A 72,089-nucleotide genomic window follows, 5' to 3' on the forward strand; every position below is an offset into this window, starting at 1 on the left:
GCTTGTCGGGCTATTCGGACACCATTCCTTTTTGGGGCAAAACACTGTATACAGCCATAGAGGTCAGAAAAAAATGTTTAGAAAACATTGAAAGAACTAAATTCCTAGGTATCCTTTCAGCTCTAAAACACAGTCATGCCATCAAAAACTGTGTACATTTTATGGGAATAAAACCCTAACCCTAGCTTCGGGTTTTGCTAGTTAGGGTTAGGGTTCAAATATTTCTCAAAGACCAATTTCTCAATATTCCACTCATTTGAATGGAAAATGTGGTTCTCTGAATCGAAATATTAGTCTGAAAAGACAATACAACACTGCCAAAACCAAAAGAGTGTGTCAGGAATGGTCAAATTAATTTTTGAAAGGAACTCTTTCATTGGAAATGTTGTGTTAAACGGAGTGCTGAATGAACGTACGTTTAGGCTTAAATGCCCTAAAAGTCTGAAACTTTAAATACATTTTGGCTTCATTTGTTAATATGCCTTTGATTTTAAAGCCCATGGCAAAAGTTTGAAAGTTAAATCAGGTTCTTTCGAAAGGTTGCTTGTCGGGAAATTCAGACACTATTCCTTTTTGGGGCACAGCACTGTATACAGCCATAGAGGTCAGAAAAAAATGTTTAGAAAACATTGAAAGAACTAAATTCCTAGGTATCCTTTCAGCCCTAAAACACAGCCATGCCATCAAAAACTGTCTACAGATGCAGCCATTCAAAGTGCGCGTCACAGACACGTACCGCAGGTGACGTCGCTCAGTATGACGCAAGATGACGCGTGGCACCGCAGTACGTGATTGGTTGACCGACAGGGGCACTCGTGGTCCGTTGGTCTGTCGTAGAAAGACTTACAGTAAAAACGTCTTTGCTGTGCCCGTTGTAGATATTGAATTTTACCACTGAAGGGAAATCTTAGTAGCTGAGCATAAAAAGAATAGGAGCATACTGTAACGCGTGTGAAGGCCATAAACGATATTAATTTTGGAACATAAACATACAGTATATACTGTAGCTGGTCTTGGTACTTTAAAGAAAAAAATACACACCAGTATTCCATTTCTCCCTAAACATTTTAAGCTTTGAAGTCTTTAACTAACATGATACCGGAGTCAACAAGCATACTTTTAGAATTTGATTAAAAGGGAATATAATATGGAATCGCGTATCTAAAGAATTTAATAACGGTATTCGTGTGCTGCGACAGGGCTGTGTAGGGCTTTTTCGCCTGCCTGTTCATGCGAGCTGTCTTCTAGCCGACTGGTCTAGGTGCGTGACTAGCAACTGGGAGGTTGTGTGATCGAATCCAGCTGGTGCCGGACTTTTCTTTTAACAAACATTTCTTCGAAAAAATAGAATAGCGATATTATGGACAATCAATTGACTTTTATATTTCAAAATATCGCAACATGAACGATATTTGCGATATTTTGAACATATCTTCCCTTCTGACAGCGGTTCCTCCTTCTATTGTGTGTGTGTGTGCAACAGAGTAAATTTTTATAGAGAAATGGAGGCTGGACAGTATGCGTTACAATATAAACATTTATATTGATTTAAATCGTGTTCTGATTTAAATCGCAAACGCGTGTTTAATTATGTGTTTTTTAATCATAATCAGGCTAATGCATTTCTACATTTTCTGTATGAACCAGCTTAGAGGTTCATACAGAAAGACAGCTTGTGTTTAAATTGAGTGTAAGGTAATTTATGCTTCTAAAGTCATGGTCAGCATTTATTATTGTACTGTGCTGTAAACTTTTTCTGTGCCTAGTCACATTATTTTATAGCGTTTTTATTGCGTTATTAAATCCGGTGGCGCTGTGTGTTAGAGTAGTTTCCTGACTCCCTTGTCACATGGTCTGTGATTGAATCCCATAGAACTATGACTTTATTTTTTAACAAACATTTCTTTGAAAAAATGAAACGTTTCCCTTGGTCAGAGATTAAATAAAACCTCACTCGCACCAAACAAATTTATATTTCTAAATATCACAAAATACGTTCATTGTCTTCCAATCGAGTCGAGTTGACATTGGAAGCCTGCCACACCCGGACTGTTAAACCAACGCATTAGCACGTCAAAGCCCATCGAGGGTATTGAGCCAGTATTGCCTTTAGTATTCCCCCCTCTCCCCTCAATTCAATTCAATTCAAGGTGTTTTATTTGCATGACAGATGGGTACAAGCAGTGTTGGGTATGTATATTGTAACGCTTACGGCAGACAGGCACTGTGTAAGAGCCGGCGCACCAGAGCAGCGCACCGAGGGAGCGTCTGCATTTCTAACTTAGTTTTTAAAATTAGTCAAGCAATATGAAGCATCTCCTTTTACTTAGTGCCTGAGCATAAAAAGAATAGGAGCATACTGCAACGCGTGTGAAGTCCATAAACGATATTAATTTTGGAACTTAAACATACAGTATATGGCTGGTCTCGGTACTTTAAAGAAAACATACACACCAGTATTCCATTTCTCCTAAACATTTTAAGCATCGAAGTCTTTAACTAACGCGATACCGGAGTCAACAAGCATACTTTTAGAATTTGATTAAAAGGGAATATAATATGGAATCGCGTATCTCAAGAAATTAATAACGATATAATTATATTCATGTTGCAAAAGAACTGCAACGGACATAAAAACTCCCTTGCTTTTAACAGAGCGTTCCATAATTTCTAACTACGAAAATGCCAGGTGAAAGGATTTGTAAACATATTTTGTTAAAGCAAGTCAGAACCCATTCAGAGCCTACATTACATTTTAGCGTTTCATTCTGAGCAGAAGACCCTCACACCTGAAGAAGGGGGAGGTGTTTTTCGCTGGAAATCTCGCCTGCTTCTACTTTACAACCGGAGTGCTGGCTGTGACGAATTAAACCGGTATTACAGGTTACAATCACAGACCATGTGACATGGGAGTCAGGAAACTAACACAGCGCCACCAGATTTGATAACGCTATGAAAACGCTATAAAATAATGTGACTAGGCACAGAACAAGTTTACAGCACAGTACAAAAATGCTGACCATGACTTTAGAAGCATAAATTGCCTTACACTCAATTTAAACACAAGCTGTCTTTAGCCCTCTAAGGTGGTTCATACAGAAATGTAGAGATCCAGGCTCAGAACACACAGCTTCATTAGCGAATACATATGCAGGACAACTAGAGAAGACGTTTTACAGAGGATGGATTTTTAGAAACATCCCATCAGTGACATCACTGAAGTCAACTCCTAGGTACTGTAACTGTCGTGTGGATAGTTTCACAAGAATCAGACAAAGGTTTAAGCATCGCTTGTTCTAGATAAAACTGCAAAAAAAAACAACAACCCATAATGTACTTCTTTGCGGCTCTGTTTGCCCAAATCATATATTCACAACGTGAAATCTAGAAAATAATATTACGTAACCAAAATCCGCAATATGGAAACAGAACCTGTGTAATTGTTGATAGATGATGTACTCGTAACATTTTTTCAAGACGAACTACAACATTTAAAAAATGACTTGTATGTACTTGATATCTCTAATCAATCCACGGGTCCCAGCACGAAACGAAAGTAAAACGCATACCGTTTCGCGCTTCTTATTAGTTGCTCAAAAGTAATTTGACCGTATGAAATGCATAATATAAACCTAGAAACATATACGTGAGTAGTACTTAAGCACTGTAGTATCGGTGTTAAGACATACCTCTCAAATACTGTAAATCAAGTTAAAAATATCTCAAGATTCTGGTCATAATGAAACCATGTTTCGTGTATGTTTTCTTTAAAGTACCGAGACCAGCCATATACTGTATGTTTATGTTCCAAAATTAATATCGTTTATGGCCTTCACACGCGTTGCAGTATGCTCCTATTGTTTTTATGCTCAGCTACTAAGATTTCCCTTCAGTGGTAAAATTAGATATGAATATTCAATACTTAAACGGGCACAGTTAAGACATTAAATATACATATACATACTGTATACAGTACAGTTTGCATACGGTAATATGTTTATGTCCCTAAATCAATCTCTTTTATGAGCATGTGAAAGGCATGGTGAATCACTGTACTTTGCATGATTGGAAAAAAATGCGTGATTGCGAAATGCTGTGGCGTTACTTTTACAAAGACGGTCAATGAAAAAAAGAATGTGGACCAGGGCAATACTTTGAGTTTACAGCTTGTCCAAGGTCATTTATTATTAATACTATTATTAATATCTTCGTTAAAGACTTTGATGGCTACAGCTCAAACATGAGAGGTTGAGCTTTATTAGCTCCACCTTGCGGAAATTCCGGATACTATTATTTTGCTAGCGGTATTTACCGGTAACTCGCGGTATTTACCGGTAGCTTGCGGTAGACTGCGTACAGCGTACCGGAAAATAATGCGGTATCGCCCGCGCATTTTGAATGGCTGCATCTGTACATTGTATGGGAATAAAACCCTAACCCTAGCTTCGGGTTTTGCTAGTTAGGGTTAGGGTTCAAATATTTCTCAAAGACCATTTTCTCAATATTCCACTCATTTGAATGGAAAATGTGCTTCTCTGAATCGAAATATTAGTCTGAAAAGACAATACAACACTGCCAAAACCAAAAGAGTGTGTCAGGAATGGTCAAATTAATTTTTGAAAGGTATTCTTTAATTGGAAATGTTGTGTTAAACGGAGTGCTGAATGAATGTACGTTTAGACTTAAATGCCCTAAAAGTCTGAAACATTTAATACATTTTGGCTTCATTTGTTAATATGCCTTTGATTTTAAAGCCCATGGCAAGAGTTTGAAAGTTAAATCAGGTTCTTTCGAACTGTTGCTTGTCGGGCAATTCAGACACCATTCCTTTTTGGGGCACAGCACTGTATACAGCCATATACAGATGCAGCCATTCAAAGTGCGCGGCACAGACACCGCGGTACAGATACCGCAGGTATGATGACACGGCATACCGCGGTGCGTGATTGGTTGACCGACAGGGGCACTCGTGGTCCGTTGGTCTGTCGTAGAAAGACTTACTGTAAACGTCTTTACTGTGCCCGTTGTAGATATTGAATTTTACCACTGAAGGGAAATCTTAGTAGCTGAGCATAAAAAGAATAGGAGCATACTGTAACGCGTGTGAAGGCCATAAACGATATTAATTTTGGAACGTAAACATACAGTATATAGCTGGTCTTGGTACTTTAAAGAAAAAAATACACACCGTTATTCCATTTCTCCCTAAACATTGTAAGCTTCGAAGTCTTTAACTAACGTGATACCGGAGTCAACAAGCATACTTTTAGAATTTGATTAAAAGGGAATATAATATGGAATCGCATATCTAAAGAATTTAATAACGGTATGATTATATCCGTGTTCTGCGGCAGGGCTGTGTAGGGCTGTTTCGCCTGCCTGATCATGCGAGCTCTCTTGTAGCCTACTGGTCTAGGTGCGTGACTACCAACTGATAGGTTGTGCGTTCTAATCCAGCTGGTGCTGAACTTTTATTTTAACAAACATTTCTTCGAAAAAATAGGTAAGCGATATTATGGACAATCAGTTGACTTTTATATTTCAAAATATCGCAACATGATCGATATTTGCGATATTTTGAACATATCTTCCCTTCTGACAGCGGTTCCCGCTTCTATTGTGTGTGTGTGTGCAACAGTAAATTTTTATAGAGAAATGGAGGCTGGACAGTATGCGTTACAATATAAACATTTATATTGATTTAAATCGTGTTCTGATTTAAATCGCAAACGCGTGTTTAATTATGTGTTTTTAATCATAATCAGGCTAATGCATTTCTACAGTTTCTTTATGAACCAGCTTAGAGGTTCATACAGAAAGACAGCTTGTGTTTAAATCGAGTGTAAGGTAATTTATGCTTCTAAAGTCATGGTCAGTATTATTGTACTGTGCTGTACTGTGTCACATTATTTTATAGCGTTTTTATTGCGTTATTAAATCCGGTGGCGCTGTGTTAGTTTCCTGACTCACATTATTTAAACTACCACATTGATCATTCATCTCTAAATAAACTTTATTTTATATAGCGTTTTAAGCGATTAGGTAATTAGATTGCTCATAAACCTAATCGCTTTTTCTACATAAACACAGCGTGATTGCTCTCTGAAAATGCTTTTCCTTTATTTTTAAAGTAGGCTCAGATTTCAACTATAGATCGTATTATCATAAACTTTCTTGGAAAAATGTATTTTATGTAAACCATGTTTGCTATTAATTCATTTAGGGCTAAAATACGTTCATTGTCTTCCAATCGAGTCGAGTTGACATTGGAAGCCTGCCACACCCGGACTGTTAAACCAACGCATTAGCACGTCAAAGCCCATTGAGCCAGTATTGGCTTTAGTATCCCCCCCTTCTCCCCTCAATTCAATTCAATTCAAGGTGTTTTATTTGCATGACAGATGGGTACAAGCAGTGTTGGGTATGTATATTGTAACGCTTACGGCAGACAGGCACTGTGTAAGAGCCGGCGCACCAGAGCAGCGCACCGAGGGAGCGTCTGCATTTCTAACTTAGTTTTTAAAATTAGTCAAGCAATATGAAGCATCTCCTTTTACTTAGTGCCTGAGCATAAAAAGAATAGGAGCATACTGCAACGCGTGTGAAGGCCATAAACGATATTAATTTTGGAACATAAACATACAGTATATGGCTGGTCTTGGTACTTTAAAGAAAAAAATACACACCAGTATTCCATTTCTCCCTAAACATTTTAAGCATCGAAGTCTTTAACTAACACGATACCGGAGTCAACAAGCATACTTTTAGAATTTGATTAAAAGGGAATATAATATGGAATCGCGTATCTCAAGAAATTAATAACGATATAATTATATTCATGTTGCAAAAGAACTGCAACGGACATAAAAACTCCCTTGCTTTTAACAGAGCGTTCCATAATTTCTAACTACGAAAATGCCAGGTGAAAGGATTTGTAAACATATTTTGTTAAAGCAAGTCAGTTTTTTCCACAACACATAAAAGACATTTTTCCAAGAAAGTTTAGCCTTTGTCACTAATGAAACCACTAAATAAAGACATAAATATAGAAATCTTAAGATTTGTTCTATTTAATGTTGGTAGCAGGATGAACTGTCAGAGTGTATATTTTGTCGCAGAGTTGCTGCAAGATGTTAACAGTGAAAAAGGTATTTAGAAATGAGTTATTTCAAGATGAAAATTTTCAGAATAATTGCAAATCTAGCAGGATAGAGAAAGCACAGAAAACTGGCAGTTAGATTGATCAGATTAGTATGAAAAGTCATTTAGCAAAGGGAATTAGAAGAGTGACAAACTAGTATACTTTAGATCTTTTTTTCTGAACCAGGGACAATCTGATCATGTTTCCCTATAACAATAATAAAAAACTTTATTTGATATATCACCATTAAAGGTGGCATCTCAAAGCAGTAGATGTAAAAACAGATAAAAGGACCACAGATTACAAAGTAAATGCATATAAGAAAGACAAGCAGTTAGAGGTGCTACCAAAATTAGAAAATGAAGCAGATACAGACACTAAGTCTTCTGAAAAGAAAGGTTCTGAGGTTAGATTTAAACTGGCCCTGGTGTGTGTGTGTTTGTGTCTGTCTGTCCTGTGATGGACTGGCGCTATGTCCAGGGTGTATTCTGCCTTGTGTCCGTCGCTTACTGGGATAGGCTCCAAATCCTCTGTACTGGATAAAGAGATTAGAAATGGAAGTAAAGGCACTGTGTGGATGGAACTATACACAGTGTTAGAAACCCACTATGAAAAGGCAGCATCTCACTGAGAATAAAATATTTTATTATTTTATTAAAATATTTTATATCTTAAGGAAACAGCCTTTCCACCTCTCTTGCACATCAGTATCCATACCTAGTTATTTAAACAAATTGCCTCTAATTATAAACATCTTAATATGCTGCCTCTGTGGATCCGCATCAGCTATGTTTGCCCATTCCTTCAATTCATGTGCATCCAACACAGTTCAATGCCAGCAACTACACATAATCTAAAATACAATCCTTATTTCATCATCTTCATCAAAAGTATGCCTAACCCCATTAGGAAGTGTTCTTGTTATAAGTGTATTCCTCAGCTTTCCCCAAACTATCTTCTTCTTGCCAACATCTCTAGTCTTTTATCCTGCAATAACTCAGCCAACACTTAAATCTCCAAAAGCTGCTTGTGTTAATTTCTTTAAATCACAAATATCATGTGTAAATACTGGCCATGTAATACTCTGCATTGTGGAATAATAGTTTATTTTAAAGGGAACTAGAGAAACTAAGAACTAGAGAAATCTAGTTTTTTTCTAGAATTAATAAATGCACATCCTGTTCACTGAGGAAATTAAATCCACACTGAGCAATCTTCAATATGTTCAGAATATGACAGCAAGAATCCTATCAGGGATGCATTACACCTGTTTTCAAGTCCTTGCACTGGTTACCTATCAGATTTCGAGTCAACTTCAAAATCCTTATCCTCCTTATATACTGTCCTACAACTGGTATTATTGATCTCCGAATTATTGTACTTGACATGACTTCATTCAGCCTTTCCTGAACGTCTATGACAGGCAGAGAGAGTGCTGTTTCTGGTGCGATCTTTTACAGCTGACATTTCACTGTTTTAAACGAACAAGAAATTAGATTGCTCATAAATCACCTATTCTATATAAACACAGCGTAATTGCCCTCCGAAAATCTTCTTTTTCTTGTTCGTTTTAGAGACCTTGATCGAAACTGATTTTAGATGTCAGAAAGGATTTATTTTCTCTGTATTTCCTACATTGCTTTGTCGAGATTTTAACTTTATATCTAACTTTATATCTAGGCTCAGATTTCAACTATAAATCGTACAGTAATTAATAGCAGTAAATACTGATGTTTATACATAAAAAAGTCATGCCTTGGAGTATAGACCCCCAAAGGAATGCCATAGACTCAAACTGCAAAATAAACACATACAGAAAGAAAGTATTTGTATTGTAATTGCAAATCCTGGTACTGTATGAGTGATTGGTATGACTTTCCTCATTACAAATCTCTTATTAGAATTTAAATTTCTCTGTAACTCCAGGTCAGAACAGAGAAAATGTAACTGCCTTAAGGAGTTTACGATTATGAAAAATAGAAGGATAAGCATGATACGTATGTCTTCTGTCATTTTCTAAGTCATGTTACTGAGCACCAAATCGTATTGAGAATATGAATCCATTTAAGGTTTATACCATTAAAGTAACGGTTTATTCCATGCTGAAAATGTTTGTACCAGACTTTTTTGAGGCCTGTTTAATTGTGTCTGAAGTCTGATGTTGTAAATTTTATTGTTAAAAAGATCCATGAAAATGTCACTACTAAAGTTAGCTGGTACTGTTGGTACTGTAAGTGGCAAGTAGAGCTCATATTTTAGATTTTAAGGAAGCAACGGACACAAGGCAGAATACACCCTGGACATAGCGCCAGTCCATCACAGGACAGACAGACACAAACACACACACACCAGGGCCAGTTTTCCCATAAACCAATTAACTTACCAGTATGTTTTGGAGTGCGAGAGGGAGTCATATCACACATATGGAGAAAAACCATGTAACCCAGAGAGAACATGTAAACCCCACACACACAGGATGGCAGGAATTGAACCTAGGACCCCAGTGCTGCAAGATAGCAATGCTAACCACTTTGCCACCATTATAAATGGATGGATATCTTAGTTATCTTTCTAGTTCACAGGTTTGCATGCATAATTTAATTTTGAAAGCCACTGAGACATCAGGTACTACTGTTGTATTTATGAAAAAGAAACAAAACAAAAAACATACTAACAACTGTGCCATCCTACTCCTTAGCTAATACATTTTATTATTCATAAACAGTTAACATTGTTAGCAAAATATTTTGAATTATATTTAACCCTATTTTTTCTTTAGTTTTGTATTTAACTTATTATATGATAGTCAGACTTAATGTATATTTGAACAATGAAAATATATTTTTACAAGATTTTACATTAAGCACTTAAAATTAATATGGTTAATAATAGTAAACTGTAACATGCTGTAACAAGATCGGTTAAACTGCGAAGAAAATGCTTTCAGAGAAAATGTTTCAGGTGTGAAGAACATAGATCTCCAATGCAATTTCAACCAAACCTGTTCCCACACACCCTGCCCCCACTACCATTAGAATATACACAAAGCACTCAAATATTTCGAGCTAATGATCAGGTGACCCGAGAGAGAGCGAGAGAAACACCAAGGGGTGCGGAACCAGGGAACTATTTACATGGAAAACGGGCGATCTCCCCAGACTGTCCGTCCGTTTCACTGTTACCTGGATACCTCTTTATTTAGAACTCACAAACACTGATTTTTAGTTTAGAAGGATTCAAGTAGGGTTTTAGATGAAAGGCAGCGACCTTAATCAAGCCCAAATCACAATTGAACCCATTCAGAGCCTACATTACATTTTAGCGTTTCATTCTGAGCAGAAGACCCTCACACCTGAAGAAGGGGGAGGTGTTTTTCGCTGGAAATCTCGCCTGCTTCTACTTTACAACCGGAGTGCTGGCTGTGACGAATTAAACCGGTTTTACAAGTTTCAATCACAGACCATGTGACATGGGAGTCAGGAAACTCCACCGGATTTGATAACGCTATAAAAACGCTATAAAATAATGTGACTTGGCACAGAACAAGTTTACAGCACAGTTCAATAATAAATGCTGACCATGACTTTAGAAGCATAAATTGCCTTACACTCAATTTAAACACAAGCTGTCTTTAGCCCTCTAAGCTGGTTCATACAGAAATGTAGAGATCCAGGCTCAGAACACACAGCTTCATTAGCGAATACATATGCAGGACAACTAGAGAAGACATTTTACAGAGGATGGATTTTTAGAAACATCCCATCAGTGACATCACTGAAGTCAACTCCTAGGTACTGTAACTGTCGTGTGGATAGTTTCACAAGAATCAGACAAAGGTTTAAGCATCGCTTGTTCTAGATAAAACTGCATAAAAAAACAACAACCCATAATGTACTTCTTTGCGGCTCTGTTTGCCCAAATCATATATTCACAACGTGAAATCTAGAAAATAATATTACGTAACCAAAATCCGCAATATGGAAACAGAACCTGTGTAATTGTTGATAGATGATGTACTCGTAACATTTTTTCAAAACGAACTACAACATTTAAAAAATGACTTGTATGTACTTGATATCTCTAATCAATCCACGGGTCCCAGCACGAAACGAAACTAAAACGCATACCGTTTCGCGCTTCTTATTAGTTGCTCAAAAGTAATTTGACCTTATGAAATGCATAATATAAACCTAGAAACATATACGTGAGCAGTACTTAAGCACTGTAGTATCGGTGTTAAGACATACCTCTCAAATACTGTAAATCAAGTTAAAAATATCTCAAGACAGATTCTGGTCATAATGAAACCATGTTTCGTGTATGTTTTCTTTAAAGTACCGAGACCAGCCATATACTGTATGTTTATGTTCCAAAATTAATATCGTTTATGGCCTTCACACGCGTTGCAGTATGCTCCTATTCTTTTTATGCTCAGCTACTAAGATATGAATAGTCAATACTTAAACGGGCACAGTTAAGACATTAAATATACATATACATACTGTATACAGTACAGTTTGCATACGGTAATATGTTTATGTTCCTAAATCAATCTCTTTTATGAGCATGTGAAAGGCATGGTGAATCACTGTACTTTGCATGATTGGAAACAAATGCGTGATTGCGAAATGCTGTGGTGTTACTTTTACAAAGATGGTCAATGAAAAAAAGAATGTTGACCAGGGCAATACTTTGAGTTTACACTTACAGCTTGTCCAAGGTCATTCATTATTAATACTATTAGTAATATCTTCGTTAAAGACTTTGATGGCCACAGCTCAAACATGAGAGGTTGAGCTTTATTAGCTCCACCTTGCGGAAATTCCGGATACTATTATTTTGCTTGTCGTATTATAGGAGAATTTACGGTAACTCGCGGTATTTACCGGTAGCTTGCGGTAGACTGCGTACAGCGTACCGCAAAATAATGCGGTATCGCCCGCGCATTTTGAATGGCTGCATCTGTAGGTCAGAAAAAAATGTTTAGAAAACATTGAAAGAACTATATTCCTAGGTATCCTTTCAGCTCTAAAACACAGCCATGCCATCAAAAACTGTCTACATTGTATGGGAATGAAACCCTAACCCTAGCTTCGGGTTTTGCTAGTTAGGGTTAGGGTTCAAATATTTTTCAAAGACCATTTTCTCAATATTCCACTCATTTGAATAGAAAATGTGCTTCTCTGAATCGAAATATGGGTCTGAAAAGACAATACAACACTGCCAAAACCAAAAGAGTGTGTCAGGAATGGTCAAATTAATTTTGAAAGGTATTCTTTCATTGGAAATGTTGTGTTCAACGGAGTGCTGAATGAACGTACGTTTAGGCTTAAGTGCCCTAAAAGTCAGAAACATTTAAGACATTTTGGCTTCTTTTGTTAATATGCCTTTGATTTTAAAGTCCATGGCAAGAGTTTGAAAGTTAAATCAGGTTCTTTCGAACTGTTGCTTGTCGGGCTATTCAGACACCATTCCTTTTTGGGGCAAAGCACTGTATACAGCCATATAGGTCAGAAAAAAATGTTTAGAAAACATTGAAAGAACTATATTCCTAGGTATCCTTTCAGCCCTAAAACACAGCCATGCCATCAAAAACTGTCTACATTGTATGGGAATAAAACCCTAACCCTAGCTTCGTAATTTTGCTAGTTAGGGTTAGGGTTCAAATATTTCTCAACGACCATTTTCTCAATATTCCACTCATTTGACTGGAAAATGTGCTTCTCTGAATCAAAATATTAGTCTGAAAAGACAATACAACACTGCCAAAACCAAAAGAGTGTGTCAGGAATGGTCAAATTAATTTTTGAAAGGTATTCTTTCATTGGAAATGTTGTGTTAAACGTAGTGCTGAATGAATGTACGTTTAGGCTAAAGTGCCCCAAAAGTCTGAAACATTTAATACATTTTGGCATCATTTGTTAATATGCCTTTGATTTTAAAGCCCATGGCAAGAGTTTGAACGTTAAATCAGGTTCTTTTTAACTGTTGTTTGTCGGGCAATTCAGACACCATTCCTTTTTGAGGCAAAGCACTGTATACAGCCATAGAGGTCAGAAAAAAATGTTTAGAAAACATTGAAAGAACTAAATTCCTAGGTATCCTTTCAGCCCTAAAACACAGCCATGCCATCAAAAACTGTCTACATTGTATGGGAATAAAACCCTAACCCTAGCTTCGTGTTTTGCTAGTTGGGTTAGGGTTCAAATATTTCTCAAAGACCATTTTCTCAATATTCCACTCATTTGACTGGAAAATGTGCTTCTCTGAATCAAAATATTAGTCTGAAAAGACAATACAACACTGCCAAAACCAAAAGAGTGTGTCAGGAAAGGTCAAATTAATTTTTGAAAGGTATTCTTTCATTGGAAATGTTGTGTTAAACGTAGTGCTGAATGAACGTACGTTTAGGCTTAAGTGCCCTAAAAGTCTGAAACATTTAAGACATTTTGGCTTCTTTTGTTAAAATGCCTTTGATTTTAAAGCCCATGGCAAGAGTTTGAAAGTTAAATCAGGTTCTTTCGAACTGTTGCTTGTCGGGCTATTCAGACACCATTCCTTTTTGGGGCAAAGCACTGTATACAGCCATATAGGTCAGAAAAAAATGTTTAGAAAACATTGAAAGAACTATATTCCTAGGTATCCTTTCAGCCCTAAAACACAGCCATGCCATCAAAAACTGTCTACATTGTATGGGAATAAAACCCTAACCCTAGCTTCTTAATTTTGCTAGTTAGGGTTAGGGTTCAAATATTTCTCAAAGACCATTTTCTCAATATTCCACTCATTTGACTGGAAAATGTGCTTCTCTGAATCAAAATATTAGTGTGAAAAGACAATACAACACTGCCAAAACCAAAAGAGTGTGTCAGGAATGGTCAAATTAATTTTTTAAAGGAATTCTTTCATTGGAAATGTTGTGTTAAACGGAGTGCTGAATGAATGTACGTTTAGGCTTAAGTGCCCTAAAAGTCAGAAACATTTAAGACATTTTGGCTTCTTTTGTTAATATGCCTTTGATTTTAAAGCCCATGGCAAGAGTTTGAAAGTTAAATCAGGTTCTTTCGAACTGTTGCTTGTCGGGCTATTCAGACACCATTCCTTTTTGGGGCAAAGCACTGTATACAACCATATAGGTCAGAAAAAATCTTTAGAAAACATTGAAAGAACTATATTCCTAGGTATCCTTTCAGCCCTAAAACACAGCCATGCCATCAAAAACTGTCTACATTGTATGGGAATAAAACCCTAACCCTAGCTTCGTAATTTTGCTAGTTAGGGTTCAAATATTTCTCAAAGACCAATTTCTCAATATTCCACTCATTTGACTGGAAAATGTGCTTCTCTGAATCAAAATATTAGTCTGAAAAGACAATACAACACTGCCAAAACCAAAAGAGTGTGTCAGGAATGGTCAAATTAATTTTTGAAAGGTATTCTTTCATTGGAAATGTTGCGTTAAACATAGTGCTGAATGAATGTACGTTTAGGCTTAAGTGCTCTAAAAGTCTGAAACATGTAATACATTTTGGCTTCATTTGTTAATATGCCTTTGATTTTAAGCCCATGGCAAGAGTTTGAAAGTTAAATCAAGTTCTTTCGAACTGTTGCTTGTCGGGCAATTCAGACACCATTCCTTCTTGGGGCAAAACACTGTATACAGCCATATAGGTCAGAAAGAAATGTTTAGAAAACATTGAAAGAACTATATTCCTAGGTATCCTTTCAGCCCTAAAACACAGGCATGCCATCAAAAACTGTCTACATTGTATGGGAATAAAACCCTAACCCTAGCTTCGGGTTTTGCTAGTTAGGGTTAGGGTTCAAATATTTCTCAAAGACCATTTTCTCAATATTCCACTCATTTGACTGGAAAATGTGCTTCTCTGAATCAAAATATTAGTCTGAAAAGACAATACAACACTGCCAAAACCAAAAGAGTGTGTCAGGAATGGTCAAATTAATTTTTGAAAGGTATTCTTTCATTGGAAATGTTGTGTTAAACGGAGTTCTGAATGAATGTACGTTTAGGCTTAAGTGCCCTAAAAGTCTGAAACATTTAATACATTTTGGCTTCATTTGTTAATATGCCTTTGATTTTAAAGCCCATGGGAAGAGTTTGAAAGTTAAATCAGGTTCTCTCGAAATGTTGCTTCTCGGGCAATTCAGACACCATTCCTTCTTGAGGAAAAGCACTGTATACAGCCATATAGGTCAGAAAAAAATGTTTAGAAAACATTGAAAGAACTATATTCCTAGGTATCCTTTCAGCCCTAAAACACAGCCATGCCATCAAAAACTGTCTACATTGTATGGGAATAAAACCCTAACCCTAGCTTCGTAATTTTGCTAGTTAGGGTTAGGGTTCAAATATTTCTCAACGACCATTTTCTCAATATTCCACTCATTTGACTGGAAAATGTGCTTCTCTGAATCAAAATATTAGTCTGAAAAGACAATACAACACTGCCAAAACCAAAAGAGTGTGTCAGGAATGGTCAAATTAATTTTTGAAAGGTATTCTTTCATTGGAAATGTTGTGTTAAACGTAGTGCTGAATGAATGTACGTTTAGGCTAAAGTGCCCCAAAAGTCTGAAACATTTAATACATTTTGGCATCATTTGTTAATATGCCTTTGATTTTAAAGCCCATGGCAAGAGTTTGAACGTTAAATCAGGTTCTTTTTAACTGTTGCTTGTCGGGCTATTCAGACACCATTCCTTTTTGGGGCAAAGCACTGTATACAACCATATAGGTCAGAAAAAATGTTTAGAAAACATTGAAAGAACTATATTCCTAGGTATCCTTTCAGCCCTAAAACACAGCCATGCCATCAAGAACTGTCTACATTGTACGGGAATAAAACCCTAACCCTAGCTTCGGGTTTTGCTAGTTAGGGTTAGGGTTGAAATATTTCTCAAAGACCATTTTCTCAATATTCCACTCATTTGACTGGAAAATGTGCTTCTCTGAATCAAAATATTAGTCTGAAAAGACAATACAACACTGCCAAAACCAAAAGAGTGTGTCAGGAATGGTCAAATTAATTTTTGAAAGGAATTCTTTCATTGGAAATGTTGTGTTAAACGGAGTGCTGAATGAATGTACGTTTAGGCTTAAGTGCCCAAAAGTCAGAAACATTTAATGCATTTTGGCTTCATTTGTTAATATGCCTTTGATTTTAAAGCCCATGGCAAGAGTTTGAACGTTAAATCAGGTTCTTTTTAACTGTTGCTTGTCGGGCTATTCAGACACCATTCCTTTTTGAGGCAAAGCACTGTATACAGCCATAGAGGTCAGAAAAAAATGTTTAGATAACATTGAAAAAACTAAATTCCTAGGTATCCTTTCAGCCCTAAAACACAGCCATGCCATCAAAAACTGTCTACATTGTATGGGAATAAAACCCTAACCCTAGCTTCGTAATTTTGCTAGTTAGGGTTAGGGTTCAAATATTTCTCAAAGACCATTTTCTCAATATTCCACTCATTTGACTGGAAAATGTGCTTCTCTGAATCAAAATATTAGTCTGAAAAGACAATACAACACTGCCAAAACCAAAAGAGTGTGTCAGGAATGGTCAAATTAATTTTTTAAAGGAATTCTTTCATTGGAAATGTTGTGTTAAACGGAGTGCTCAATGAATGTACGTTTAGGCTTAAGTGCCCTAAAAGTCAGAAACATTTAAGACATTTTGGCTTCTTTTGTTAATATGCCTTTGATTTTAAAGCCCATGGCAAGAGTTTGAAAGTTAAATCATGTTCTTTCGAACTGTTGCTTGTCGGGCTATTCAGACACCATTCCTTTTTGGGGCAAAGCACTGTATACAACCATATAGGTCAGAAAAAATGTTTAGAAAACATTGAAAGAACTATATTCCTAGGTATCCTTTCAGCCCTAAAACACAGCCATGCCATCAAAAACTGTCTACATTGTATGGGAATAAAACCCTAACCCTAGCTTCGGGTTTTGCTAGTTAGGGTTAGGGTTCAAATATTTCTCAAAGACCATTTTCTCAATATTCCACTCATTTGACTGGAAAATGTGCTTCTCTGAATCAAAATATTAGTCTGAAAAGACAATACAACACTGCCAAAACCAAAAGAGTGTGTCAGGAAAGGTCAAATTAATTTTTGAAAGGTATTCTTTCATTGAAAATGTTGTGTTAAACGTAGTGCTGAATGAACGTACGTTTAGGCTTAAGTGCCCTAAAAGTCTGAAACATTTAAGACATTTTGGCTTCATTTGTTAAAATGCCTTTGATTTTAAAGTCCATGGCAAGAGTTTGAAAGTTAAATCAGGTTCTTTCAAACTGTTGCTTGTCGGGCTATTCAGACACCATTCCTTTTTGGGGCAAAGCACTGTATACAGCCATATAGGTCAAAAAAAATGTTTAGAAAACATTGAAAGAACTATATTCCTAGGTATCCTTTCAGCCCTAAAACACAGCCATGCCATCAAAAACTGTCTACATTGTATTGGAATAAAACCCTAACCCTAGCTTCGTAATTTTGCTAGTTAGGGTTAGGGTTCAAATATTTCTCAAAGACCATTTTCTCAATATTCCACTCATTTGACTGGAAAATGTGCTTCTCTGAATCAAAATATTAGTCTGAAAAGACAATACAACACTGCCAAAACCAAAAGAGTGTGTCAGGAATGGTCAAATTAATTTTTTAAAGGAATTCTTTCACTGGAAATGTTGTGTTAAACGGAGTGCTGAATGAATGTACGTTTAGGCTTAAGTGCCCTAAAAGTCAGAAACATTTAAGACATTTTGGCTTCTTTTGTTAATATGCCTTTGATTTTAAAGCCCATGGCAAGAGTTTGAAAGTTAAATCAGGTTCTTTCGAACTGTTGCTTGTCGGGCTATTCAGACACCATTCCTTTTTGGGGCAAAGCACTGTATACAACCATATAGGTCAGAAAAAATGTTTAGAAAACATTGAAAGAACTATATTCCTAGGTATCCTTTCAGCCCTAAAACACAGCCATGCCATCAAAAACTGTCTACATTGTATGGGAATAAAACCCTAACCCTAGCTTCGGGTTTTGCTAGTTAGGGTTAGGGTTCAAATATTTCTCAAAGACCATTTTCTCAATATTCCACTCATTTGACTGGAAAATGTGCTTCTCTGAATCAAAATATTAGTCTGAAAAGACAATACAACACTGCCAAAACCAAAAGAGTGTGTCAGGAATGGTCAAATTAATTTTTGAAAGGTATTCTTTCATTGGAAATGTTGTGTTAAACGTAGTGCTGAATGAACGTACGTTTAGGTTTAAGTGCCATAAAAGTCTGAAATATTTAATACATTTTGGCTTCATTTGTTAATATGCCTTTGATTTTAAAGTCCATGGCAAGAGTTTGAAAGTTAAATCCGGTTCATTCGAACTGTTGCTTGTCGGGCTATTCAGACACCATTCCTTATTGGGGCAAAGCACTGTATACAACCATTTAGGTCAGAAAAAAATGTTTAGAAAACATTGAAAGAACTATATTCCTAGGTATCCTTTCAGCCCTAAAACACAGCCATGCCATCAAAAACTGTCTACATTGTATGGGAATAAAACCCTAACCCTAGCTTCGTAATTTTGCTAGTTAGGGTTCAAATATTTCTCAAAGACCAATTTCTCAATATTCCACTCATTTGACTTTAAAATGTGCTTCTCTGAATCAAAATATTAGTCTGAAAAGACAATACAACACTGCCAAAACCAAAAGAGTGTGTCAGGAATGGTCAAATTAATTTTTGAAAGGTATTCTTTCATTGGAAATGTTGCGTTAAACATAGTGCTGAATGAATGTACGTTTAGGCTTAAGTGCCCTAAAAGTCTGAAACATGTAATACATTTTGGCTTCATTTGTTAATATGCCTTTGATTTTAAGCCCATGGCAAGAGTTTGAAAGTTAAATCAAGTTCTTTCGAACTGTTGCTTGTCGGGCTATTCAGACACCATTCCTTTTTGGGGCAAAGCACTGTATACAACCATATAGGTGAGAAAAAATGTTTAGAAAACATTGAAAGAACTATATTCCTAGGTATCCTTTCAGCCCTAAAACACAGCCATGCCATCAAAAACTGTCTACATTGTATGGGAATAAAACCCTAACCCTAGCTTCGGGTTTTGCTAGTTAGGGTTAGGGTTCAAATATTTCTCAAAGACCATTTTCTCAATATTCCACTCATTTGACTGGAAAATGTGCTTCTCTGAATCAAAATATTAGTCTGAAAAGACAATACAACACTGCCAAAACCAAAAGAGTGTGTCAGGAAAGGTCAAATTAATTTTTGAAAGGTATTCTTTCATTGAAAATGTTGTGTTAAACGTAGTGCTGAATGAACGTACGTTTAGGCTTAAGTGCCCTAAAAGTCTGAAACATTTAAGACATTTTGGCTTCATTTGTTAAAATGCCTTTGATTTTAAAGTCCATGGCAAGAGTTTGAAAGTTAAATCAGGTTCTTTCAAACTGTTGCTTGTCGGGCTATTCAGACACCATTCCTTTTTGGGGCAAAGCACTGTATACAGCCATATAGGTCAAAAAAAATGTTTAGAAAACATTGAAAGAACTATATTCCTAGGTATCCTTTCAGCCCTAAAACACAGCCATGCCATCAAAAACTGTCTACATTGTATTGGAATAAAACCCTAACCCTAGCTTCGTAATTTTGCTAGTTAGGGTTAGGGTTCAAATATTTCTCAAAGACCATTTTCTCAATATTCCACTCATTTGACTGGAAAATGTGCTTCTCTGAATCAAAATATTAGTCTGAAAAGACAATACAACACTGCCAAAACCAAAAGAGTGTGTCAGGAATGGTCAAATTAATTTTTTAAAGGAATTCTTTCACTGGAAATGTTGTGTTAAACGGAGTGCTGAATGAATGTACGTTTAGGCTTAAGTGCCCTAAAAGTCAGAAACATTTAAGACATTTTGGCTTCTTTTGTTAATATGCCTTTGATTTTAAAGCCCATGGCAAGAGTTTGAAAGTTAAATCAGGTTCTTTCGAACTGTTGCTTGTCGGGCTATTCAGACACCATTCCTTTTTGGGGCAAAGCACTGTATACAACCATATAGGTCAGAAAAAATGTTTAGAAAACATTGAAAGAACTATATTCCTAGGTATCCTTTCAGCCCTAAAACACAGCCATGCCATCAAAAACTGTCTACATTGTATGGGAATAAAACCCTAACCCTAGCTTCGGGTTTTGCTAGTTAGGGTTAGGGTTCAAATATTTCTCAAAGACCATTTTCTCAATATTCCACTCATTTGAATGGAAAATGTGCTTCTCTGAATCAAAATATTAGTCTGAAAAGACAATACAACACTGCCAAAACCAAAAGAGTGTGTCAGGAATGGTCAAATTAATTTTTGAAAGGTATTCTTTCATTGGAAATGTTGTGTTAAACGTAGTGCTGAATGAATGTACGTTTAGGATTAAGTGCCCTATAAGTCTGAAATATTTAATACATTTTGGCTTCATTTGTTAATATGCCTTTGATTTTAAAGCCCATGGCAAGAGTTTGAAAGTTAAATCAGGTAATTTCGAACTGTTGCTTGTCGGGCAGTTCAGACACCATTCCTTTTTGGGGAAAGCACTGTATACAGCCATAGAGGTCAGAAAAAAAATTTTAGAAAATATTGAAAGAACTAAATTCCTAGGTATCCTTTCAGCCCTGAAACACAGCCATGCCATCAAAAACTGTCTACATTGTATGGGAATAAAACCCTAACCCTAGCTTCGGGTTTTGCTAGTTAGGGTTAGGGTTCAAATATTTCTCAAAGACCATTTTCTCAATATTCCACTCATTTGACTTGAAAATGTGCTTCTCTGAATCAAAATATTAGTCTGAAAAGACAATACAACACTGCCAAAACCAAAAGAGTGTGTCAGGAATGGTCAAATTAATTTTTGAAAGGTATTCTTTCATTGGAAATGTTGTGTTAAACGGAGTTCTGAATGAATGTACGTTTAGGCTTAAGTGCCCTAAAAGTCTGAAACATTTAATACATTTTGGCTTCATTTGTTAATATGCCTTTGATTTTAAAGCCCATGGCAAGAGTTTGAAAGTTAAATCAGGTTCTTTCGAACTGTTGCTTGTCGGGCAATTCAGACACCATTCCTTTTTGGGGCAAAGCACTGTATACAGCCATATAGGTCAGAAAAAAATGTTTAGAAAACATTGAAAGAACTATATTCCTAGGTATCCTTTCAGCTCTAAAACACAGCCATGCCATCAAAAACTGTCTACATTGTATGGGTATAAAACCCTAACCCTAGCTTCGGGTTTTGCTAGTTAGGGTTAGGGTTCAAATATTTCTCAAAGACCATTTTCTCAATATTCCACTCATTTGAATGGAAAATGTGCTTCTCTGAATCAACATATTAGTCTGAAAAGACAATACACCACTGCCAAAACCAAAAGAGTGTGGCAGGAATGGTCAAATTAATTTTTGAAAGGTATTCTTTCATTAGAAATGTTGTGTTAAACATAGTGCTGAATGAATGTACGTTTAGGATTAAGTGTCCTAAAAGTCTGAAACATTTAATACATTTTGGCTTCATTTGTTAATATGCCTTTGATTTTAAAGCCCATGGCAAGAGTTTGAAAGTTAAATCAGGTTCTTTCGAACTGTTGCTTGTCGGGCAATTCAGACACCATTCCTTTTTGGGGCAAAGCACTGTATACAGCCATAGAGGTCAGAAAAAAAAATTTAGAAAACATTGAAAGAACTAAATTCCTAGGTATCCTTTCAGCCCTAAAACACAGCCATGCCATCAAAAACTGTCTACATTGTATGGGAATAAAACCCTAACCCTAGCTTCGGGTTTTGCTAGTTAGGGTTAGGGTTCAAATATTTCTCAAAGACCATTTTCTCAATATTCCACTCATTTGAATGGAAAATGTGCTTCTCTGAATCAACATATTAGTCTGAAAAGACAATACAACACTGCCAAAACCAAAAGAGTGTGGCAGGAATGGTCAAATTAATTTTTGAAAGGTATTCTTTCATTGGAAATGTTGTGTTAAACATAGTGCTGAATGAATGTACGTTTAGGATTAAGTGCCCTATAAGTCTGAAATATTTAATACATTTTGGCTTCATTTGTTAATATGCCTTTGATTTTAAAGCCCATGGCAAGAGTTTGAAAGTTAAATCAGGTAATTTCGAACTGTTGCTTGTCGGGCAGTTCAGACACCATTCCTTTTTGGGGAAAGCACTGTATACAGCCATAGAGGTCAGAAAAAAAATTTTAGAAAATATTGAAAGAACTAAATTCCTAGGTATCCTTTCAGCCCTGAAACACAGCCATGCCATCAAAAACTGTCTACATAGTATGGGAATAAAACCCTAACCCTAGCTTCGGGTTTTGCTAGTTAGGGTTAGGGTTCAAATATTTCTCAAAGACCATTTTCTCAATATTCCACTCATTTGAATGGAAAATGTGCTTCTCTGAATCAAAATATTAGTCTGAAAAGACAATACAACACTGCCAAAACCAAAAGAGTGTGTCAGGAATGGTCAAATTAATTTTTGAAAGGTATTCTTTCATTGGAAATGTTGTGTTAAACGGAGTTCTGAATGAATGTACGTTTAGTCTTAAGTGCCCTAAATGTCTGAAACATTTAATACATTTTGGCTTCATTTGTTAATATGCCTTTGATTTTAAAGCCCATGGCAAGAGTTTGAAAGTTAAATCAGGTTCTTTCAAACTGTTGCTTGTCGGGCAATTCAGACACAATTCCTTTTTTGGCCAAAGCACTGTATACAGCCATATAGGTCAGAAAAAAATGTTTAGAAAACATTGAAAGAACTATATTCCTAGGTATTCTTTCAGCTCTAAAACACAGCCATGCCATCAAAAACTGTCTACATTGTATGGGTATAAAACCCTAACCCTAGCTTCGGGTTTTGCTAGTTAGGGTTAGGGTTCAAATATTTCTCAAAGACCATTTTCTCAATATTCCACTCATTTGAATGGAAAATGTGCTTCTCTGAATCAACATATTAGTCTGAAAAGACAATACAACACTGCCAAAACCAAAAGAGTGTGGTAGGAATGGTCAAATCAATTTTTGAAAGGTATTCTTTCATTGGAAATGTTGTGTTAAAAGGAGTGCAGAATGAAGGTACGTTTAGGCTTAAGTGCCCTAAAAGTCTGAAACATTTAATACATTTTGGCTTCATTTGTTAATATGCCTTTGATTTTAAAGCCCATGGCAAGAGTTTGTAAGTTAAATCAGGTTCTTTCGAACTTTTGCTTGTCGGGCAATTCAGACACCATTCCTTTTTGGAGCAAAGCACTGTATACAGCGATATAGGTCAGAAAAAAATGTTTAGAAAACATTGAAAGAACTATATTCCTAGGTATCCTTTCAGCCCTAAAACACAGCCATGCCATCAAAAACTGTCTACATTGTATAGGAATAAAACCCTAACCCTAGCTTCGGGTTTTGCTAGTTAGGGTTAGGGTTCAAATATTTCTTAAAGACCATTTTCTCAATATTCCACTCATTTGAATGGAAAATGTGCTTCTCTGAATCAAAATATTAGTCTGAAAAGACAATACAACACTGCCAAAACCAAAAGAGTGTGTCAGGAATGGTCAAATTAATTTTTGAAAGGTATTCTTTCATTGGAAATGTTGTGTTAAACGTAGTGCTGAATGAACGTACGTTTAGGCTTAAGTGCCCTAAAAGTCTGAAACATTTAATACATTTTGGCTTCATTTGTTAATATGCCTTTGATTTTAAAGCCCATGGCAAGAGTTTGAAAGTTAAATAAGGTTCTTTCGAACTTGCTTGTCGGGCAATTCAGACACTATTTTTTTTGGGGCAAAGCACTGTATACAGCCATAGAGGTCAGAAAAAAATGTTTAGAAAACATTGAAATAACTATATTCCTAGGTATCCTTTCAGCTCTAAAACACAGCCATGCCATCAAAAACTGTCTACATTGTATGGGAATAAAACCCTAACCCTAGCTTCGGGTTTTGCTAGTTAGGTCCAGTTTCAAATATTTCTCAAAGACCATTTTCTCAATATTCCACTCATTTGACTGGAAAATGTGCTTCTCTGAATCAAAATATTAGTCTGAAAAGACAATTCAACACTGCCAAAACCAAAAGAGTGTGTCAGGAATGGTCAAATTAATTTTTGAAAGGTATTCTTTCATTGGAAATGTTGTGTTAAACGGAGTTCTGAATGAATGTACGTTTAGGCTTAAGTGCCCTAAAAGTCTGAAACATTTAATACATTTTGGCTTCATTTGTTAATATGCCTTTGATTTTAAAGCCCATGGCAAGAGTTTGAAAGTTAAATCAGGTTCTTTCAAACTGTTGCTTGTCGGGCAATTCAGACACTATTCCTTTTTTGGGCAAAGCACTGTATACAGCCATATAGGTCAGAAAAAAATGTTTAGAAAACATTGAAAGAACTATATTCCTAGGTATCCTTTCAGCTCTAAAACACAGCCATGCCATCAAAAACTGTCTACATTGTATGGGAATAAAACCCTAACCCTAGCTTCGGGTTTTGCTAGTTAGGGTTAGGGTTCAAATATTTCTCAAAGACCATTTTCTCAATATTCCACTCATTTGACTGGAAAATGTGCTTCTCTGAATCAAAGTATTAGTCTGAAAAGACAATACAACACTATCAAAACCAAAAGAGTGTGTCAGGAATGGTCAAATTAATTTTTGAATGGTATTCTTTCATTGGAAATGTTGTGTTAAACGTAGTGCTGAATGAACGTACATTTGGGCTTAAGTGCCCTAAAAGTCAGAAACATTTAATACATTTTGGCTTCATTTGTTAATATGCCTTTGATTTTAAAGCCCATGGCAAGAGTTTGAACGTTAAATCAGGTTCTTTTTAACTGTTGCTTGTCGGGCATTTCAGACACCATTCCTTTTTGGGGCAAAGCACTGTATACAGCCATATAGGTCAGAAAAAAATGTTTAGAAAACATTGAAAGAACTATATTCCTAGGTATCCTTTCAGCTCTAAAACACAGCCATGCCATCAAAAACTGTCTACATTGTATGGGAATAAAACCCTAACCCTAGCTTCGGGTTTTGCTAGTTAGGGTTAGGGTTCAAATATTTCTCAAAGACCATTTTCTCAATATTCCACTCATTTGAATGGAAAATGTGCTTCTCTGAATCAAAATATTAGTCTGAAAAGACAATACAACACTGCCAAAACCAAAAGAGTGTGTCAGGAATGGTCAAATTAATTTTTGAAAGGTATTCTTTCATTGGAAATGTTGTGTTAAACGTAGTGCTGAATAAATGTACGTTTAGGATTAAGTGCCCTAAAAGTCTGAAACTTTTAATACATTTTGGCTTCATTTGTTAATATGCCTTTGATTTTAAAGCCCATGGCAAGAGTTTGAACGTTAAATCAGGTTCTTTCGAACTGTTGCTTGTCGGGCAATTCAGACACCATTCCTTTTTGGGGCAAAGCACTGTATACAGCCATAGAGGTCATAAAAAAATGTTCAGAAAACATTGAAAGAACTAAATTCCTAGGTATCCTTTCAGCCCTAAAACACAGCCATGCCATCAAAAACTTTCTATATTGTATGGGAATAAAACCCTAACCCTAGCTTCGGGTTTTGCTAGTTGGGTTAGGGTTCAAATATTTCTCAAAGACCATTTTCTCAATATTCCAGTCATTTGAATGGAAAATGTGCTTCTCTGAATCAAAATATTAGTCTGAAAAGACAATACAACACTGCCAAAACCAAAAGAGTGTGTCAGGAATGGTCAAATTTATTTTTGAAAGGTATTCTTTCATTGGAAATGCTGTGTTAAACAGAGTGCTGAATGAACGTACGTTTAGGCTTAAGTGGCCTAAAAGTCTGAAACATTTAATACATTTTGGCTTCATTTGTTCATATGCCTTTCATTTTAAAGCCCATGGCAAGAGTTTGAAAGTTAAATCAGGTTCTTTCGAACTGTTGCTTGTCGGGCAATTCAGACACCATTCCTTTTTGGGGCAAAGCACTGTATACAGCCATAGAGGTCAGAAAAATATGTTTAGAAAACATTGAAAGAACTATATTTCTAGGTAACCTTTCAGCTCTAAAACACAGCCATGCCATCAAAAACTGTCTACATTGTATGGGAATGAAACCCTAACCCTACCTTCGGGTTTTGCTAGTTAGGGTTCGAATATTTCTCAAAGATCATTTTCTCAATATTCCACTCATTTGAATAGAAAATGTGCTTCTCTGAATCAAAATATTAGTCTGAAAAGACAATACAACACTGTCAAAACCAAAAGAGTGTGTCAGGAATGGTCAAATTAATTTTTGAAAGGTATTCTTTCATTGGAAATGTTGTGTTAAACGTAATGCTGAATGAATGTACGTTTAGGCTTAAGTGCCCTAAAATTCTGAAACATTTAATACATTTTGGCTTCATTTGTTAATATGCCTTTGATTTTAAAGCCCATGGCAAGAGTTTGAAAGTTAAATCAGGTTCTTTCGAACTGTTGCTTGTCGGGCAATTCAGACACTATTTTTTTGGGGGCAAAGCACTGTATACAGCCATAGAGGTCAGAAAAAAATGTTTAGAAAATATTGAAAGAACTATATTCCTAGGTATCCTTTCAGCTCTAAAACACAGCCATGCCATCAAAAACTGTCTACATTGTATGGGAATAAAACCCTAACCCTAGCTTCGGGGTTTGCTAGTTAGGGTTAGGGTTCAAATATTTCTCAAAGACCATTTTCTCAATATTCCACTCATTTGAATGGAAAATGTGCTCTGAATCAAAATATTAGTCTGAAAAGACAATACAACACTGCCAAAACCAAAAGAGTGTGTCAGGAATGGTCAAATTAATTTTTGAATGGTATTCTTTCATTGGAAATATTGGGTTAAACGTAGTGCTGAATGAATGTACGTTTAGGCTTAAGTGCCCTAAAAGTCTGAAACATTTAATACATTTTGGCTTCATTTGTTAATATGCCTTTGATTTTAAAGCCCATGGCAAGAGTTTGAAAGTTAAATCAGGTTCTTTCGATCTGTTGCTTGTCGGGCAATTCAGACACTATTCCTTTTTTGGTCAAAGCACTGTACACAGCCATATAGGTCAGAAAAAAATGTTTAGAAAACATTGAAAGAACTATATTCCTAAGTATCCTTTCAGCTCTAAAACACAGCCATGCCATCAAAAACTGTCTACATTGTATGGGAATAAAACCCTAACCCTAGCTTCGGGTTTTGCTAGTTAGGGTTAGGGTTCAAATATTTCTCAAAGACCATTTTCTCAATATTCCACTCATTTGAATGGAAAATGTGCTTCTCTGAATCAAAATATTAGTCTGAAAAGACAATACAACACTGCCAAAACCAAAAGAGTGTGTCAGGAATGGTCAAATTAATTTTTGAAAGGTATTCTTTCATTGGAAATGTTGTGTTAAACGTAGTGCTGAATGAATGTACGTTTAGGATTAAGTGACCTAAAAGTCTGAAACATTTAATATATTTTGGCTTCATTTGTTAATATGCCTTTGATTTTAAAGCCCATGGCAAGAGTTTGAAAGTTAAATCAGGTTCTTTCGAACTGTTGCTTGTCGGGCAGTTCAGACACCATTCCTTTTTGGGGCAAAGCACTGTATACAGCCATAGAGGTCAGAAAAAAAAATTTAGAAAATATTGAAAGAACTAAATTCCTAGGTATCCTTTCAGCCCTAAAACACAGCCATGCCATCAAAAACTGTCTACATTGTATGGGAATAAAACCCTAACCCTAGCTTCGGGTTTTGCTAGTTAGGGTTAGGGTTCAAATATTTCTCAAAGACCATTTTCTCAATATTCCACTCATTTGAATGGAAAATGTGCTTCTCTGAATCAAAATATTAGTCTGAAAAGACAATACAACACTGCCAAAACCAAAAGAGTGTGTCAGGAATGGTCAAATTAATTTTTGAAAGGTATTCTTTCATTGGAAATGTTGTGTTAAACGGAGTTCTGAATGAATGTACGTTTAGGCTTAAGTGCCCTAAAAGTCTGAAACATTTAATACATTTTGGCTTCATTTGTTAATATGCCTTTGATTTTAAAGCCCATGGCAAGAGTTTGAAAGTTAAATCAGGTTCTGTCGAACTGTTGCTTGTCGGGCAATTCAGACACCATTCCTTTTTGGGGCAAAGCACTGTATATAGCCTTAGAGGTCAGAAAAAAATTTTTAGAAAACATTGAAAGAACTAAATTCCTAGGTATCCTTTCAGCCCTAAAACACAGCCATGCCATCAAAAACTGTCTACATTGTATGGGAATAAAACCCTAACGCTAGCTTCGGGTTTTGCTAGTTAGGGTTAGGGTTCAAATATTTCTCAAAGACCATTTTCTCAATATTCCACTCATTTGAATGGAAAATGTGCTTCTCTGAATCAAAATATTAGTCTGAAAAGACAATACAACACTGCTAAAACCAAAAGAGTGTGTCAGGAATGGTCAAATTAATTGTTGAAAGGTATTCTTTCATTGGAAATGTTGTGTTAAACGGAGTTCTGAATGAACGTACGTTTAGGCTTAAGTGCCCTAAACGTCTGAAACATTTAATACATTTTGGCTTTATTTCTTAATATGCCTTTGATTTTAAAGCCCATGGCAAGAGTTTGAAAGTTAAATCAGGTTCTTTCGAACTGTTGCTTGTCGGGCAATTCAGACACCATTCCTTTTTGGGGCAAAGCACTGTATACAGCCATATAGGTCAGAAAAAAATGTTTAAAAAACATTGAAAGAACTATATTCCTAGGTATCCTTTCAGCTCTAAAACACAGCCATGCCATCAAAAACTGTCTACATTGTATGGGAATAAAACCCTAACCCTAGCTTCGGGTTTTGCTAGTTAGGGTTAGGGTTCAAATATTTCTCAAAGATCATTTTCTCAATATTCCACTCATTTGACTGGAAAATGTGCTTCTCTGAATCAAAATATGAGTCTGAAAAGACAATACAACACTGCCAAAACCAAAAGAGTGTGTCAGGAATGGTCAAATTAATTATTGAAAGGTATTCTTTCATTGGAAATGTTGGGTTAAACGTAGTGCTGAATGAATGTACGTTTAGGCTTAAGTGCCCTAAAAGTCTGAAACATTTAATATATTTTGGCTTCATTTGTTAATATGCCTTTGATTTTAAAGCCAATGGCAAGAGTTTGAAAGTTAAATCAGGTTCTTTCGAACTGTTGCTTGTCGGGCAATTCAGACACCATTCCTTTTTGGGGCAAAGCACTGTATATAGCCTTAGAGGTCAGAAAAAAATTTTTAGAAAACATTGAAAGAACTAAATTCCTAGGTATCCTTTCAGCCCTAAAACACAGCCATGCCATCAAAAACTGTCTACATTGTATGGGAATAAAACCGTAACGCTAGCTTCGGGTTTTGCTAGTTAGGGTTAGGGTTCAAATATTTCTCAAAGACCATTTTCTCAATATTCCACTCATTTGAATGGAAAATGTGCTTCTCTGAATCAAAATATTAGTCTGAAAAGACAATACAACACTGCTAAAACCAAAAGAGTGTGTCAGGAATGGTCAAATTAATTGTTGAAAGGTATTCTTTCATTGGAAATGTTGTGTTAAACGGAGTTCTGAATGAACGTACGTTTAGGCTTAAGTGCCCTAAACGTCTGAAACATTTAATACATTTTGGCTTTATTTGTTAATATGCCTTTGATTTTAAAGCCCATGGCAAGAGTTTGAAAGTTAAATCAGGTTCTTTCGAACTGTTGCTTGTCGGGCAATTCAGACACCATTCCTTTTTGGGGCAAAGCACTGTATACAGCCATATAGGTCAGAAAAAAATGTTTAAAAAACATTGAAAGAACTATATTCCTAGGTATCCTTTCGGCTCTAAAACACAGCCATGCCATCAAAAACTGTCTACATTGTATGGGAATAAAACCCTAACCCTAGCTTCGGGTTTTGCTAGTTAGGGTTAGGGTTCAAATATTTCTCAAAGATCATTTTCTCAATATTCCACTCAATTGACTGGAAAATGTGCTTCTCTGAATCAAAATATGAGTCTGAAAAGACAATACAACACTGCCAAAACCAAAAGAGTGTGTCAGGAATGGTCAAATTAATTATTGAAAGGTATTCTTTCATTGGAAATGTTGGGTTAAACGTAGTGCTGAATGAATGTACGTTTAGGCTTAAGTGCCCTAAAAGTCTGAAACATTTAATACATTTTGGCTTCATTTGTTAATATGCCTTTGATTTTAAAGCCCATGGCAAGAGTTTGAAAGTTAAATCAGGTTCTTTCAAACTGTTGCTTGTCGGGCAATTCAGACACTATTCCTTTTTTGGGCAAAGCACTGTATACAGCCATATAGGTCAGAAAAAAATGTTTAGAAAACATTGAAAGAACTAAATTCCTAGGTATCCTTTCTGCCCTAAAACACAGCCATGCCATCAAAAACTGTCTACATTGTATGGGAATAAAACCCTAACCCTAGCTTCGGGTTTTGCTAGTTAGGGTTAGAGTTCAAATATTTCTCAAAGACCATTTTCTCAATATTCCACTCATTTGAATGGAAAATGTGCTTCTCTGAATCAAAATATTAGTCTGAAAAGACAATACAACACTGCCAAAACCAAAAGAGTGTGTCAGGAATGGTCAAATTAATTTTTGAAAGATATTCTTTCATTGGAAATGTTGGGTTAAACGTAGTGCTGAATGAATGTACGTTTAGGCTTAAGTGCCCTAAAAGTCTGAAACATTTAATACATTTTGGCTTCATTTGTTAATATGCCTTTGATTTTAAAGCCCATGGCAAGAGTTTGAAAGTTAAATCAGGTTCTTTCGAACTGTTGCTTGTCGGGCAATTCAGACACCATTCCTTTTTGGGGCAAATCACTGTATACAGCCATATAGGTCAGAAAAAAATGTTTAGAAAACATTGAAATCACTAAATTCCTACGTATCCTTTCAGCCCTAAAACACAGCCATGCCATCAAAAACTGTCTACATTGTATGGGAATAAAACCCTAACCCTAGCTTCGGGTTTTGCTAGTTGGGTTAGGGTTCAAATATTTCTCAAAGACCATTTTCTCAATATTCCAGTCATTTGAATGGAAAATGTGCTTCTCTGAATCAAAATATTAGTCTGAAAAGACAATACAACACTGCCAAAACCAAAAGAGTGTGTCAGGAATGGTCAAATTTATTTTTGAAAGGTATTCTTTCATTGGAAATGCTGTGTTAAACAGAGTGCTGAATGAACGTACGTTTAGGCTTAAGTGGCCTAAAAGTCTGAAACATTTAATACATTTTGGCTTCATTTGTTCATATGCCTTTCATTTTAAAGCCCATGGCAAGAGTTTGAAAGTTAAATCAGGTTCTATCGAACTGTTGCTTGTCGGGCAATTCAGACACCATTCCTTTTTGGGGCAAAGCACTGTATACAGCCATAGAGGTCAGAAAAATATGTTTAGAAAACATTGAAAGAACTATATTTCTAGGTAACCTTTCAGCTCTAAAACACAGCCATGCCATCAAAAACTGTCTACATTGTATGGGAATAAAACCCTAACCCTAGCTTCGGGGTTTGCTAGTTAGGGTTCAAATATTTCTCAAAGATCATTTTCTCAATATTCCACTCATTTGAATAGAAAATGTGCTTCTCTGAATCAAAATATTAGTCTGAAAAGACAATACAACACTGTCAAAACCAAAAGAGTGTGTCAGGAATGGTCAAATTAATTTTTGAAAGGTATTCTTTCATTGGAAATGTTGTGTTAAACGTAATGCTGAATGAATGTACGTTTAGGCTTAAGTGCCCTAAAAGTCTGAAACATTTAATACATTTTGGCTTCATTTGTTAATATGCCTTTGATTTTAAAGCCCATGGCAAGATTTTGAAAGTTAAATCAGGTTCTTTCGAACTGTTGCTTGTCGGGCAATTCAGACACTATTTTTTTGGGGGCAAAGCACTGTATACAGCCATAGAGGTCAGAAAAAAATGTTTAGAAAATATTGAAAGAACTATATTCCTAGGTATCCTTTCAGCTCTAAAACACAGCCATGCCATCAAAAACTGTCTACATTGTATGGGAATAAAACCCTAACCCTAGCTTCGGGGTTTGCTAGTTAGGGTTAGGGTTCAAATATTTCTCAAAGACCATTTTCTCAATATTCCACTCATTTGAATGGAAAATGTGCTCTGAATCAAAATATTAGTCTGAAAAGACAATACAACACTGCCAAAACCAAAAGAGTGTGTCAGGAATGGTCAAATTAATTTTTGAATGGTATTCTTTCATTGGAAATATTGGGTTAAAAGTAGTGCTGAATGAATGTACGTTTAGGCTTAAGTGCCCTAAAAGTCTGAAACATTTAATACATTTTGGCTTCATTTGTTAATATGCCTTTGATTTTAAAGCCCATGGCAAGAGTTTGAAAGTTTAATCAGGTTCTTTCGATCTGTTGCTTGTCGGGCAATTCAGACACTATTCCTTTTTTGGTCAAAGCACTGTACACAGCCATATAGGTCAGAAAAAAAAATTTAGAAAATATTGAAAGAACTAAATTCCTAGGTATCCTTTCAGCCCTAAAACACAGCCATGCCATCAAAAACTGTCTACATTGTATGGGAATAAAACCCTAACCCTAGCTTCGGGTTTTGCTAGTTAGGGTTAGGGTTCAAATATTTCTCAAAGACCATTTCCTCAATATTCCACTCATTTGAATGGAAAATGTGCTTCTCTGAATCAAAATATTAGTCTGAAAAGAAAATACAACACTGCCAAAACCAAAAGAGTGTGTCAGGAATGGTTAAATTAATTTTTGAAAGCTATGCTTTCATTTGAAATGTTGTGTTAAACATAGTGCTGAATGAATGTACGTTTAGGATTAAGTGCCCTAAAAGTCTTAAACATTTAATACATTTTTGCTTCATTTGTTAATATGCCTTTGATTTTAAAGCCCATGGCAAGAGTTTGAAAGTTAAATCAGGTTCTTTCGAACTGCTGCTTGTCGGGCAATTCAGACACCATTCCTTTTTGGGGCAAAGCACTGTATACAGCCATAGAGGTCAGAAAAAAATGTTTAGAAAACATTGAAAGAACTAAATTCCTAGGTAACCTTTCAGCCCTAAAACACAGCCATGCCATCAAAAACTGTCTACATTGTATGGGAATAAAACCCTAACCCTAGCTTCGGGTTTTGCTAGTTAGGGTTAGGGTTCAAATATTTCTCAAAGACCATTTTCTCAATATTCCACTCATTTGAATGGAAAATGTGCTTCTCTGAATCAAAATATTAGTCTGAAAAGACAATACAACACTGCCAAAACCAAAAGAGTGTGGCAGGAATGGTCAAATTAATTTTTGAAAGGTATTCTTTCATTGGAAATGTTGTGTTAAACGTAGTGCTGAATGAATGTACGTTTAGGATTAAGTGCCCTAAAAGTCTGAAACATTTAATACATTTTGGCTTCATTTGTTAATATGCCTTTGATTTTAAAGCCCATGGCAAGAGTTTGAAAGTTAAATCAGGTTCTTTCGAACTGCTGCTTGTCGGGCAATTCAGACACCATTCCTTTTTGGGGCAAAGCACTGTACACAGCCATAGAGGTCAGAAAAAAATGTTTAGAAAACATTGAAAGAACTATATTCCTAGGTATCCTTTCAGCCCTAAAACACAGCCATGCCATCAAAAACTGTCTACATTGTATGGGAATAAAACCCTAACCCTAGCTTCGGGTTTTGCTAGTTAGGGTTAGGGTTCAAATATTTCTCAAAGACCATTTCCTCAATATTCCACTCATTTGATGGAAAATGTGCTTCTCTGAATCAAAATATTAGTCTGAAAAGAAAATACAACACTGTCAAAACCAAAAGAGTGTGGCAGGAATGGTCAAATTAATTTTTGAAAGGTATTCTTTCATTGGAAATGTTGTGTTAAACGTAGTGCTGAATGAATGTACGTTTAGGATTAAGTGCCCTAAAAGTCTGAAACATTTAATACATTTTGGCTTCATTTGTTAATATGCCTTTGATTTTAAAGCCCAAGGCAAGAGTTTGAAAGTTAAATCAGGTTCTTTCGAACTGTTGCTTGTCGGGCAATTCAGACACCATTCCTTTTTGGGGCAAAGCACTGTAGACAGCCATAGAGGTCAGAAAAAAATGTTTAGAAAACATTGAAAGAACTAAATTCCTAGGTATCCTTTCAGCCCTAAAACACAGCCATGCCATCAAAAACTGTCTACATTGTATGGGAATAAAACCCTAACCCTAGCTTCGGGTTTTGCTAGTTAGGGTTAGGGTTCAAATATTTCTCAAAGACCATTTCCTCAATATTCCACTCATTTGATGGAAAATGTGCTTCTCTGAATCAAAATATTAGTCTGAAAAGAAAATACAACACTGTCAAAACCAAAAGAGTGTGTCAGGAATGGTTAAATTAATTTTTGAAAGCTATTCTTTCATTTGAAATGTTGTGTTAAACGTAGTGCTGAATGAATGTACGTTTAGGATTAAGTGCCCTAAAAGTCTGAAACATTTAATACATTTTGGCTTTATTTGTTAATATGCCTTTGATTTTAAAGCCCATGGCAAGAGTTTGAAAGTTAAATCAGGTTCTTTCGAACTGTTGCTTGTCGGGCAATTCAGACACCATTCCTTTTTGGGGCAAAGCACTGTATACAGCCATAGAGGTCAGAAAAAAATGTTTAGAAAACATTGAAAGAACTAAATTCCTAGGTATCCTTTCAGCCCTAAAACACAGCCATGCCATCAAAAACTGTCTACATTGTATGGGAATAAAACCCTAACCCTAGCTTCAGGTTTTGCTAGTTAGGGTTAGGGTTCAAATATTTCTCAAAGACCATTTCCTCAATATTCCACTCATTTGAATGGAAAATGTGCTTCTCTGAATCAAAATATTAGTCTGAAAAGAAAATACAACACTGTCAAAACCAAAAGAGTGTGTCAGGAATGGTTAAATTAATTTTTGAAAGCTATTCTTTCATTTGAAATGTTGTGTTAAACGTAGTACTGAATGAATGTACGTTTAGGATTAAGTGCCCTAAAAGTCTGAAACATTTAATACATTTTGGCTTCATTTGTTAATATGCCTTTGACTTTAAAGCCCAAGGCAAGAGTTTGAAAGTTAAATCAGGTTCTTTCGAACTGTTGCTTGTCGGGCAATTCAGACACCATTCCTTTTTGGGGCAAAGCACTGTATACAGCCATAGAGGTCAGAAAAAATGTTTAGAAAACATTGAAATCACTAAATTCCTACGTATCCTTTCAGCCCTAAAACACAGCCATGCCATCAAAAACTGTCTACATTGTATGGGAATAAAACCCTAACCCTAGCTTCGGGTTTTGCTAGTTAGGGTTAGGGTTCAAATATTTCTCAAAGACCATTTCCTCAATATTCCACTCATTTGAATGGAAAATGTGCTTCTCTGAATCAAAATATTAGTCTGAAAAGACAATACAACACTGCCAAAACCAAAAGAGTGTGTCAGGAATGGTCAAATTAATTTTTGAAACGTATTCTTTCATTGGAAATGTTGGGTTAAACGTAGTGCTGAATGAATGTACGTTTAGGCTTAAGTGCCGTAAAAGTCAGAAACATTTAATACATTTTGGCTTTATTTGTTAATATGCCTTTGATTTTAAAGCCCATGGCAAGAGTTTGAAAGTTAAATCAGGTTCTTTCGAACTGTTGTTTGTCGGGCAATTCAGACACCATTCCTTTTTGGGGCAAAGCACTGTATACAGCCATAGAGGTCAGAAAAAAATGTTTAGAAAACATTGAAAGAACTAAATTCCTAGGTATCCTTTCAGCCCTAAAACACAGCCATCCCATCAAAAACTGTCTACATTGTATGGGAATAAAACCCTAACCCTAGCTTCGGGTTTTGCTAGTTAGGGTTAGGGTTCAAATATTTCTCAAAGACCATTTCCTCAATATTCCACTCATTTGAATGGAAAATGTGCTTCTCTGAATCAAAATATTAGTCTGAAAAGAAAATACAACACTGTCAAAACCAAAAGAGTGTGTCAGGAATGGTCAAATTAATTTTTGAAAGCTATTCTTTCATTTGAAATGTTGTGTTAAACGTAGTGCTGAATGAATGTACGTTTAGGATTAAGTTCCCTAAAAGTCTTAAACATTTAATACATTTTGGTTTCATTTGATAATATGCCTTTGATTTTAAAGCCCATGGCAAGAGTTTGAAAGTTAAATCAGGTTCTTTCAAACTGTTGCTTGTCGGGCAATTCAGACACCATTCCTTTTTGGGGCAAGGCACTGTAGACAGCCATAGAGGTCAGAAAAAAATGTTTAGAAAACATTGAAAGAACTAAATTCCTAGGTATCCTTTCAGCCCTAAAACACAGCCATGCCATCAAAAACTGTCTACATTGAATGGGAATAAAACCCTAACCGTAGCTTCGGGTTTTGCTAGTTAGGGTTAGGGTTCAAATATTTCTCAAAGACCATTTTCTCAATATTCCACTCATTTGAATGGAAAATGTGCTTCTCTGAATCAAAATATTAGTATGAAATGACAATACAACACTGCCAAAACCAAAAGAGTGTGTCAGGAATGGTCAAATTAATTTTTGAAAGGTATTCTTTCATTTGAAATGTTGGGTTAAACGTAGTGCTGAATGAATGTACGTTTAGGCTTAAGTGCCCTAAAAGTCTGAAACATTTAATACATTTTGGTTTCATTTGTTAATATGCCTTTGATTTTAAAGCCCATGGCAAGAGTTTGAAAGTTAAATCAGGTTCTTTCGAACTGTTGCTTATCAGGCAATTCAGACACCATTCCTTTTTCTGGCAAAGCACAGAATACAGCCTTATAGGTCAGAAAAAAATGTTTAGAAAACATTGAAAGAACTATATTCCTAGGTATCCTTTCAGCCCTAAAACACAGCAATGCCATCAAAAACTGTCTACATTGTATGGGAATAAAACCCTAACCCTACCTTCGGGTTTTGCTAGTTAGGGTTAGGGTTCAAATATTTCTCAAAGACCATTTCCTCAATATTCCACTCATTTGAATGGAAAATGTGCTTCTCTGAATCAAAATATTAGTCTGAAAAGACAATACAACACTGCCAAAACCAAAAGAGTGTGGCAGGAATGGTCAAATTAATTTTTGAAAGGTATTCTTTCATTGGAAATGTTGTGTTAAACGTAGTGCTGAATGAATGTACGTTTAGGATTAAGTGCCCTAAAAGTCTGAAACATTTAATACATTTTGGCTTCATTTGTTAATATGCCTTTGATTTTAAAGCCCATGGCAAGAGTTTGAAAGTTAAATCAGGTTCTTTCGAACTGCTGCTTGTCGGGCAATTCAGACACCATTCCTTTTTGGGGCAAAGCACTGTACACAGCCATAGAGGTCAGAAAAAAATGTTTAGAAAACATTGAAAGAACTAAATTCCTAGGTATCCTTTCAGCCCTAAAACACAGCCATGCCATCAAAAACTGTCCACATTGTATGGGAATAAAACCCTAACCCTAGCTTCAGGTTTTGCTAGTTAGGGTTAGGGTTCAAATATTTCTCAAAGACCATTTCCTCAATATTCCACTCATTTGAATGGAAAAAGTGCTTCTCTGAATCAAAGTATTAGTCTGAAAAGAAAATACAACACTGTCAAAATCAAAAGAGTGTGTCAGGAATGGTTAAATTAATTTTTGAAAGCTATTCTTTCATTTGAAATGTTGGGTTAAACGTAGTGCTGAATGAATGTACGTTTAGGCTTAAGTGCCCTAAAAGTCTGAAACATTTAATACATTTTGGTTTCATTTGTTAATATGCATTTAATTTTAAAGCCCATGGCAAGAGTTTGAAAGTTAAATCAGGTTCTTTCGAACTGTTGCTTATCAGGCAATTCAGACACCATTCCTTTTTCTGGCAAGGCACTGTATACAGCCGTATAGGTCAGAAAAAAATGTTTAGAAAACATTGAAAGAACTATATTCCTAGGTATCCTTTCAGCCCTAAAACACAGCCATGCCATCAAAAACTGTCTACATTGTATGGGAATAAAACCCTAACCCTAGCTTCGGGTTTTGCTAGTTAGGGTTAGGGTTCAAATATTTCTCAAAGACCATTTCCTCAATATTCCACTCATTTGAATGAAAAATGTGATTCTCTGAATCAAAAAATTAGTCAGAAAAGACAATACAACACTGCCAAAACCAAAAGAGTGTGTCAGGAATGGTCAAATTAATTTTTGAAAGGTATTCTTTCATTGGAAATGTTGGGTTAAACGTAGTGCTGAATGAATGTACGTTTAGGCTTAAGTGCCGTAAAAGTCAGAAACATTTAATACATTTTGGCTTTATTTGTTAATATGCCTTTGATTTTAAAGCCCATGGCAAGAGTTTGAAAGTTAAATCAGGTTCTTTCGAACTGTTGTTTGTCGGGCAATTCAGACACCATTCCTTTTTGGGGCAAAGCACTGTATACAGCCATAGAGGTCAGAAAAAAATGTTTAGAAAACATTGAAAGAACTAAATTCCTAGGTATCCTTTCAGCCCTAAAACACAGCCATCCCATCAAAAACTGTCTACATTGTATGGGAATAAAACCCTAACCCTAGCTTCGGGTTTTGCTAGTTAGGGTTAGGGTTCAAATATTTCTCAAAGACCATTTCCTCAATATTCCACTCATTTGAATGGAAAATGTGCTTCTCTGAATCAAAATATTAGTCTGAAAAGAAAATACAACACTGTCAAAACCAAAAGAGTGTGTCAGGAATGGTCAAATTAATTTTTGAAAGCTATTCTTTCATTTGAAATGTTGTGTTAAACGTAGTGCTGAATGAATGTACGTTTAGGATTAAGTTCCCTAAAAGTCTTAAACATTTAATACATTTTGGCTTCATTTGTTAATATGCCTTTGATTTTAAAGCCCATGGCAAGAGTTTGAAAGTTAAATCAGGTTCTTTCAAACTGTTGCTTGTCGGGCAATTCAGACACCATTCCTTTTTGGGGCAAGGCACTGTAGACAGCCATAGAGGTCAGAAAAAAATGTTTAGAAAACATTGAAAGAACTAAATTCCTAGGTATCCTTTCAGCCCTAAAACACAGCCATGCCATCAAAAACTGTCTACATTGAATGGGAATAAAACCCTAACCCTAGCTTCGGGTTTTGCTAGTTAGGGTTAGGGTTCAAATATTTCTCAAAGACCATTTTCTCAATATTCCACTCATTTGAATGGAAAATGTGCTTCTCTGAATCAAAATATTAGTCTGAAATGACAATACAACACTGCCAAAACCAAAAGAGTGTGTCAGGAATGGTCAAATTAATTTTTGAAAGGTATTCTTTCATTGGAAATGTTGGGTTAAACGTAGTGCTGAATGAATGTACGTTTAGGCTTAAGTGCCCTAAAAGTCTGAAACATTTAATACATTTTGGTTTCATTTGTTAATATGCCTTTGATTTTAAAGCCCATGGCAAGAGTTTGAAAGTTAAATCAGGTTCTTTCGAACTGTTGCTTATCAGGCAATTCAGACACCATTCCTTTTTCTGGCAAAGCACTGTATACAGCCTTATAGGTCAGAAAAAAATGTTTAGAAAACATTGAAAGAACTATATTCCTAAGTATCCTTTCAGCCCTAAAACACAGCCATGCCATCAAAAACTGTCTACATTGTATGGGAATAAAACCCTAACCCTACCTTCGGGTTTTGCTAGTTAGGGTTAGGGTTCAAATATTTCTCAAAGACCATTTCCTCAATATTCCACTCATTTGAATGGAAAATGTGCTTCTCTGAATCAAAATATTAGTCTGAAAAGACAATACAACACTGCCAAAACCAAAAGAGTGTGGCAGGAATGGTCAAATTAATTTTTGAAAGGTATTCTTTCATTGGAAATGTTGTGTTAAACGTAGTGCTGAATGAATGTACGTTTAGGATTAAGTGCCCTAAAAGTCTGAAACATTTAATACATTTTGGCTTCATTTGTTAATATGCCTTTGATTTTAAAGCCCATGGCAAGAGTTTGAAAGTTAAATCAGGTTCTTTCGAACTGCTGCTTGTCGGGCAATTCAGACACCATTCCTTTTTGGGGCAAAGCACTGTACACAGCCATAGAGGTCAGAAAAAAATGTTTAGAAAACATTGAAAGAACTAAATTCCTAGGTATCCTTTCAGCCCTAAAACACAGCCATGCCATCAAAAACTGTCTTCATTGTATGGGAATAAAACCCTAACCCTAGCTTCGGGTTTTGCTAGTTAGGGTTAGGGTTCAAATATTTCTCAAAGACCATTTCCTCAATATTCCACTCATTTGATGGAAAATGTGCTTCTCTGAATCAAAATATTAGTCTGAAAAGAAAATACAACACTGTCAAAACCAAAAGAGTGTGTCAGGAATGGTTAAATTAATTTTTGAAAGCTATTCTTTCATTTGAAATGTTGTGTTAAACGTAGTGCTGAATGAATGTATGTTTAGGATTAAGTGCCCTAAAAGTCTGAAACATTTAATACATTTTGGCTTTATTTGTTAAAATGCCTTTGATTTTAAAGCCCATGGCAAGAGTTTGAAAGTTAAATCAGGTTCTTTCGAACTGTTGCTTGTCGGGCAATTCAGACACCATTCCTTTTTGGGGCAAAGCACTGTATACAGCCATAGAGGTCAGAAAAAAATGTTTTGAAAACATTGAAAAAACTAAATTCCTAGGTATCCTTTCAGCCCTAAAACACAGCCATGCCATCAAAAACTGTCTACATTGTATGGGAATAAAACCCTAACCCTAGCTTCAGGTTTTGCTAGTTAGGGTTAGGGTTCAAATATTTCTCAAAGACCATTTCCTCAATATTCCACTCATTTGAATGGAAAATGTGCTTCTCTGAATCAAAATATTAGTCTGAAAAGAAAATACAACACTGTCAAAATCAAAAGAGTGTGTCAGGAATGGTCAAATTAATTTTTGAAAGCTATTCTTTCATTGGAAATGTTGGGTTAAACGTAGTGCTGAATGAATGTACGTTTAGGATTAAGTGCCCTAAAAGTCTGAAACATTTAATACATTTTGGCTTTATTTGTTAATATGCCTTTGATTTTAAAGCCCATGGCAAGAGTTTGAAAGTTAAATCAGGTTCTTTCGAACTGTTGCTTGTCGGGCAATTCAGACACCATTCCTTTTTGGGGCAAAGCACTGTATACAGCCATAGAGGTCAGAAAAAAATGTTTAGAAAACATTGAAAGAACTAAATTCCTAGGTATCCTTTCAGCCCTAAAACACAGCCATGCCATCAAAAACTGTCTACATTGTATGGGAATAAAACCCTAACCCTAGCTTCGGGTTTTGCTAGTTAGGGTTAGGGTTCAAATATTTCTCAAAGACCATTTTCTCAATATTCCACTCATTTGAATGGAAAATGTGCTTCTCTGAATCAAAATATTAGTCTGAAATGACAATACAACACTGCCAAAACCAAAAGAGTGTGTCAGGAATGGTCAAATTAATTTTTGAAAGGTATTCTTTCATTGGAAATGTTGGGTTAAACGTAGTGCTGAATGAATGTACGTTTAGGCTTAAGTGCCCTAAAAGTCTGAAACATTTAATACATTTTGGTTTCATTTGTTAATATGCCTTTGATTTTAAAGCCCATGGCAAGAGTTTGAAAGTTAAATCAGGTTCTTTCGAACTGTTGCTTATCAGGCAATTCAGACACCATTCCTTTTTCTGGCAAAGCACTGTATACAGCCTTATAGGTCAGAAAAAAATGTTTAGAAAACATTGAAAGAACTATATTCCTAGGTATCCTTTCAGCCCTAAAACACAGCCATGCCATCAAAAACTGTCTACATTGTATGGGAATAAAACCCTAACCCTACCTTCGGGTTTTGCTAGTTAGGGTTAGGGTTCAAATATTTCTCAAAGACCATTTCCTCAATATTCCACTCATTTGAATGGAAAATGTGCTTCTCTGAATCAAAATATTAGTCTGAAAAGACAATACAACACTGCCAAAACCAAAAGAGTGTGGCAGGAATGGTCAAATTAATTTTTGAATGGTATTCTTTCATTGGAAATGTTGTGTTAAACGTAGTGCTGAATGAATGTATGTTTAGGATTAAGTGCCCTAAAAGTCTGAAACATTTAATACATTTTGGCTTTATTTGTTAAAATGCCTTTGATTTTAAAGCCCATGGCAAGAGTTTGAAAGTTAAATCATGTTCTTTCGAACTGTTGCTTGTCGGGCAATTCAGACACCATTCCTTTTTGGGGCAAAGCACTGTATACAGCCATAGAGGTCAGAAAAAAATGTTTTGAAAACATTGAAAAAACTAAATTCCTAGGTATCCTTTCAGCCCTAAAACACAGCCATGCCATCAAAAACTGTCTACATTGTATGGGAATAAAACCCTAACCCTAGCTTCAGGTTTTGCTAGTTAGGGTTAGGGTTCAAATATTTCTCAAAGACCATTTCCTCAATATTCCACTCATTTGAATGGAAAATGTGCTTCTCTGAATCAAAATATTAGTCTGAAAAGAAAATACAACACTGTCAAAATCAAAAGAGTGTGTCAGGAATGGTTAAATTAATTTTTGAAAGCTATTCTTTCATTTGAAATGTTGGGTTAAACGTAGTGCTGAATGAATGTACGTTTAGGCTTAAGTGCCCTAAAAGTCTGAAACATTTAATACATTTTGGTTTCATTTGTTAATATGCATTTGATTTTAAAGCCCATGGCAAGAGTTTGAAAGTTAAATCAGGTTCTTTCGAACTGTTGCTTATCAGGCAATTCAGACACCATTCCTTTTTCTGGCAAGGCACTGTATACAGCCGTATAGGTCAGAAAAAAATGTTTAGAAAACATTGAAAGAACTATATTCCTAGGTATCCTTTCAGCCCTAAAACACAGCCATGCCATCAAAAGCTGTCTACATTGTATGGGAATAAAACCCTAACCCTACCTTCGGGTTTTGCTAGTTAGGGTTAGGGTTCAAATATTTCTCAAAGACCATTTCCTCAATATTCCACTCATTTGAATGGAAAATGTGCTTCTCTGAATCAAAATATTAGTCTGAAAAGACAATACAACACTGCCAAAACCAAAAGAGTGTGGCAGGAATGGTCAAATTAATTTTTGAAAGGTATTCTTTCATTGGAAATGTTGTGTTAAACGTAGTGCTGAATGAATGTACGTTTAGGATTAAGTGCCCTAAAAGTCTGAAACATTTAATACATTTTGGCTTCATTTGTTAATATGCCTTTGATTTTAAAGCCCATGGCAAGAGTTTGAAAGTTAAATCAGGTTCTTTCGAACTGCTGCTTGTCGGGCAATTCAGACACCATTCCTTTTTGGGGCAAAGCACTGTACACAGCCATAGAGGTCAGAAAAAAATGTTTAGAAAACATTGAAAGAACTAAATTCCTAGGTATCCTTTCAGCCCTAAAACACAGCCATGCCATCAAAAACTGTCTACATTGTATTGGAATAAAACCCTAACCCTAGCTTCGGGTTTTGCTAGTTAGGGTTAGGGTTCAAATATTTCTCAAAGACCATTTCCTCAATATTCCACTCATTTGATGGAAAATGTGCTTCTCTGAATCAAAATATTAGTCTGAAAAGAAAATACAACACTGTCAAAACCAAAAGAGTGTGTCAGGAATGGTTAAATTAATTTTTGAAAGCTATTCTTTCATTTGAAATGTTGTGTTAAACGTAGTGCTGAATGAATGTACGTTTAGGATTAAGTGCCCTAAAAGTCTGAAACATTTAATACATTTTGGCTTTATTTGTTAATATGCCTTTGATTTTAAAGCCCATGGCAAGAGTTTGAAAGTTAAATCAGGTTCTTTCGAACTGTTGCTTGTCGGGCAATTCAGACACCATTCCTTTTTGGGGCAAAGCACTGTATACAGCCATAGAGGTCAGAAAAAATGTTTAGAAAACATTGAAAGAACTAAATTCCTACGTATCCTTTCAGCCCTAAAACACAGCCATGCCATCAAAAACTGTCTACATTGTATGGGAATAAAACCCTAACCCTAGCTTCGGGTTTTGCTAGTTAGGGTTAGGGTTCAAATATTTCTCAAAGACCATTTCCTCAATATTCCACTCATTTGAATGGAAAATGTGCTTCTCTGAATCAAAATATTAGTCTGAAAAGACAATACAACACTGCCAAAACCAAAAGAGTGTGTCAGGAATGGTCAAATTAATTTTTGAAAGGTATTCTTTCATTTGAAATGTTGTGTTAAACGTAGTGCTGAATGAACGTACGTTTAGGCTTAAGTGCCCTAAAAGTCTGAAACATTTAATACATTTTGGCTTCATTTGTTAATATGCCTTTGATTTTAAAGCCCAAGGCAAGAGTTTGAAAGTTAAATCAGGTTCTTTCGAACTGTTGCTTGTCGGGCAATTCAGACACCATTCCTTTTTGGGGCAAAGCACTGTATACAGCCATAGAGGTCAGAAAAAAATGTTTAGAAAACATTGAAAGAACTAAATTCCTAGGTATCCTTTCAGCCCTAAAACACAGCCATGCCATCAAAAACTGTCTACATTGTATGGGAATAAAACCCTAACCCTAGCTTCGGGTTTTGCTAGTTAGGGTTAGGGTTGAAATATTTCTCAAAGACCATTTTCTCAATATTCCACTCATTTGACTGGAAAATGTGCTTCTCTGAATCAAAATATTAGTCTGAAAAGACAATACAACACTGCCAAAACCAAAAGAGTGTGTCAGGAATGGTCAAATTAATTTTTGAAAGGTATTCTTTCATTGGAAATGTTGGGTTAAACGTAGTGCTGAATGAATGTAAGTTTAGGCTTAAGTGCCGTAAAAGTCAGAAACATTTAATACATTTTGGCTTTATTTGTTAATATGCCTTTGATTTTAAAGCCCATGGCAAGAGTTTGAAAGTTAAATCAGGTTCTTTCGAACTGTTGCTTGTCGGGCAATTCAGACACCATTCCTTTTTGGGGCAAAGCACTGTATACAGCCATAGAGGTCAGAAAAAATTTTTTAGAAAACATTGAAAGAACTAAATTCCAAGGTATCCTTTCAGCCCTAAAACACAGCCATGCCATCAAAAACTGTCTACATTGTATGGGAATAAAACCCTAACCCTAGCTTCGGGTTTTGCTAGTTAGGGTTAGGGTTCAAATATTTCTCAAAGACCATTTCCTCAATATTCCACTCATTTGAATGGAAAATGTGCTTCTCTGAATCAAAATATTAGTCTGAAAAGAAAATACAACACTGTCAAAACCAAAAGAGTGTGTCAGGAATGGTCAAATTAATTTTTGAAAGGTATTCTTTCATTGGTAATTTTGGGTTAAACGTAGTGCTGAATGAATGTACGTTTAGGCTTAAGTGCCCTAAAAGTCTGAAACATTTAATAAATTTTGGTTTCATTTGTTAATATGCCTTTGATTTTAAAGCCCATGGCAAGAGTTTGAAAGTTAAATCAGGTTCTTTCGAACTGTTGCTTATCAGGCAATTCAGACACCATTCCTTTTTCTGGCAAAGCACTGTATACAGCCGTATAGGTCAGAAAAAAATGTTTAGAAAACATTGAAAGAACTATATTCCTAGGTATCCTTTCAGCCCTAAACCACAGCCATGCCATCAAAAACTGTCTACATTGTATGGGAATAAAACCCTAACCCTACCTTCGGGTTTTGCTAGTTAGGGTTAGGGTTCAAATATTTCTCAAAGACCATTTCCTCAATATTCCACTCATTTGAATGGAAAATGTGCTTCTCTGAATCAAAATATTAGTCTGAAAAGACAATACAACACTGCCAAAACCAAAAGAGTGTGGCAGGAATGGTCAAATTAATTTTTGAATGGTATTCTTTCATTGGAAATGTTGTGTTAAACGTAGTGCTGAATGAATGTATGTTTAGGATTAAGTGCCCTAAAAGTCTGAAACATTTAATACATTTTGGCTTTATTTGTTAAAATGCCTTTGATTTTAAAGCCCATGGCAAGAGTTTGAAAGTTAAATCATGTTCTTTCGAACTGTTGCTTGTCGGGCAATTCAGACACCATTCCTTTTTGGGGCAAAGCACTGTATACAGCCATAGAGGTCAGAAAAAAATGTTTTGAAAACATTGAAAAAACTAAATTCCTAGGTATCCTTTCAGCCCTAAAACACAGCCATGCCATCATAAACTGTCTACATTGTATTGGAATAAAACCCTAACCCTAGCTTCGGGTTTTGCTAGTTAGGGTTAGGGTTCAAATATTTCTCAAAGACCATTTCCTCAATATTCCACTCATTTGATGGAAAATGTGCTTCTCTGAATCAAAATATTAGTCTGAAAAGAAAATACAACACTGTCAAAACCAAAAGAGTGTGTCAGGAATGGTTAAATTAATTTTTGAAAGCTATTCTTTCATTTGAAATGTTGTGTTAAACGTAGTGCTGAATGAATGTACGTTTAGGATTAAGTGCCCTAAAAGTCTGAAACATTTAATACATTTTGGCTTTATTTGTTAATATGCCTTTGATTTTAAAGCCCATGGCAAGAGTTTGAAAGTTAAATCAGGTTCTTTCGAACTGTTGCTTGTCGGGCAATTCAGACACCATTCCTTTTTGGGGCAAAGCACTGTATACAGCCATAGAGGTCAGAAAAAAATGTTTAGAAAACACTGAAAGAACTAAATACCTAGGTATCCTTTCAGCCCTAAAACACAGCCATGCCATCAAAAACTGTCTACATTGTATGGGAATAAAACCCTAACCCTAGCTTCAGGTTTTGCTAGTTAGGGTTAGGGTTCAAATATTTCTCAAAGACCATTTCCTCAATATTCCACTCATTTGAATGGAAAATGTGCTTCTCTGAATCAAAATATTAGTCTGAAAAGAAAATACAACACTGTCAAAACCAAAAGAGTGTGTCAGGAATGGTTAAATTAATTTTTGAAAGCTATTCTTTCATTTGAAATGTTGTGTTAAACGTAGTGCTGAATGAATGTACGTTTAGGATTAAGTGCCCTAAAAGTCTGAAACATTTAATACATTTTGGCTTCATTTGTTAATATGCCTTTGACTTTAAAGCCCAAGGCAAGAGTTTGAAAGTTAAATCAGGTTCTTTCGAACTGTTGCTTGTCGGGCAATTCAGACACCATTCCTTTTTGGGGCAAAGCACTGTATACAGCGATAGAGGTCAGAAAAAATGTTTAGAAAACATTGAAAGAACTAAATTCCTACGTATCCTTTCAGCCCTAAAACACAGCCATGCCATCAAAAACTGTCTACATTGTATGGGAATAAAACCCTAACCCTAGCTTCGGGTTTTGCTAGTTAGGGTTAGGGTTCAAATATTTCTCAAAGACCATTTCCTCAATATTCCACTCATTTGAATGGAAAATGTGCTTCTCTGAATCAAAATATTAGTCTGAAAAGACAATACAACACTGCCAAAACCAAAAGAGTGTGTCAGGAATGGTCAAATTAATTTTTGAAAGGTATTCTTTCATTTGAAATGTTGTGTTAAACGTAGTGCTGAATGAACGTACGTTTAGGCTTAAGTGCCCTAAAAGTCTGAAACATTTAATACATTTTGGCTTCATTTGTTAATATGCCTTTGATTTTAAAGCCCAAGGCAAGAGTTTGAAAGTTAAATCAGGTTCTTTCGAACTGTTGCTTGTCGGGCAATTCAGACACCATTCCTTTTTGGGGCAAAGCACTGTATACAGCCATAGAGGTCAGAAAAAAATGTTTAGAAAACATTGAAAGAACTAAATTCCTAGGTATCCTTTCAGCCCTAAAACACAGCCATGCCATCAAAAACTGTCTACATTGTATGGGAATAAAACCCTAACCCTAGCTTCGGGTTTTGCTAGTTAGGGTTAGGGTTGAAATATTTCTCAAAGACCATTTTCTCAATATTCCACTCATTTGACTGGAAAATGTGCTTCTCTGAATCAAAATATTAGTCTGAAAAGACAATACAACACTGCCAAAACCAAAAGAGTGTGTCAGGAATGGTCAAATTAATTTTTGAAAGGTATTCTTTCATTGGAAATGTTGGGTTAAACGTAGTGCTGAATGAATGTAAGTTTAGGCTTAAGTGCCGTAAAAGTCAGAAACATTTAATACATTTTGGCTTTATTTGTTAATATGCCTTTGATTTTAAAGCCCATGGCAAGAGTTTGAAAGTTAAATCAGGTTCTTTCGAACTGTTGCTTGTCGGGCAATTCAGACACCATTCCTTTTTGGGGCAAAGCACTGTATACAGCCATAGAGGTCAGAAAAAATTTTTTAGAAAACATTGAAAGAACTAAATTCCAAGGTATCCTTTCAGCCCTAAAACACAGCCATGCCATCAAAAACTGTCTACATTGTATGGGAATAAAACCCTAACCCTAGCTTCGGGTTTTGCTAGTTAGGGTTAGGGTTCAAATATTTCTCAAAGACCATTTCCTCAATATTCCACTCATTTGAATGGAAAATGTGCTTCTCTGAATCAAAATATTAGTCTGAAAAGAAAATACAACACTGTCAAAACCAAAAGAGTGTGTCAGGAATGGTCAAATTAATTTTTGAAAGGTATTCTTTCATTGGTAATTTTGGGTTAAACGTAGTGCTGAATGAATGTACTTTTAGGCTTAAGTGCCCTAAAAGTCTGAAACATTTAATAAATTTTGGTTTCATTTGTTAATATGCCTTTGATTTTAAAGCCCATGGCAAGAGTTTGAAAGTTAAATCAGGTTCTTTCGAACTGTTGCTTATCAGGCAATTCAGACACCATTCCTTTTTCTGGCAAAGCACTGTATACAGCCGTATAGGTCAGAAAAAAATGTTTAGAAAACATTGAAAGAACTATATTCCTAGGTATCCTTTCAGCCCTAAAACACAGCCATGCCATCAAAAACTGTCTACATTGTATGGGAATAAAACCCTAACCCTACCTTCGGGTTTTGCTAGTTAGGGTTAGGGTTCAAATATTTCTCAAAGACCATTTCCTCAATATTCCACTCATTTGAATGGAAAATGTGCTTCTCTGAATCAAAATATTAGTCTGAAAAGACAATACAACACTGCCAAAACCAAAAGAGTGTGGCAGGAATGGTCAAATTAATTTTTGAATGGTATTCTTTCATTGGAAATGTTGTGTTAAACGTAGTGCTGAATGAATGTATGTTTAGGATTAAGTGCCCTAAAAGTCTGAAACATTTAATACATTTTGGCTTTATTTGTTAAAATGCCTTTGATTTAAAAGCCCATGGCAAGAGTTTGAAAGTTAAATCATGTTCTTTCGAACTGTTGCTTGTCGGGCAATTCAGACACCATTCCTTTTTGGGGCAAAGCACTGTATACAGCCATAGAGGTCAGAAAAAAATGTTTTGAAAACATTGAAAAAACTAAATTCCTAGGTATCCTTTCAGCCCTAAAACACAGCCATGCCATCAAAAACTGTCTACATTGTATGGGAATAAAACCCTAACCCTAGCTTCAGGTTTTGCTAGTTAGGGTTAGGGTTCAAATATTTCTCAAAGACCATTTCCTCAATATTCCACTCATTTGAATGGAAAATGTGCTTCTCTGAATCAAAATATTAGTCTGAAAAGAAAATACAACACTGTCAAAATCAAAAGAGTGTGTCAGGAATGGTTCAATTAATTTTTGAAAGCTATTCTTTCATTTGAAATGTTGGGTTAAACGTAGTGCTGAATGAATGTACGTTTAGGCTTAAGTGCCCTAAAAGTCTGAAACATTTAATACATTTTGGTTTCATTTGTTAATATGCATTTGATTTTAAAGCCCATGGCAAGAGTTTGAAAGTTAAATCAGATTCTTTCGAACTGTTGCTTCTCAGGCAATTCAGACACCATTCCTTTTTCTGGCAAGGCACTGTATACAGCCGTATAGGTCAGAAAAAAATGTTTAGAAAACATTGAAAGAACTATATTCCTAGGTATCCTTTCAGCCCTAAAACACAGCCATGCCATCAAAAGCTGTCTACATTGTATGGGAATAAAACCCTAACCCTACCTTCGGGTTTTGCTAGTTAGGGTTAGGGTTCAAATATTTCTCAAAGACCATTTCCTCAATATTCCACTCATTTGAATGGAAAATGTGCTTCTCTGAATCAAAATATTAGTCTGAAAAGACAATACAACACTGCCAAAACCAAAAGAGTGTGGCAGGAATGGTCAAATTAATTTTTGAAAGGTATTCTTTCATTGGAAATGTTGTGTTAAACGTAGTGCTGAATGAATGTACGTTTAGGATTAAGTGCCCTAAAAGTCTGAAACATTTAATACATTTTGGCTTCATTTGTTAATATGCCTTTGATTTTAAAGCCCATGGCAAGAGTTTGAAAGTTAAATCAGGTTCTTTCGAACTGCTGCTTGTCGGGCAATTCAGACACCATTCCTTTTTGGGGCAAAGCACTGTACACAGCCATAGAGGTCAGAAAAAAATGTTTAGAAAACATTGAAAGAACTAAATTCCTAGGTATCCTTTCAGCCCTAAAACACAGCCATGCCATCAAAAACTGTCTACATTGTATTGGAATAAAACCCTAACCCTAGCTTCGGGTTTTGCTAGTTAGGGTTAGGGTTCAAATATTTCTCAAAGACCATTTCCTCAATATTCCACTCATTTGATGGAAAATGTGCTTCTCTGAATCAAAATATTAGTCTGAAAAGAAAATACAACACTGTCAAAACCAAAAGAGTGTGTCAGGAATGGTTAAATTAATTTTTGAAAGCTATTCTTTCATTTGAAATGTTGTGTTAAACGTAGTGCTGAATGAATGTACGTTTAGGATTAAGTGCCCTAAAAGTCTGAAACATTTAATACATTTTGGCTTTATTTGTTAATATGCCTTTGATTTTAAAGCCCATGGCAAGAGTTTGAAAGTTAAATCAGGTTCTTTCGAACTGTTGCTTGTCGGGCAATTCAGACACCATTCCTTTTTGGGGCAAAGCACTGTATACAGCCATAGAGGTCAGAAAAAAATGTTTAGAAAACACTGAAAGAACTAAATACCTAGGTATCCTTTCAGCCCTAAAACACAGCCATGCCATCAAAAACTGTCTACATTGTATGGGAATAAAACCCTAACCCTAGCTTCGGGTTTTGCTAGTTAGGGTTAGGGTTGAAATATTTCTCAAAGACCATTTCCTCAATATTCCACTCATTTGAATGGAAAATGTGCTTCTCTGAATCAAAATATTAGTCTGAAAAGACAATACAACACTGCCAAAACCAAAAGAGTGTGTCAGGAATGGTCAAATTAATTTTTGAAAGGTATTCTTTCATTGGAAATGTTGGGTTAAACGTAGTGCTGAATGAATGTAAGTTTAGGCTTAAGTGCCGTAAAAGTCAGAAACATTTAATACATTTTGGCTTTATTTGTTAATATGCCTTTGATTTTAAAGCCCATGGCAAGAGTTTGAAAGTTAAATCAGGTTCTTTCGAACTGTTGCTTGTCGGGCAATTCAGACACCATTCCTTTTTGGGGCAAAGCACTGTATACAGCCATAGAGGTCAGAAAAAATTTTTTAGAAAACATTGAAAGAACTAAATTCCAAGGTATCCTTTCAGCCCTAAAACACAGCCATGCCATCAAAAACTGTCTACATTGTATGGGAATAAAACCCTAACCCTAGCTTCGGGTTTTGCTAGTTAGGGTTAGGGTTCAAATATTTCTCAAAGACCATTTCCTCAATATTCCACTCATTTGAATGGAAAATGTGCTTCTCTGAATCAAAATATTAGTCTGAAAAGAAAATACAACACTGTCAAAACCAAAAGAGTGTGTCAGGAATGTTCAAATTAATTTTTGAAAGGTATTCTTTCATTGGTAATTTTGGGTTAAACGTAGTGCTGAATGAATGTACGTTTAGGCTTAAGTGCCCTAAAAGTCTGAAACATTTAATAAATTTTGGTTTCATTTGTTAATATGCCTTTGATTTTAAAGCCCATGGCAAGAGTTTGAAAGTTAAATCAGGTTCTTTCGAACTGCTGCTTGTCGGGCAATTCAGACACCATTCCTTTTTGGGGCAAAGCACTGTACACAGCCATAGAGGTCAGAAAAAAATGTTTAGAAAACATTGAAAGAACTAAATTCCTAGGTATCCTTTCAGCCCTAAAACACAGCCATGCCATCAAAAACTGTCTACATTGTATGGGAATAAAACCCTAACCCTAGCTTCGGGTTTTGCTAGTTAGGGTTAGGGTTCAAATATTTCTCAAAGACCATTTCCTCAATATTCCACTCATTTGAATGGAAAATGTGCTTCTCTGAATCAAAATATTAGTCTGAAATGACAATACAACACTGCCAAAACCAAAAGAGTGTGTCAGGAATGGTCAAATTAATTTTTGAAAGGTATTCTTTCATTGGAAATGTTGGGTTAAACGTAGTGCTGAATGAATGTACGTTTAGGCTTAAGTGCCCTAAAAGTCTGAAACATTTAATACATTTTGGTTTCATTTGTTAATATGCCTTTGATTTTAAAGCCCATGGCAAGAGTTTGAAAGTTAAATCAGGTTCTTTCGAACTGTTGCTTGTCGGGCAATTCAGACACCATTCCTTTTTGGGGCAAAGCACTGTATACAGCCATAGAGGTCAGAAAAAAATGTTTAGAAAACACTGAAAGAACTAAATACCTAGGTATCCTTTCAGCCCTAAAACACAGCCATGCCATCAAAAACTGTCTACATTGTATGGGAATAAAACCCTAACCCTAGCTTCGGGTTTTGCTAGTTAGGGTTAGGGTTCAAATATTTCTCAAAGACCATTTCCTCAATATTCCACTCATTTGAATGGAAAATGTGCTTCTCTGAATCAAAATATTAGTCTGAAAAGACAATACAACACTGCCAAAACCAAAAGAGTGTGTCAGGAATGGTCAAATTAATTTTTGAAAGGTATTCTTTCATTGGAAATGTTGGGTTAAACGTAGTGCTGAATGAATGTACGTTTAGGCTTAAGTGCCGTAAAAGTCAGAAACATTTAATACATTTTGGCTTTATTTGTTAATATGCCTTTGATTTTAAAGCCCATGGCAAGAGTTTGAAAGTTAAATCAGGTTCTTTCGAAATGTTGCTTGTCGGGCAATTCAGACACCATTCCTTTTTGGGGCAAAGCACTGTATTACAGCCATAGAGGTCAGAAAAAAATGTTTAGAAAACATTGAAAGAACTAAATTCCTAGGTATCCTTTCAGCCCTAAAACACAGCCATCCCATCAAAAACTGTCTACATTGTATGGGAATAAAACCCTAACCCTAGCTTCGGGTTTTGCTAGTTAGGGTTACGGTTCAAATATTTCTCAAAGACCATTTCCTCAATATTCCACTCATTTGAATGGAAAATGTGCTTCTCTGAATCAAAATATTAGTCTGAAAAGAAAATACAACACTGTCAAAACCAAAAGAGTGTGTCAGGAATGGTCAAATGAATTTTTGAAAGGTATTCTTTCATTGGTAATTTTGGGTTAAACGTAGTGCTGAATGAATGTACGTTTAGGCTTAAGTGCCCTAAAAGTCTGAAACATTTAATAAATTTTGGTTTCATTTGTTAATATGCCTTTGATTTTAAAGCCCATGGCAAGAGTTTGAAAGTTAAATCAGGTTCTTTCGAACTGCTGCTTGTCGGGCAATTCAGACACCATTCCTTTTTGGGGCAAAGCACTGTACACAGCCATAGAGGTCAGAAAAAAATGTTTAGAAAACATTGAAAGAACTAAATTCCTAGGTATCCTTTCAGCCCTAAAACACAGCCATGCCATCAAAAACTGTCTACATTGTATGGGAATAAAACCCTAACCCTAGCTTCGGGTTTTGCTAGTTAGGGTTAGGGTTCAAATATTTCTCAAAGACCATTTCCTCAATATTCCACTCATTTGAATGGAAAATGTGCTTCTCTGAATCAAAATATTAGTCTGAAATGACAATACAACACTGCCAAAACCAAAAGAGTGTGTCAGGAATGGTCAAATTAATTTTTGAAAGGTATTCTTTCATTGGAAATGTTGGGTTAAACGTAGTGCTGAATGAATGTACGTTTAGGCTTAAGTGCCCTAAAAGTCTGAAACATTTAATACATTTTGGTTTCATTTGTTAATATGCCTTTGATTTTAAAGCCCATGGCAAGAGTTTGAAAGTTAAATCAGGTTCTTTCGAACTGTTGCTTATCAGGCAATTCAGACACCATTCCTTTTTCTGGCAAAGCACTGTATACAGCCTTATAGGTCAGAAAAAAATGTTTAGAAAACATTGAAAGAACTATATTCCTAGGTATCCTTTCAGCCCTAAAACACAGCCATGCCATCAAAAACTGTCTACATTGTATTGGAATAAAACCCTAACCCTAGCTTCGGGTTTTGCTAGTTAGGGTTAGGGTTCAAATATTTCTCAAAGACCATTTCCTCAATATTCCACTCATTTGATGGAAAATGTGCTTCTCTGAATCAAAATATTAGTCTGAAAAGAAAATACAACACTGTCAAAACCAAAAGAGTGTGTCAGGAATGGTTAAATTAATTTTTGAAAGCTATTCTTTCATTTGAAATGTTGCGTTAAACGTAGTGCTGAATGAATGTACGTTTAGGATTAAGTGCCCTAAAAGTCTGAAACATTTAATACATTTTGGCTTTATTTGTTAATATGCCTTTGATTTTAAAGCCCATGGCAAGAGTTTGAAAGTTAAATCAGGTTCTTTCGAACTGTTGCTTGTCGGGCAATTCAGACACCATTCCTTTTTGGGGCAAAGCACTGTATACAGCCATAGAGGTCAGAAAAAAATGTTTAGAAAACACTGAAAGAACTAAATACCTAGGTATCCTTTCAGCCCTAAAACACAGCCATGCCATCAAAAACTGTCTACATTGTATGGGAATAAAACCCTAACCCTAGCTTCGGGTTTTGCTAGTTAGGGTTAGGGTTCAAATATTTCTCAAAGACCATTTCCTCAATATTCCACTCATTTGAATGGAAAATGTGCTTCTCTGAATCAAAATATTAGTCTGAAAAGACAATACAACACTGCCAAAACCAAAAGAGTGTGTCAGGAATGGTCAAATTAATTTTTGAAAGGTATTCTTTCATTGGAAATGTTGGGTTAAACGTAGTGCTGAATGAATGTACGTTTAGGCTTAAGTGCCGTAAAAGTCAGAAACATTTAATACATTTTGGCTTTATTTGTTAATATGCCTTTGATTTTAAAGCCCATGGCAAGAGTTTGAAAGTTAAATCAGGTTCTTTCGAAATGTTGCTTGTCGGGCAATTCAGACACCATTCCTTTTTGGGGCAAAGCACTGTATACAGCCATAGAGGTCAGAAAAAAATGTTTAGAAAACATTGAAAGAACTAAATTCCTAGGTATCCTTTCAGCCCTAAAACACAGCCATCCCATCAAAAACTGTCTACATTGTATGGGAATAAAACCCTAACCCTAGCTTCGGGTTTTGCTAGTTAGGGTTACGGTTCAAATATTTCTCAAAGACCATTTCCTCAATATTCCACTCATTTGAATGGAAAATGTGCTTCTCTGAATCAAAATATTAGTCTGAAAAGAAAATACAACACTGTCAAAACCAAAAGAGTTTGTCAGGAATGGTTAAATTAATTTTTGAAAGGTATTCTTTCATTTGAAATGTTGTGTTAAACGTAGTGCTGAATGAACGTACGTTTAGGCTTAAGTGCCCTAAAAGTCTGAAACATTTAATACATTTTGGCTTCATTTGTTAATATGCCTTTGATTTTAAAGCCCAAGGCAAGAGTTTGAAAGTTAAATCAGGTTCTTTCGAACTGTTGCTTGTCGGGCAATTCAGACACCATTCCTTTTTGGGGCAAAGCACTGTATACAGCCATAGAGGTCAGAAAAAAATGTTTAGAAAACATTGAAAGAACTAAATTCCTAGGTATCCTTTCAGCCCTAAAACACAGCCATGCCATCAAAAACTGTCTACATTGTATGGGAATAAAACCCTAACCCTAGCTTCGGGTTTTGCTAGTTAGGGTTAGGGTTGAAATATTTCTCAAAGACCATTTTCTCAATATTCCACTCATTTGACTGGAAAATGTGCTTCTCTGAATCAAAATATTAGTCTGAAAAGACAATACAACACTGCCAAAACCAAAAGAGTGTGTCAGGAATGGTCAAATTAATTTTTGAAAGGTATTCTTTCATTGGAAATGTTGGGTTAAACGTAGTGCTGAATGAATGTAAGTTTAGGCTTAAGTGCCGTAAAAGTCAGAAACATTTAATACATTTTGGCTTTATTTGTTAATATGCCTTTGATTTTAAAGCCCATGGCAAGAGTTTGAAAGTTAAATCAGGTTCTTTCGAACTGTTGCTTGTCGGGCAATTCAGACACCATTCCTTTTTGGGGCAAAGCACTGTATACAGCCATAGAGGTCAGAAAAAATTTTTTAGAAAACATTGAAAGAACTAAATTCCAAGGTATCCTTTCAGCCCTAAAACACAGCCATGCCATCAAAAACTGTCTACATTGTATGGGAATAAAACCCTAACCCTAGCTTCGGGTTTTGCTAGTTAGGGTTAGGGTTCAAATATTTCTCAAAGACCATTTCCTCAATATTCCACTCATTTGAATGGAAAATGTGCTTCTCTGAATCAAAATATTAGTCTGAAAAGAAAATACAACACTGTCAAAACCAAAAGAGTGTGTCAGGAATGGTCAAATTAATTTTTGAATGGTATTCTTTCATTGGTAATTTTGGGTTAAACGTAGTGCTGAATCAATGTACGTTTAGGCTTAAGTGCCCTAAAAGTCTGAAACATTTAATAAATTTTGGTTTCATTTGTTAATATGCCTTTGATTTTAAAGCCCATGGCAAGAGTTTGAAAGTTAAATCAGGTTCTTTCGAACTGTTGCTTATCAGGCAATTCAGACACCATTCCTTTTTCTGGCAAAGCACTGTATACAGCCGTATTGGTCAGAAAAAAATGTTTAGAAAACATTGAAAGAACTATATTCCTAGGTATCCTTTCAGCCCTAAAACACAGCCATGCCATCAAAAACTGTCTACATTGTATGGGAATAAAACCCTAACCCTAGCTTCGGGTTTTGCTAGTTAGGCTTAGGATTCAAATATTTCTCAAAGACCATTTTCTCAATATTCCACTCATTTGAATGGAAAATGTGCTTCTCTGAATCAAAATATTAGTCTGAAAAGACAATACAACACTGCCAAAACCAAAAGAGTGTGGCAGGAATGGTCAAATTAATTTTTGAAAGGTATTCTTTCATTGGAAAGGTTGTGTTAAACGTAGTGTTGAATGAATGTACGTTTAGGATTAAGTGCCCTAAAAGTCAGAAACATTTAATACATTTTGGCTTTATTTGTTAATATGCCTTTGATTTTAAAGCCCATAGCAAGACTTTGAAAGTTAAATCAGGTTCTTTCGAACTGTTGCTTGTCGGGTAATTCAGACACCATTCCTTTTTGGGGCAAAGCACTGTATACAGCCATATACTGTAGGTCAGAAAAAAATGTTTAGAAAACATTGAAAGGACTATATTCCTAGGTATCCTTTCAGCTCTAAAACACAGCCATGCCATCAAAAACTGCCTACATTGTATGGGAATAAAACCCTAACCCTAGCTTCGGGTTTTGCTAGTTAGGGTTAGGGTTCAAATATTTCTCAAAGACCATTTTCTCAATATTCCACTCATTTGACTGGAAAATGTGCTTCTCTGAATCAAAATATTAGTCTGAAAAGACAATACAACACTGCCAAAACCAAAAGAGTGTGTCAGGAATGGTCAAATTAATTTTTGAAAGGTATTCTTTCATTGGAAATGTTGTGCTAAACGTAGTGCTGAATGAACGTACGTTTGGGCTTAAGTGCCGTAAAAGTCAGAAACATTTAATACATTTTGGCTTTATTTGTTAATATGCCTTTGATTTTAAAGCCCATGGCAAGAGTTTGAAAGTTAAATCAGGTTATTTCGAACTGTTGCTTGTCGGGCAATTCAGACACTTTTCCTTTTTGGGGCAAAGCACTGTATACAGCCATAGAGGTCAGAAAAAATTTTTTAGAAAACATTGAAAGAACTAAATTCCTAGGTATCCTTTCAGCTCTAAAACACAGCCATGCCATCAAAAACTGTCTACATTGTATGGGAATAAAACCCTAACCCTAGCTTCGGGTTTGCTAGTTAGGGTTAGGGTTCAAATATTTCTTAAAGACCATTTTCTCAATATTCCACTCATTTGATGGAAAATGTGCTTCTCTGAATCAAAATATTAGTCTGAAAAGACAATACAACACTGTCAAAACCAAAAGAGTGTGTCAGGAATGGTCAAATTAATTTCTTTCATTGGAAATGTTGTGTTAAACGTAGTGCTGAATGAATGTACGTTTAGGCTTAAGTACCCTAAAAGTCTGAAACATTTAATACATTTTGGCTTCATTTGTTAATATGCCTTTGATTTTAAAGCCCATGGCAAGAGTTTGAAAGTTGAATCAGGTTCTTTCAAACTGTTGCTTGTCGGGCAAATCAGACACTATTCCTTTTTTGGGCAAAGCACTGTATACAACCATATAGGTCAGAAAAAAATGTTTAGAAAACATTGAAAGAACTATATTCCTAGGTATCCTTTCAGCTCTAAAACACAGCCATGCCATCAAAAACTGTCTACATTGTATGGGAATAAAACCCTAACCCTAGCTTCGGGTTTTGCTAGTTAGTGTTAGGGTTCAAATATTTCTCAAAGACCATTTCCTCAATATTCCACTCATTTGACTGGAAAATGTGCTTCTCTGAATCAAAATATTAGTCTGAAAAGACAATACAACACTGCCAAAACCAAAAGAGTGTGTCAGGAATGGTCAAATTAATTTTTGAAAGGTATTCTTTCATTGGAATGTTGTGTTAAACGTAGTGCTGAATGAACGTACGTTTGGGCTTAAGTGCCGTAAAAGTCAGAAACATTTAATACATTTTGGCTTTATTTGTTAATATGCCTTTGATTTTAAAGCCCATGTCAAGAGTTTGAAAGTTAAATCAGGTTATTTCGAACTGTTGCTTGTCGGGCAATTCAGACACTTTTCCTTTTTGGGGCAAAGCACTGTATACAGCCATAGAGGTCAGAAAAAATTTTTTAGAAAACATTGAAAGAACTAAATTCCTATGTATCCTTTCAGCCCTAAAACACAGCCATGCCATCAAAAACTATCTACATTGTATGGGAATAAAACCCTAACCCTAGCTTCGGGTTTTGCTAGTTAGGGTTAGGGTTCAAATATTTCTCAAAGACCATTTCCTCAATATTCCACTCATTTGAATGGAAAATGTGCTTCTCTGAATCAAAATATTAGTCTGAAAAGACAATACAACACTGCCAAAACCAAAAGAGTGTGGCAGGAATGGTCAAATTAATTTTTGAAAGGTATTCTTTCATTGGAAATGTTGGGTTAAACGTAGTGCTGAATGAATGTACGTTTAGGATTAAGTGCCCTAAAAGTCTGAAACATTTAATACATTTTGGCTTCATTTGTTAATATGCCTTTGATTTTAAAGCCCATGGCAAGAGTTTGAAAGTTAAATCAGGTTCTTTCGAACTGCTGCTTGTCGGGCAATTCAGACACCATTCCTTTTTGGGGCAAAGCACTGTACACAGCCATAGAGGTCAGAAAAAAATGTTTAGAAAACATTGAAAGAACTAAATTCCTAGGTATCCTTTCAGCCCTAAAACACAGCCATGCCATCAAAAACTGTCTACATTGTATGGGAATAAAACCCTAACCCTAGCTTCGGGTTTTGCTAGTTAGGGTTAGGGTTCAAATATTTCTCAAAGACCATTTCCTCAATATTCCACTCATTTGATGGAAAATGTGCTTCTCTGAATCAAAATATTAGTCTGAAAAGAAAATACAACACTGTCAAAACCAAAAGAGTGTGTCAGGAATGGTTAAATTAATTTTTGAAAGCTATTCTTTCATTTGAAATGTTGTGTTAAACGTAGTGCTGAATGAATGTACGTTTAGGATTAAGTGCCCTAAAAGTCTGAAACATTTAATACATTTTGGCTTTATTTGTTAATATGCCTTTGATTTTAAAGCCCATGGCAAGAGTTTGAAAGTTAAATCAGGTTCTTTCGAACTGTTGCTTGTCGGGCAATTCAGACACCATTCCTTTTTGGGGCAAAGCACTGTATACAGCCATAGAGGTCAGAAAAAAATGTTTAGAAAACATTGAAAGAACTAAATTCCTAGGTATCCTTTCAGCCCTAAAACACAGCCATGCCATCAAAAACTGTCTACATTGTATGGGAATAAAACCCTAACCCTAGCTTCGGGTTTTGCTAGTTAGGGTTAGGGTTCAAATATTTCTCAAAGACCATTTTCTCAATATTCCACTCATTTGAATGGAAAATGTGCTTCTCTGAATCAAAATATTAGTCTGAAATGACAATACAACACTGCCAAAACCAAAAGAGTGTGTCAGGAATGGTCAAATTAATTTTTGAAAGGTATTCTTTCATTGGAAATGTTGGGTTAAACGTAGTGCTGAATGAATGTACGTTTAGGCTTAAGTGCCCTAAAAGTCTGAAACATTTAATACATTTTGGTTTCATTTGTTAATATGCCTTTGATTTTAAAGCCCATGGCAAGAGTTTGAAAGTTAAATCAGGTTCTTTCGAACTGTTGCTTATCAGGCAATTCAGACACCATTCCTTTTTCTGGCAAAGCACTGTATACAGCCTTATAGGTCAGAAAAAAATGTTTAGAAAACATTGAAAGAACTATATTCCTAGGTATCCTTTCAGCCCTAAAACACAGCCATGCCATCAAAAACTGTCTACATTGTATGGGAATAAAACCCTAACCCTAACTTCGGGTTTTGCTAGTTAGGGTTAGGGTTCAAATATTTCTCAAAGACCATTTCCTCAATATTCCACTCATTTGAATGGAAAATGTGCTTCTCTGAATCAAAATATTAGTCTGAAAAGACAATACAACACTGCCAAAACCAAAAGAGTGTGGCAGGAATGGTCAAATTAATTTTTGAATGGTATTCTTTCATTGGAAATGTTGTGTTAAACGTAGTGCTGAATGAATGTATGTTTAGGATTAAGTGCCCTAAAAGTCTGAAACATTTAATACATTTTGGCTTTATTTGTTAAAATGCCTTTGATTTTAAAGCCCATGGCAAGAGTTTGAAAGTTAAATCATGTTCTTTCGAACTGTTGCTTGTCGGGCAATTCAGACACCATTCCTTTTTGGGGCAAAGCACTGTATACAGCCATAGAGGTCAGAAAAAAATGTTTTGAAAACATTGAAAAAACTAAATTCCTAGGTATCCTTTCAGCCCTAAAACACAGCCATGCCATCAAAAACTGTCTACATTGTATGGGAATAAAACCCTAACCCTAGCTTCAGGTTTTGCTAGTTAGGGTTAGGGTTCAAATATTTCTCAAAGACCATTTCCTCAATATTCCACTCATTTGAATGGAAAATGTGCTTCTCTGAATCAAAATATTAGTCTGAAAAGAAAATACAACACTGTCAAAATCAAAAGAGTGTGTCAGGAATGGTTAAATTAATTTTTGAAAGCTATTCTTTCATTTGAAATGTTGGGTTAAACGTAGTGCTGAATGATTGTACGTTTAGGCTTAAGTGCCCTAAAAGTCTGAAACATTTAATACATTTTGGTTTCATTTGTTAATATGCATTTGATTTTAAAGCCCATGGCAAGAGTTTGAAAGTTAAATCAGGTTCTTTCGAACTGTTGCTTATCAGGCAATTCAGACACCATTCCTTTTTCTGGCAAAGCACTGTATACAGCCATAGAGGTCAGAAAAAATGTTTAGAAAACATTGAAAGAACTAAATTCCTACGTATCCTTTCAGCCCTAAAACACAGCCATGCCATCAAAAGCTGTCTACATTGTATGGGAATAAAACCCTAACCCTAGCTTCGGGTTTTGCTAGTTAGGGTTAGGGTTCAAATATTTCTCAAAGACCATTTCCTCAATATTCCACTCATTTGAATGGAAAATGTGCTTCTCTGAATCAAAATATTAGTCTGAAAAGACAATACAACACTGCCAAAACCAAAAGAGTGTGTCAGGAATGGTCAAATTAATTTTTGAAAGGTATTCTTTCATTGGAAATGTAGGGTTAAACGTAGTGCTGAATGAATGTACGTTTAGGCTTAAGTGCCGTAAAAGTCAGAAACATTTAATACATTTTGGCTTTATTTGTTAATATGCCTTTGATTTTAAAGCCCATGGCAAGAGTTTGAAAGTTAAATCAGGTTCTTTCGAAATGTTGCTTGTCGGGCAATTCAGACACCATTCCTTTTTGGGGCAAAGCACTGTATACAGCCATAGAGGTCAGAAAAAAATGTTTAGAAAACATTGAAAGAACTAAATTCCTAGGTATCCTTTCAGCCCTAAAACACAGCCATGCCATCAAAAACTGTCTACATTGTATGGGAATAAAACCCTAACCCTAGCTTCGGGTTTTGCTAGTTAGGGTTAGGGTTGAAATATTTCTCAAAGACCATTTTCTCAATATTCCACTCATTTGACTGGAAAATGTGCTTCTCTGAATCAAAATATTAGTCTGAAAAGACAATACAACACTGCCAAAACCAAAAGAGTGTGTCAGGAATGGTCAAATTAATTTTTGAAAGGTATTCTTTCATTGGAAATGTTGGGTTAAATGTAGTGCTGAATGAATGTAAGTTTAGGCTTAAGTGCCGTAAAAGTCAGAAACATTTAATACATTTTGGCTTTATTTGTTAATATGCCTTTGATTTTAAAGCCCATGGCAAGAGTTTGAAAGTTAAATCAGGTTCTTTCGAACTGTTGCTTGTCGGGCAATTCAGACACCATTCCTTTTTGGGGCAAAGCACTGTATACAGCCATAGAGGTCAGAAAAAATTTTTTAGAAAACATTGAAAGAACTAAATTCCAAGGTATCCTTTCAGCCCTAAAACACAGCCATGCCATCAAAAACTGTCTACATTGTATGGGAATAAAACCCTAACCCTAGCTTCGGGTTTTGCTAGTTAGGGTTAGGGTTCAAATATTTCTCAAAGACCATTTCCTCAATATTCCACTCATTTGAATGGAAAATGTGCTTCTCTGAATCAAAATATTAGTCTGAAAAGAAAATACAACACTGTCAAAACCAAAAGAGTGTGTCAGGAATGGTCAAATTAATTTTTGAAAGGTATTCTTTCATTGGTAATTTTGGGTTAAACGTAGTGCTGAATGAATGTACGTTTAGGCTTAAGTGCCCTAAAAGTCTGAAACATTTAATAAATTTTGGTTTCATTTGTTAATATGCCTTTGATTTTAAAGCCCATGGCAAGAGTTTGAAAGTTAAATCAGGTTCTTTCGAACTGTTGCTTATCAGGCAATTCAGACACCATTCCTTTTTCTGGCAAAGCACTGTATACAGCCGTATAGGTCAGAAAAAAATGTTTAGAAAACATTGAAAGAACTATATTCCTAGGTATCCTTTCAGCCCTAAAACACAGCCATGCCATCAAAAACTGTCTACATTGTATGGGAATAAAACCCTAACCCTAGCTTCGGGTTTTGCTAGTTAGGCGTAGGATTCAAATATTTCTCAAAGACCATTTTCTCAATATTCCACTCATTTGAATGGAAAATGTGCTTCTCTGAATCAAAATATTAGTCTGAAAAGACAATACAACACTGCCAAAACCAAAAGAGTGTGGCAGGAATGGTCAAATTAATTTTTGAAAGGTATTCTTTCATTGGAAAGGTTGTGTTAAACGTAGTGCTGAATGAATGTACGTTTAGGATTAAGTGCCCTAAAAGTCAGAAACATTTAATACATTTTGGCTTTATTTGTTAATATGCCTTTGATTTTAAAGCCCATAGCAAGACTTTGAAAGTTAAATCAGGTTCTTTCGAACTGTTGCTTGTCGGGTAATTCAGACACCATTCCTTTTTGGGGCAAAGCACTGTATACAGCCATATACTGTAGGTCAGAAAAAAATGTTTAGAAAACATTGAAAGGACTATATTCCTAGGTATCCTTTCAGCTCTAAAACACAGCCATGCCATCAAAAACTGTCTACATTGTATGGGAATAAAACCCTAACCCTAGCTTCGGGTTTTGCTAGTTAGGGTTAGGGTTCAAATATTTCTCAAAGACCATTTTCTCAATATTCCACTCATTTGACTGGAAAATGTGCTTCTCTGAATCAAAATATTAGTCTGAAAAGACAATACAACACTGCCAAAACCAAAAGAGTGTGTCAGGAATGGTCAAATTAATTTTTGAAAGGTATTCTTTCATTGGAAATATTGTGTTAAACGTTGTGCTGAATGAACGTACGTTTGGGCTTAAGTGCCGTAAAAGTCAGAAACATTTAATACATTTTGGCTTTATTTGTTAATATGCCTTTGATTTTAAAGCCCATGGCAAGAGTTTGAAAGTTAAATCAGGTTATTTCGAACTGTTGCTTGTCGGGCAATTCAGACACTTTTCCTTTTTGGGGCAAAGCACTGTATACAGCCATAGAGGTCAGAAAAAAATGTTTAGAAAACATTGAAAGAACTAAATTCCTAGGTATCCTTTCAGCTCTAAAACACAGCCATGCCATCAAAAACTGTCTACATTGTATGGGAATAAAACCCTAACCCTAGCTTCGGGTTTGCTAGTTAGGGTTAGGGTTCAAATATTTCTTAAAGACCATTTTCTCAATATTCCATTCATTTGATGGAAAATGTGCTTCTCTGAATCAAAATATTAGTCTGAAAAGACAATACAACACTGTCAAAACCAAAAGAGTGTGTCAGGAATGGTCAAATTAATTTCTTTCATTGGAAATGTTGTGTTAAACGTAGTGCTGAATGAATGTACGTTTAGGCTTAAGTACCCTAAAAGTCTGAAACATTTAATACATTTTGGCTTCATTTGTTAATATGCCTTTGATTTTAAAGCCCATGGCAAGAGTTTGAAAGTTAAATCAGGTTCTTTCGAACTGTTGCTTATCAGGCAATTCAGACACCATTCCTTTTTCTGGCAAAGCACTGTATACAGCCTTATAGGTCAGAAAAAAATGTTTAGAAAACATTGAAAGAACTATATTCCTAGGTATCCTTTCAGCCCTAAAACACAGCCATGCCATCAAAAACTGTCTACATTGTATGGGAATAAAACCCTAACCCTACCTTCGGGTTTTGCTAGTTAGGGTTAGGGTTCAAATATTTCTCAAAGACCATTTCCTCAATATTCCACTCATTTGAATGGAAAATGTGCTTCTCTGAATCAAAATATTAGTCTGAAAAGACAATACAACACTGCCAAAACCAAAAGAGTGTGGCAGGAATGGTCAAATTAATTTTTGAATGGTATTCTTTCATTGGAAATGTTGTGTTAAACGTAGTGCTGAATGAATGTATGTTTAGGATTAAGTGCCCTAAAAGTCTGAAACATTTAATACATTTTGGCTTTATTTGTTAAAATGCCTTTGATTTTAAAGCCCATGGCAAGAGTTTGAAAGTTAAATCATGTTCTTTCGAACTGTTGCTTGTCGGGCAATTCAGACACCATTCCTTTTTGGGGCAAAGCACTGTATACAGCCATAGAGGTCAGAAAAAAATGTTTTGAAAACATTGAAAAAACTAAATTCCTAGGTATCCTTTCAGCCCTAAAACACAGCCATGCCATCAAAAACTGTCTACATTGTATGGGAATAAAACCCTAACCCTAGCTTCAGGTTTTGCTAGTTAGGGTTAGGGTTCAAATATTTCTCAAAGACCATTTCCTCAATATTCCACTCATTTGAATGGAAAATGTGCTTCTCTGAATCAAAATATTAGTCTGAAAAGAAAATACAACACTGTCAAAATCAAAAGAGTGTGTCAGGAATGGTTAAATTAATTTTTGAAAGCTATTCTTTCATTTGAAATGTTGGGTTAAACGTAGTGCTGAATGAATGTACGTTTAGGCTTAAGTGCCCTAAAAGTCTGAAACATTTAATACATTTTGGTTTCATTTGTTAATATGCATTTGATTTTAAAGCCCATGGCAAGAGTTTGAAAGTTAAATCAGGTTCTTTCGAACTGTTGCTTATCAGGCAATTCAGACACCATTCCTTTTTCTGGCAAGGCACTGTATACAGCCGTATAGGTCAGAAAAAAATGTTTAGAAAACATTGAAAGAACTATATTCCTAGGTATCCTTTCAGCCCTAAAACACAGCCATGCCATCAAAAGCTGTCTACATTGTATGGGAATAAAACCCTAACCCTACCTTCGGGTTATGCTAGTTAGGGTTAGGGTTCAAATATTTCTCAAAGACCATTTCCTCAATATTCCACTCATTTGAATGGAAAATGTGCTTCTCTGAATCAAAATATTAGTCTGAAAAGACAATACAACACTGCCAAAACCAAAAGAGTGTGGCAGGAATGGTCAAATTAATTTTTGAAAGGTATTCTTTCATTGGAAATGTTGTGTTAAACGTAGTGCTGAATGAATGTACGTTTAGGATTAAGTGCCCTAAAAGTCTGAAACATTTAATACATTTTGGCTTCATTTGTTAATATGCCTTTGATTTTAAAGCCCATGGCAAGAGTTTGAAAGTTAAATCAGGTTCTTTCGAACTGCTGCTTGTCGGGCAATTCAGACACCATTCCTTTTTGGGGCAAAGCACTGTACACAGCCATAGAGGTCAGAAAAAAATGTTTAGAAAACATTGAAAGAACTAAATTCCTAGGTATCCTTTCAGCCCTAAAACACAGCCATGCCATCAAAAACTGTCTACATTGTATTGGAATAAAACCCTAACCCTAGCTTCGGGTTTTGCTAGTTAGGGTTAGGGTTCAAATATTTCTCAAAGACCATTTCCTCAATATTCCACTCATTTGATGGAAAATGTGCTTCTCTGAATCAAAATATTAGTCTGAAAAGAAAATACAACACTGTCAAAACCAAAAGAGTGTGTCAGGAATGGTTAAATTAATTTTTGAAAGCTATTCTTTCATTTGAAATGTTGGGTTAAACGTAGTGCTGAATGATTGTACGTTTAGGCTTAAGTGCCCTAAAAGTCTGAAACATTTAATACATTTTGGTTTCATTTGTTAATATGCATTTGATTTTAAAGCCCATGGCAAGAGTTTGAAAGTTAAATCAGGTTCTTTCGAACTGTTGCTTATCAGGCAATTCAGACACCATTCCTTTTTCTGGCAAAGCACTGTATACAGCCATAGAGGTCAGAAAAAATGTTTAGAAAACATTGAAAGAACTAAATTCCTACGTATCCTTTCAGCCCTAAAACACAGCCATGCCATCAAAAACTGTCTACATTGTATGGGAATAAAACCCTAACCCTAGCTTCGGGTTTTGCTAGTTAGGGTTAGGGTTCAAATATTTCTCAAAGACCATTTCCTCAATATTCCACTCATTTGAATGGAAAATGTGCTTCTCTGAATCAAAATATTAGTCTGAAAAGACAATACAACACTGCCAAAACCAAAAGAGTGTGTCAGGAATGGTCAAATTAATTTTTGAAAGGTATTCTTTCATTGGAAATGTTGGGTTAAACGTAGTGCTGAATGAATGTACGTTTAGGCTTAAGTGCCGTAAAAGTCAGAAACATTTAATACATTTTGGCTTTATTTGTTAATATGCCTTTGATTTTAAAGCCCATGGCAAGAGTTTGAAAGTTAAATCAGGTTCTTTCGAAATGTTGCTTGTCGGGCAATTCAGACACCATTCCTTTTTGGGGCAAAGCACTGTATACAGCCATAGAGGTCAGAAAAAAATGTTTAGAAAACATTGAAAGAACTAAATTCCTAGGTATCCTTTCAGCCCTAAAACACAGCCATCCCATCAAAAACTGTCTACATTGTATGGGAATAAAACCCTAACCCTAGCTTCGGGTTTTGCTAGTTAGGGTTACGGTTCAAATATTTCTCAAAGACCATTTCGTCAATATTCCACTCATTTGAATGGAAAATGTGCTTCTCTGAATCAAAATATTAGTCTGAAAAGAAAATACAACACTGTCAAAACCAAAAGAGTTTGTCAGGAATGGTTAAATTAATTTTTGAAAGGTATTCTTTCATTTGAAATGTTGTGTTAAACGTAGTGCTGAATGAACGTACGTTTAGGCTTAAGTGCCCTAAAAGTCTGAAACATTTAATACATTTTGGCTTCATTTGTTAATATGCCTTTGATTTTAAAGCCCAAGGCAAGAGTTTGAAAGTTAAATCAGGTTCTTTCGAACTGTTGCTTGTCGGGCAATTCAGACACCATTCCTTTTTGGGGCAAAGCACTGTATACAGCCATAGAGGTCAGAAAAAAATGTTTAGAAAACATTGAAAGAACTATATTCCTAGGTATCCTTTCAGCCCTAAAACACAGCCATGCCATCAAAAACTGTCTACATTGTATGGGAATAAAACCCTAACCCTAGCTTCGGGTTTTGCTAGTTAGGGTTAGGGTTGAAATATTTCTCAAAGACCATTTTCTCAATATTCCACTCATTTGACTGGAAAATGTGCTTCTCTGAATCAAAATATTAGTCTGAAAAGACAATACAACACTGCCAAAACCAAAAGAGTGTGTCAGGAATGGTCAAATTAATTTTTGAAAGGTATTCTTTCATTGGAAATGTTGGGTTAAACGTAGTGCTGAATGAATGTAAGTTTAGGCTTAAGTGCCGTAAAAGTCAGAAACATTTAATACATTTTGGCTTTATTTGTTAATATGCCTTTGATTTTAAAGCCCATGGCAAGAGTTTGAAAGTTAAATCAGGTTCTTTCGAACTGTTGCTTGTCGGGCAATTCAGACACCATTCCTTTTTGGGGCAAAGCACTGTATACAGCCATAGAGGTCAGAAAAAATTTTTTAGAAAACATTGAAAGAACTAAATTCCAAGGTATCCTTTCAGCCCTAAAACACAGCCATGCCATCAAAAACTGTCTACATTGTATGGGAATAAAACCCTAACCCTAGCTTCGGGTTTTGCTAGTTAGGGTTAGGGTTCAAATATTTCTCAAAGACCATTTCCTCAATATTCCACTCATTTGAATGGAAAATGTGCTTCTCTGAATCAAAATATTAGTCTGAAAAGAAAATACAACACTGTCAAAACCAAAAGAGTGTGTCAGGAATGGTCAAATTAATTTTTGAAAGGTATTCTTTCATTGGTAATTTTGGGTTAAACGTAGTGCTGAATGAATGTACGTTTAGGCTTAAGTGCCCTAAAAGTCTGAAACATTTAATAAATTTTGGTTTCATTTGTTAATATGCCTTTGATTTTAAAGCCCATGGCAAGAGTTTGAAAGTTAAATCAGGTTCTTTCGAACTGTTGCTTATCAGGCAATTCAGACACCATTCCTTTTTCTGGCAAAGCACTGTATACAGCCGTATAGGTCAGAAAAAAATGTTTAGAAAACATTGAAAGAACTATATTCCTAGGTATCCTTTCAGCCCTAAAACACAGCCATGCCATCAAAAACTGTCTACATTGTATGGGAATAAAACCCTAACCCTAGCTTCGGGTTTTGCTAGTTAGGCTTAGGATTCAAATATTTCTCAAAGACCATTTTCTCAATATTCCACTCATTTGAATGGAAAATGTGCTTCTCTGAATCAAAATATTAGTCTGAAAAGACAATACAACACTGCCAAAACCAAAAGAGTGTGGCAGGAATGGTCAAATTAATTTTTGAAAGGTATTCTTTCATTGGAAAGGTTGTGTTAAACGTAGTGCTGAATGAATGTACGTTTAGGATTAAGTGCCCTAAAAGTCAGAAACATTTAATACATTTTGGCTTTATTTGTTAATATGCCTTTGATTTTAAAGCCCATAGCAAGACTTTGAAAGTTAAATCAGGTTCTTTCGAACTGTTGCTTGTCGGGTAATTCAGACACCATTCCTTTTTGGGGCAAAGCACTGTATACAGCCATATACTGTAGGTCAGAAAAAAATGTTTAGAAAACATTGAAAGGACTATATTCCTAGGTATCCTTTCAGCTCTAAAACACAGCCATGCCATCAAAAACTGTCTACATTGTATGAGAATAAAACCCTAACCCTAGCTTCGGGTTTTGCTAGTTAGGGTTAGGGTTCAAATATTTCTCAAAGACCATTTTCTCAATATTCCACTCATTTGACTGGAAAATGTGCTTCTCTGAATCAAAATATTAGTCTGAAAAGACAATACAACACTGCCAAAACCAAAAGAGTGTGTCAGGAATGGTCAAATTAATTTTTGAAAGGTATTCTTTCATTGGAAATATTGTGTTAAACGTAGTGCTGAATGAACGTACGTTTGGGCTTAAGTGCCGTAAAAGTCAGAAACATTTAATACATTTTGGCTTTATTTGTTAATATGCCTTTGATTTTAAAGCCCATGGCAAGAGTTTGAAAGTTAAATCAGGTTATTTCGAACTGTTGCTTGTCGGGCAATTCAGACACTTTTCCTTTTTGGGGCAAAGCACTGTATACAGCCATAGAGGTCAGAAAAAAATTTTTAGAAAACATTGAAAGAACTAAATTCCTAGGTATCCTTTCAGCTCTAAAACACAGCCATGCCATCAAAAACTGTCTACATTGTATGGGAATAAAACCCTAACCCTAGCTTCGGGTTTGCTAGTTAGGGTTAGGGTTCAAATATTTCTTAAAGACCATTTTCTCAATATTCCATTCATTTGATGGAAAATGTGCTTCTCTGAATCAAAATATTAGTCTGAAAAGACAATACAACACTGTCAAAACCAAAAGAGTGTGTCAGGAATGGTCAAATTAATTTCTTTCATTGGAAATGTTGTGTTAAACGTAGTGCTGAATGAATGTACGTTTAGGCTTAAGTACCCTAAAAGTCTGAAACATTTAATACATTTTGGCTTCATTTGTTAATATGCCTTTGATTTTAAAGCCCATGGCAAGAGTTTGAAAGTTGAATCAGGTTTTTTCAAACTGTTGCTTGTCGGGCAAATCAGACACTATTCCTTTTTTGGGCAAAGCACTGTATACAACCATATAGGTCAGAAAAAAATGTTTAGAAAACATTGAAAGAACTATATTCCTAGGTATCCTTTCAGCTCTAAAACACAGCCATGCCATCAAAAACTGTCTACATTGTATGGGAATAAAACCCTAACCCTAGCTTCGGGTTTTGCTAGTTAGTGTTAGGGTTCAAATATTTCTCAAAGACCATTTCCTCAATATTCCACTCATTTGACTGGAAAATGTGCTTCTCTGAATCAAAATATTAGTCTGAAAAGACAATACAACACTGCCAAAACCAAAAGAGTGTGTCAGGAATGGTCAAATTAATTTTTGAAAGGTATTCTTTCATTGGAATGTTGTGTTAAACGTAGTGCTGAATGAACGTACGTTTGGGCTTAAGTGCCGTAAAAGTCAGAAACATTTAATACATTTTGGCTTTATTTGTTAATATGCCTTTGATTTTAAAGCCCATGTCAAGAGTTTGAAAGTTAAATCAGGTTATTTCGAACTGTTGCTTGTCGGGCAATTCAGACACTTTTCCTTTTTGGGGCAAAGCACTGTATACAGCCATAGAGGTCAGAAAAAATTTTTTAGAAAACATTGAAAGAACTAAATTCCTATGTATCCTTTCAGCCCTAAAACACAGCCATGCCATCAAAAACTATCTACATTGTATGGGAATAAAACCCTAACCCTAGCTTCGGGTTTTGCTAGTTAGGGTTAGGGTTCAAATATTTCTCAAAGACCATTTCCTCAATATTCCACTCATTTGAATGGAAAATGTGCTTCTCTGAATCAAAATATTAGTCTGAAAAGACAATACAACACTGCCAAAACCAAAAGAGTGTGGCAGGAATGGTCAAATTAATTTTTGAAAGGTATTCTTTCATTGGAAATGTTGGGTTAAACGTAGTGCTGAATGAATGTACGTTTAGGATTAAGTGCCCTAAAAGTCTGAAACATTTAATACATTTTGGCTTCATTTGTTAATATGCCTTTGATTTTAAAGCCCATGGCAAGAG

This window comes from Atractosteus spatula, chromosome 8 (assembly GCF_055471065.1).
Source record: "Atractosteus spatula isolate fAtrSpa1 chromosome 8, fAtrSpa1.hap1, whole genome shotgun sequence".
NCBI lineage: Eukaryota > Metazoa > Chordata > Actinopteri > Semionotiformes > Lepisosteidae > Atractosteus > Atractosteus spatula.